The sequence below is a fragment of the Prunus dulcis genome, chromosome 6, assembly GCF_902201215.1.
Source record: "Prunus dulcis chromosome 6, ALMONDv2, whole genome shotgun sequence".
Lineage (NCBI taxonomy): Eukaryota > Viridiplantae > Streptophyta > Magnoliopsida > Rosales > Rosaceae > Prunus > Prunus dulcis.
In genome coordinates, this window is record NC_047655.1 from 9,698,903 (window position 1) to 9,769,111 (window position 70,209).

General features: G+C 36.9%; 7 protein-coding genes, 1 long non-coding RNA gene and 1 pseudogene across 14 annotated transcripts; 5 read left to right on the forward strand and 4 right to left on the reverse strand.

Moving 5' to 3' along the window:
* Positions 1 to 887: 887 nt before the first annotated feature.
* On the reverse strand, positions 888 to 4,700 carry LOC117632874. 2 transcript variants are annotated; one of them, XM_034366477.1, is made up of 3 exons: positions 4,568 to 4,700; positions 2,184 to 3,340; positions 888 to 1,974 (listed from the first exon to the last, which is right to left on the reverse strand). In XM_034366477.1, exons 2-3 carry the CDS (start codon positions 3,334 to 3,336, stop codon positions 938 to 940), a joined length of 2,190 nt encoding a protein of 729 aa, XP_034222368.1. In that variant the 5' UTR covers positions 3,337 to 3,340; positions 4,568 to 4,700; the 3' UTR covers positions 888 to 937. The 2 variants fall into 2 exon arrangements, with proteins under 2 accessions (XP_034222368.1, XP_034222369.1); XM_034366478.1 differs by lacking the exon at positions 4,568 to 4,700 and having other exon boundaries at positions 2,184 to 4,366.
* A 1,811-nt stretch (positions 4,701 to 6,511) lies between these two features.
* On the reverse strand, positions 6,512 to 8,058 carry LOC117631396 (54S ribosomal protein L37, mitochondrial-like). 4 transcript variants are annotated; one of them, XM_034364526.1, is made up of 4 exons: positions 7,839 to 7,996; positions 7,615 to 7,661; positions 7,197 to 7,259; positions 6,512 to 7,114 (listed from the first exon to the last, which is right to left on the reverse strand). In XM_034364526.1, exon 4 carries the CDS (start codon positions 7,102 to 7,104, stop codon positions 6,703 to 6,705), a length of 402 nt encoding a protein of 133 aa, XP_034220417.1. In that variant the 5' UTR covers positions 7,105 to 7,114; positions 7,197 to 7,259; positions 7,615 to 7,661; positions 7,839 to 7,996; the 3' UTR covers positions 6,512 to 6,702. The 4 variants fall into 4 exon arrangements, with proteins under 4 accessions (XP_034220417.1, XP_034220418.1, XP_034220415.1 ...); XM_034364527.1 differs by lacking the exon at positions 7,615 to 7,661; XM_034364524.1 differs by lacking the exon at positions 7,197 to 7,259.
* Positions 8,059 to 23,249: 15,191 nt separating this feature from the next.
* LOC117633004 lies at positions 23,250 to 24,553 on the forward strand. Its single transcript, XR_004586562.1, has 5 exons — positions 23,250 to 23,408; positions 23,541 to 23,612; positions 23,804 to 23,875; positions 24,032 to 24,100; positions 24,360 to 24,553. It is a non-coding gene; the product is annotated as an uncharacterized LOC117633004 (long non-coding RNA).
* Positions 24,554 to 24,882: 329 nt separating this feature from the next.
* On the forward strand, positions 24,883 to 30,230 carry LOC117630246 (probable LRR receptor-like serine/threonine-protein kinase RFK1). The gene is made up of 9 exons (XM_034362989.1): positions 24,883 to 25,307; positions 25,513 to 25,584; positions 25,776 to 25,847; positions 25,940 to 26,005; positions 28,176 to 28,235; positions 28,325 to 28,381; positions 28,462 to 28,511; positions 29,052 to 29,384; positions 29,800 to 30,230. Exons 1-9 carry the CDS (start codon positions 25,210 to 25,212, stop codon positions 30,228 to 30,230), a joined length of 1,239 nt encoding a protein of 412 aa, XP_034218880.1. The 5' UTR covers positions 24,883 to 25,209.
* Positions 30,231 to 31,496: 1,266 nt separating this feature from the next.
* On the forward strand, positions 31,497 to 35,258 carry LOC117631274 (bifunctional protein FolD 1, mitochondrial-like). Of its 2 annotated transcripts, none has more exons than XM_034364325.1 (5): positions 31,497 to 31,711; positions 31,854 to 32,194; positions 32,336 to 32,572; positions 32,656 to 32,823; positions 34,782 to 35,258. In XM_034364325.1, exons 1-5 carry the CDS (start codon positions 31,564 to 31,566, stop codon positions 34,950 to 34,952), a joined length of 1,065 nt encoding a protein of 354 aa, XP_034220216.1. In that variant the 5' UTR covers positions 31,497 to 31,563; the 3' UTR covers positions 34,953 to 35,258. The 2 variants fall into 2 exon arrangements, with proteins under 2 accessions (XP_034220216.1, XP_034220217.1); XM_034364326.1 differs by having other exon boundaries at positions 31,866 to 32,194.
* Positions 35,259 to 37,636: 2,378 nt separating this feature from the next.
* LOC117632971 (aminoacyl tRNA synthase complex-interacting multifunctional protein 1) lies at positions 37,637 to 41,940 on the forward strand. Its single transcript, XM_034366622.1, has 3 exons — positions 37,637 to 38,193; positions 38,359 to 38,565; positions 41,545 to 41,940. Exons 1-3 carry the CDS (start codon positions 37,711 to 37,713, stop codon positions 41,686 to 41,688), a joined length of 834 nt encoding a protein of 277 aa, XP_034222513.1. The 5' UTR covers positions 37,637 to 37,710; the 3' UTR covers positions 41,689 to 41,940.
* On the forward strand, positions 38,585 to 41,469 carry LOC117632969 (pentatricopeptide repeat-containing protein At5g08305). Its single transcript, XM_034366621.1, has one exon. The coding sequence runs from the start codon at positions 38,590 to 38,592 to the stop codon at positions 40,219 to 40,221; it is 1,632 nt and encodes a 543-aa protein (XP_034222512.1). The 5' UTR covers positions 38,585 to 38,589; the 3' UTR covers positions 40,222 to 41,469.
* Positions 41,941 to 46,129: 4,189 nt separating the features above from the next.
* LOC117632780 (cytochrome P450 94C1) lies at positions 46,130 to 57,721 on the reverse strand. Its single transcript, XM_034366350.1, has 2 exons — positions 57,709 to 57,721; positions 46,130 to 47,889 (listed from the first exon to the last, which is right to left on the reverse strand). Exon 2 carries the CDS (start codon positions 47,860 to 47,862, stop codon positions 46,357 to 46,359), a length of 1,506 nt encoding a protein of 501 aa, XP_034222241.1. The 5' UTR covers positions 47,863 to 47,889; positions 57,709 to 57,721; the 3' UTR covers positions 46,130 to 46,356.
* Positions 57,722 to 64,749: 7,028 nt separating this feature from the next.
* Positions 64,750 to 66,720, reverse strand: LOC117631845 (annotated as a pseudogene). The gene is made up of 2 exons (XR_004586363.1): positions 66,249 to 66,720; positions 64,750 to 66,134 (listed from the first exon to the last, which is right to left on the reverse strand). The product of XR_004586363.1 is annotated as a heat shock cognate 70 kDa protein-like (transcript).
* Positions 66,721 to 70,209: the final 3,489 nt, after the last annotated feature.

Here is a 70,209-nt window from a genome sequence, read left to right on the forward strand (position 1 = left end):
CAATTTAGGTCATTTCTATCACAAAGAGAAACCAATCTACACTTGCACTAACAATTGTGTTTCTTAAAAAATAAAAAAATGGCTGGCATCAAGCAAGATATGCCTTAATTTGCACCAACACTAAACCATTTATAAACAACAATTTAGACTGACTTGCACAATTAATTTGCACCTTGATCTATTACAATAGGAAAAAGAACATCAAAAATTTCAAACCTCAAAATAATATTCACTATTCCTCATATTAAAGGAAACAATTTAAAAATAAAAAAAACACACAAACAAAATGCTATACCTGCAACTGAACCTGACAATCTATACCGTTTAGATGAGCTAAAAATGTTCATTACTGAAAACAATATTTTCCTCCATCTTCTCAGCAACAAGACAAGGGTACCAAGATCTACTAAACCAGAACATGCATGAACTTTATAAAACAAATCAGACACCTACAGATTGAAAACTAGAACCTTGAACACAAAAACAATCATACAGAGTTAAACTTATGTAGTCACCAAAGAGGGATAACTAATTTGCTATCTAATGAGATTTAATCTAAAATCAATTTAATTCTCAAATTTAGCCTAAAAGAAAATTGATTTTTAAAATACCGTCAGAATTAGCCAACAAAGCTAACAAAATTCCATAAAACATTCCAAAATTATAATAAAAAAACACAATAGGAGATAACAAGAGGGCTGATTTAAAAGCTACTTTCTTCAAAAGGAAACCTGACATATCCATGCACGGTTCTGTATTCTATCATGTGAAGTACTGTTATGATTTTGGCTCTGTGGCTTGTGAAGTTGTGCTCTACCTTTTGCTTAAGTGATTGTGTTATATCTTAAGAATCGAATAACAACTCAAGAATCATGCAAATATGAACCTAAAAAAAAGTCGAAAAGGTTAATAAATAAATAAACACCGCGAAACAGAATCACATATTTGCAGTACATGTCTTCTTATTATGCCGTCCAACTGCACCACATCGACTGCATGTAACAGCCCTTGAAAACTCACCAGCAGATTTCATCTTTTTAGTCCCTGGCTGCCTAATAAGTGGAGGTAGGATAACATTATCAGCTGAACACCCACGCACCGCGTCCTTAATGTCAGGTATGGGAGAAATAAGATTTGCATATGAACTTCTAAAATAGTTCAACTTGAAATAATCATCAATGTAGTCATATATGCAACCCGAATTTTTTTGAACAGCAACAACTGCATGAGCACAGGGAAAGCCTCTTATTTGCCACTCATGACAGGAGCAAAAATGCTTATCTAAATCAACCATAAAAGAACCTTCAGCATGAACCTCAAAAACAGAAGCACTAGAACGGATAGTATTCCAATGCCGACCAACAATCGACATTTCGTTCAAGGTTTTCCCCATCACAGGACAGAGAATAGAACAACATTCCTTTGCTTCACAACTCCTTTGAGACATCAGTCCCATGAGTTTAATCCTGATGCCATCAACCATTTGACAAATAGGCAACGCATAAAGCTCCGAAATCCAAGATTGAAATGATTCAGAAACAGTGCTGCACATGTCACCATATCGATTACCCTTAAAATAGGCATATGACCAATTCTCCTTGGGGAAATTTTCTAGAAAGGTCTTCATAGGAGCACCGCCTTCATCTTTTAAATTTTTCATATTAAACTCAAAAGCAGCTTCAGTTGGAGCATATACGCATTTCGTAAAAAGCTCAACAATTCGATCCCGAAAAAATTTACCAAAATTAGCTGGATATTTAGATGAGAGGTTCTGTTTCATATCATTCAAACAAAATGCATGATGGGATGTTGGAAATATGTTTGAAACATCTTCGGTCGCACCTCTGTTATGATTAGATACAAAAGTTATCGTCCTACATTGTGGAGTCAAAACTTTAGCTAAATTTTCAAAAAACCACCTCCAGTTTTCCTCGTTTTCTGAGTCCACGATAGCAAAAGAAAATGGGAAAAATCCTAAAAACCAATAACATAAAAAGGCAATGGATAAGTAATACGATATTTAAGCAAAATATAGATTTATCTTATCAAGAATCACAATATATACAACATATAGAGGTAACTATCAGGCAGATAACTACCTATGAGAGTTTCATTTTCTATTCTAAAAATCCATGTATAGTGACTCATCACTCATCATAGTAAAAAAACGTAACTAATTGTACCTTGATTTCCATCCCTCCCGGTAGCACCAATTAGCTGCCCCTTATACTTACTTTTAAAATCGGTCGCATCTATGAACAGCAAAGGTCTGCACCATCTAAATCCCTCAATGCAAGCACCATAGCAAATAAACAATCTTTGAAAGCGAGAAGTTGTTGGATCACACTCCAAGACACAATGTGACCCTGGATTAGTTGACATTAAAGCATCTCTATACTGAACTAACTGATTATAGGACAAGGATTCATTACCGTGAACCTCACTCTTAGCCAATTCTTTCCCGTGCCAAGCACTATGGTAAGAGATATCAAGACCATATTTTTGCTTAAAATCCTTGACAATATCTGCTGGTTTAATTGTTGGTTTCTCGCGGATTTGATCCACGAGAACAGAAGATACAACCTTTGAACTCATCATCTTACTTTTCTGTTGATCGACAACAGGCGTGCATGTGTGAACATTATTCAGACTCCTTATGTAGAAAAAACCATTCCCTCGACATAGAGAAGCATATATACGCCAATTACAACCATCTGAAATCTTCTTAAAACATTCAGCAAGGACACGTTCTTTCTCATTCTTTACATAAGCAATACGAAATCTCATATGAGCAGCATACTTACACAACTTGTTACGAAATTCAGTTACACCCCCCTCAAATCTCTGACCGTCATGACTAATATATTCCTTCCAGTACTGAGACAAATAGGCATTGCCTCCATCCAACCTGGAGTCCCCAAAACGGTCATTCTCATCAATGGCACTACGACTTTCTAACGTGCATGATAAAGGTGCTGTACGATTCGAGACTTCACGATTAGACATTGCATGATTAGACGCTGTATGATCAGACTCTTCACACTTTTGATCACCATTATCATTATTTGAACTCACAAGATCCTTCACCAATATATCAACAAAACTACTCTTCAACATTGTTAAACACATCAACATCATATGCAAATCCATATCAGATTGCAGCAAACAATTAGGGTGGTCAGGAAGAGAATACGTCAGGTCAAAGCTCCCCACTTTCAGTTCCTTAAACCTTAAGCATATCTCATTACAAATATCCAAATATTTACTATTTTCAGACAATGCAATGACAACAGTTAATGAACGATAACTACACCTTGCTATTCTAGCACTCTCCATCCGTCTACATGTAAAAAAGAACAAAATAAAGAAACAGTAAATAAGTCAGCAACTACCATCTGGATAACAATTAGAATAAATGTCTCAACATATTCTTACTGACACATAGTAGCATATCAAATATTTCAACAAGATACAACCTTTAATAACTACATTAATAGTTACTATTACGAACATACATAACAAAACACAAAGTAAAGAGTGCAGCTGTCTCACATTTACGTTGTTTTTCCAAAAAGTATAGTTTTTCTTACAACCACACTTTTCCCTTCTCTCCTCTCCTCCTCATTCAAGTTTCTTTGAAAACCACAATCCCAATCCATCAACATTAGAATTCCGCAAACCGGACAATCTAAATAAACTATGAAACTAGAGCAAAATGGTTCTTCACCACCCCAACAATACTTCCACAATCTCACATTTACCCTTTCCCCACTCACAGCAGCCAAAAAAAGCTTTCCATTACTTCAGAAACACTCCAATTCCACCTACTAGAACCCCTAACCACCTGCTTAGCATCCTAACTAATATTATGTAAGTCATAGTTACTCTTAATAACAGCAACCTTTTTTATTTGGACCAAATCGCCAATCTCCCAATCCCTTTCTCCCTTGTTCGAGATACCACCTCCCAGTTCATCAAGCAGTCTTTCTTCCTTCCCACACGAAATCCCTCATCAAACATTCTAACCTCTCTGCCCCTTTCGGCTTCAAGGTGGGCATCAAGTTCTATTGAGTTTAGAGATATACATTACATTTCCTGTTTATTCATGTCGATTAGGGAGCTGTTGTTTCTGAAGATTTTAATTTGTGCTTGTGTCTTATGTATTTCCTGCATTAGTTTTGAGATTGTACATTGGGTGGACTGTCACTGTTGCACTTTTCACTTTAATTTATTTTCTAGCTAAAAAGAAAAACAAAAGCTGGAGCTAGAAATTATTTCATTCAATCACAAAGGCAAAACCAGCTTGAATTTTACAATGCATTTAGAAAATAATCAATAGAACTATTCAACAATGAATCCAAAATCATTTACATCATAAACTGCAGAAACTTCAACCCATAAAAAGCTGCAGAACTAATATATGAATAAATTAAAAATGAAAATAAACAAGATTTATATCAACCAAGAAATCTTGAATGTTTATATTTCAACGAAACCAGTTAACAGCTTAAGAAGAATGAAAAATAAAAAAATTCAAAAAATAGTGGAGGGAAAATAAACTAATTACCCTAATTCGAGGGTCGGTTCGATAATGGAAAACCTGCAGAGGAGAGAGTGAGAGGAGACTCAGGCGTAGGCTATTTTTTGTGGGAGCTTTTGCGAGGCCGGTCTGGTAACTGGACCGGGTTTGAAGGACCTGCCCAATTACTCAACCACTGCGAAACGCAGAAATATGGTGTTTGCATGTGTATACGATTTAATATTTTTCGCATCCCTAAAATACCCCCAATTAAATCATTATTGTATTTTGTATATTAATATTAAAATTAATATGGAAAGTTTTTAAATTTTGGTTGTAACTAATGATGTACGTTGAATTTTGGAAAAATTATGTACATTTCTCTCCATGAAATCTGGTTGTAATAGGTGGGTGGATTTAATTTGGAAAGTTTTTTTTTTTAATTTCGACGTTAAATTTCAGATTTAAACTACATAATAGGTGGATTTAATTAAAACAATATCTCTGTTATTTTATATTTATGAATTCTATGTGATTTAAGAAAATAATCTACTTACCTTTTATAAATAATAGTGTGCGTACTAATGATTTCAAAAATATAATGTATCTATTATTTAATTTTTATGAACAAACAATTACTTATTATCTTATAAATAAAAAAGAAAAAAATATTTATATATTATTTTTATGGACAATAATATACCTTTTTTTTTTTTTTTTTTTTTGGTACCCAGGACTTTTTTGTGAATACCATATCTACTACAAACTAATGTACCTCTTATAACGGAGAAATTATAGAATGATACGATAGAATTAGTGTGTGCGCAAAATATAGATAACATAATGTCAATATTCGATATAGCTAAATTAGTTTACATACATAATATACATGGAAAAGAATTAGTAAACAAGTCTCAAAATTGACAAAAACATATTGATACTTTAATGTCTTGTTAAGTTCTCACCCCTCATCAAATTGAATTCCCAGGAAATTAGGAATTAAAGAATGGCTAAGGCTAAAAATATGGGATTTCAAAAGGAAAAAGAAAAGAGAGATTCACTATTATGCATGGTGGGTCTTATGGCATGGATTGTAAATAACTTATAATACATGGACAACTTGTATTCTTGATGGCATTTAATTCAAAATTTGGGCTTATATTGGAAGTAGAAAAGTAGGTGGATTCTTGTCTAGATTATTTAAGTTGAAAGGGTCTAAATTCAAATGGTAAAATACCTAAAGGAAAAATTAATGAAGAGGGTAACGAAATTCAGTTGGGCAATAGGGACAAAAAGGACAAGCAAGAATGGTGCAACCGAGTTGGACCCAAACCGATGTAACCCAACCAGCCCATCAAGAATATAATTTGATTTTAAATTTCAACGATGCAGTATTTCATTTGTATATTTAGGCTCACTGTGAACAATAACGTGCCACATTAGTCGGTAACTTTGTCTTTAAAAAATCTGCAAAAAAAAAATCGGCTTTTCTTCATGCTATGTGCCACTTCAATAGTTCAGGTTAATTCAAGTTTCTGGTTTTGTTCCAACTCCAAATCTGGACCGAAGAACCCAGCATGTCGTGAGCAGTGAACCCGGAGCAATTTCTTCTGCCGGAGAAAAGAAACATATGCTGACAAAATTTCTAGCAAACAATGGTAATACTTCAGATGCAAGTTTTTAGGAAACATAAGTTGCAGCAAAAAAATACTAGCCTAAGCCAGTTTTGGAATCATTTTCCATAACTAAACTCCAATCTCCAAACACTGGCAGAATAACATTTTACGTCGGCAGCAGCTGCTTCAGAAAAATCACCTCTAATCTTGTAGTAAGTAAAATCTACCATCTCTAAGTTAGCTCTAATAGCATGCAACATGACTTTCCAGCTCGTATAGGAGACTTCTAAGCAAACTCTTTATAGTTGAAGGGATTTTTTTACTAATGAAATTTCGCGAGACCAGTCCTTAACGTTTCTAGAATAAGAACAGAGCCTCAAAAACTTTTTCCCAATTTGTTCAGTGAAGAGGCAATCAATAAAAGTTAATTCCAAGACTGAGATTACTCAAAACATACAAAAGAGCATTTCCACATAAAAGTACATCTAACCTGCCCTGGAATCATACACAGAAGCAGCCTTTTTGACGATTTTCAGTTCATTTCTTTGCAAAGCAAAAAATATCTAACTAGTTCTTGGCCTTAAGAGAGTTGTTGTCCTTGATCCTTGCTCGGTTATCCAGCTTAACAAAACGTTTGAGATCTTTGTACGGGAGAGTTTCAATGTTCTTCCTACTTAATTCACTCAATGCTGGGCGTTTATCAAGTAGACGCCACAACCAATCAGGGTACTCAGCATCTGGCAAGATCTTAGGATCTGTTCCGTCTTTGAGAATATTGGCTCCCACAACTGTAGTAGACTTAACTTCTTTGTCCAGATTTGATGCTTTTGGTGCATCACCTTGAGCAGCACCTTTTGAACCCTTCTTTGCTTTACCGCCCCCGATAGCAAATGTTCGTCGTGACACTATCCCAACTGCTTCGCTGGTGTTGATAATGCTTCTAAATGTTTTGATATGACTCATAGCCATGATTTTATCCCTACAACATTAGTGTTAATAATTAAATGAGGAAGTTTCAACAACAGACTGATCAAAAAATGAGTTTCAGAAAGGCTAAATACCAATTTCAACTAACTACAGTCCAAGTTCCTCATAAAACACAACCCAAAATTCCAATTGCAACTCTGTGAAAGAGATTTTTGAAAAGCAAATACCGATTGCTGTTACTTCATGGGAACGAGTCATATAAAACTTTTTGACAAAATTATTTCATCTTTATTGTAAGAACCACCCGAGTTAGATTTTCTCAATACCACATAATACACGAATCACGATTGTATTCCATTAACCAATAAGCAACTACACCAAACACCAAAATATCTACTTGCATGTAATAATATGAGAACAAATTTGACGCTTGAAGCTGAAAATAATCCAAAATCCAAAAACAAATCCAAGTAAACAAATTTCAGAAACATTTTCGGAGCTGAAACGCCTAAAACCCCCCACGCAATTTAATAATGTATACAAAACCTCTACCTAATCAGAATGCCTCTCTGAAAAGAAAAACCCAGTTCATGAATTCCCTGAAATCACAGAAATAACCAACAAAAAGTTTAAGCTTTCAAAACGAGACACAGACATCGCAGACAAGATAGTGAGCTGAATCAAATAAAAACAACAAAGCATAATTTGCTAGATAAGTTAACGAAAGCTATAACAGAGAGAGAGAGAGAGAGAGAGAGAGAGAGAGAGATTTGAACCTTAAAAATGAAGAGGGATGATGGGATGCGATGGAGATCTCGTCGAATTCAGTCTGTTGTAAAGAGCGAGACGGAGGAGAGACTGAGAGATGTTAGGGTTTACCGGGTAGTCTGGTAAGTTAAAGGGTCGGGTTTGACAGAACTTGATGACATATTGAAAACAAAAGCCCAAACCCAACTGCTGCTTTTGCTACGGTCAATCCGTTCCTAAATTGAGACCAAAACAAATGGTGAAGGGTGCACCCAATTTATATCTTATTTTCTTCAAATAAATTGACATTTATATTCATATGCAAACTAGTGTTACTATTTTCACTCTCTATCTTATTTCTCCACTCATCTTATTTTTCCACCCAACATGTAAAGAGTAATGCTACACTTACCACATTATTATCCCACATTTATGTACCACATGATGTGGCATATCCATATCATATGCCACATCAATTAAATGAATGAAGTGTATTTTAATAAATAAAATTAGAAAAATAGAAACTAGTATTTTACATGATGTGGTATGTACACATCAGCTGCCACATCATGTGGTATAAAAAATGTGGTAAGACTAGTATTATTCACATGTAAATTTGAAAATGAGTAATGCTACACTTACCACATTTTTATCCCTCATTTCTATACCACATAATGTGACATGTCCATATTATATGCCACATCAATTAAATCAATGAAGTGTATTTTAATTAAGACAATTAGAAAAACAAATATTGGAATAAATCATAAAAGAAAAGAAAATATTAAATAATTTTAATTGATGTGGTTGTCCACCTCAGCTGCCACATAAGATGATATAAAGATGTTGTATACAAATGTGGTAAGAGTAGCATTATTCTTTGAAAAAATACAATCATATCTTTCTACCCACCATTATTCATAAAGAGTGCTGCTAAACGAACTCTAAAATTAACTGAGTACACCCTATGATCTAAGTACACCATAATATTTAAATTAAAATGTAAAATTAACTATGTACACCCTATTTAATTACCAAAAATACCCCGGATACACTTGTTTCCCTCTTTTCGGCTGAGGCGGCCGACAAAATGAACCTTTGGTCCTTCTTCTTTTTTGAGTGCGGGGCGTGCCACCACTAAGCCCCAAATTTGGGCTTGAATGGAATGTGAGTAGATAGATGTGTTGCGTCTGAGATTTGACTTTAATCAAACGATTGTTCGGCCGAGCAAGGAACCTCCTCACAGCCTAGATTCTTTCACTACCTCGGGGTCAAGGCTTTATGTGAGCGACCAAATGATGTGGAGTGGGTGGAGATGAAGATTGAAGGTGAAACGTAATGAAACGAAGAATAAGTGCGTAAATTAAAAGTGGCTTAAACTTAAATATAATTTAAAGACAAATGCGTAAAGTAAAGTGCAAAGATAAATAACGTAAAGACGAGAGTTAAAGTGCAATAAAATGAATCAAAGCGATAAATAAAGCAAGAATGAAATGAAAGCGATAAGAACGATAAAGTAAAATGATAACTTGAAATTAAACTTAATTGAAATGCGATAACAATGAAAAGTAAATCAATTGAAATAAACTTGAATTTAAATGACAAGAAAATGTAAATTGAACGAGAAAAGAAAATCCTAAGTCTAGGAAAAGAAAAGTGCAAGACGAAAATTAGGTTTGTCTGTCTGATATTGTGTGTCTTCTCCCTTCATCTGATGAGGTTTATATAGAAGCATCTGTCAGCCCATGGGTTGGCCATTAAATGGCCAAAGGTCAACTTCATTCAAAATCTTTCCTTGTGAAACTTCAAATTTGTGGGATCACAATGATGGAGACCTTCTGAATGCTTGATTCTCTCTTCTTTCGGAATACTCCGGATTGTCTTCAATCTCCTTGATTTCCTTCCTTATGAAGCCTTCATCACGTGCATGCAATCCTCCGAAAATCTTAGGTTCTCATATGTGGCTTGGGCTTGGACCTCCGAGACTTTAGCTTGACATCTGGTGAGACATTGTAACTTATGGAATTCTGATCTTGGTTAAAACACCCACTGATGTTCATGACCTGGAATTGCTTGGCTGGACTTGGAGTTGGGTTCAATTCGACTGATCGAAGGCCTTGATCTCGGCTGATCAAAGACCTTGATCTTGGCTGATCGGAAAACTTGACCTTGATTGATCAAAGGACTTGACCTTGGCTGATCAGAGGATTTGATCTTGGCTGATCAGAGGACTTGACCTTGGCTGATCAGAATACTTGATCGTGGCTGATAAGATGACTTTGACCTTGGCTGATCAGACACCTTGATCTTGGCGGATTAGAAGACTTGATCTTGGCGGATCAGAGGACTTGACCTTGGCTGATCAGAAGACTTGATCTTGGCTGATAAAACGACTTTGACCTTGGCTAATCAGAGGCCTTGATCTTGGCTGATCGGAGACCTTGACCTTGGCTGATCATACACCTTGATCTTGGCTGATCGAAGACCTTGATTCACTTCAGAAGTTCCAGATGTTCTGACTTTGGAAGTCATATGTTTTCAACCCGTTGTTGGAAGTTGGGTTTCGACTTCTAAGTTCTTAGTCTGAATTTTGGTGGAACATCGTGCATCTTAAGCTATAGACTTTATTGAAGATTAAACGACATAGGATGCATGATGACCCCTAAGTCCGGCCTTCTTGTTTCGATTTTGCCATTAGGCACCTTGAGCCGCCAATTTGGAGTTTGGCCTATTGATTTTTCGTGACGCATAGTCAGACTTTGACCAGGCTCAAACATTGCCCCCACGATTCTTTTAGCCTAAAGTTTGGCTGAATGGTAAGGGAATCGAAATTCTTTTAATCTTTTAACTTTTTAGTCAATAAAAGTGATCAGTCACTTCCCCACCATCTCCCAAGCTATTAGGTAATATTTTTCAAAACATTGGCTTTTCTTCAACGAGTCATGAACTAGACCATCTCAGTCAATGAATCTCTAAGCCTACTTTCCAAAGACTTTGCTAGTAATAATCCATGACTGCTCTTCATGTGGGATCAAATGATCATAGATCTGGTAAATGGGACTCCAACGCTTTCATCTCATTGGCGCGATTCAGGGTCTTGATGCAAAAATTCCACCAAGTTGGTGGTTGAACTATGCTTTTAACACTTTTATAGCCCAATAACCATATAGCCTTCTCAAGACACTCTTTGTCCATATGGATGTCGTATCCCCCCAAGTCGATCAACTCGTCGGCCGACACTTTCGTAAGGCGATCGTTCTTATATGACCTAATGAAATGAAGGTCAAAGATCATCCTCGTAAAATTTGGCCTCCTCTGCTTTGGTTGAAGCTATGAAAGGCCACAAGTCAGCCTGAACCAATTCCACACTCCCAACCTTCGTGGATCCAATCTCAACCCAATAAAGAACTATAATGAACCGTTGTTTCCACCATGAAGGAGGATAACAACTTGACCTTTTCACTTACTCTTACTTGGAGTAGGATGACTTGGAGTGGTATCTCCCACGAAGCCATTAACCGTTGTCTCGGTTGGGATTAGATCATTTGAAATTTTCTTCAATTTCTTCATTATTGAGGCTGGGAGGATGTTCACCGTGACTCTTGTATCAACTAGAACTTTTCTCATCGAAAACCCATCAAAATGAGCATTTACGTATAGAGGTTTAATATGGTATGTCATCCTCTTGGTGGGCATTTCATAACACACATTCTCTGGTGTTTTCTCCTTTGACCTTAGAATCACAATTTGAGGTGTCATGGACTCGACTTCGTTGAAGACATTCTTGTCTATGGAGTTTTGTCGACTTGGATGAGCTTCGAAAAATAGACAAAGTGTGGCCACCATGGCATCGACCTCGTCAAAGTCCCTGAACTTCACCTTAGTATTACCCACCCTACGTTCATTAGCAATTTGCTCCATAGTGTCTTATGAAAAATGTTTAAGGTACTTGTCATCACCATACTCTTCATCATCCACATAAAACTTTTCATCTTCAGCAAAGGTACCTTTAGGATTTTCTGAAGCCTCTTTGGCCTTTACTTCGTCCACAGATTCGGCCTTTTCATCCTCCTTGAGTGTCTGAACATTGAACATAACTTGGTTTTCTTCCATCTTCGGCTTGTCTTCTCTCATATGTGGTTTACCCCTGACATCCCCAACCATTTCATGGTCATTCTCTTCAAGTCACGACTTGACTCTTGAGAGCCGGGGCTTTGGCCTTCAACTGAACCTTCCTAGATTTCTCAACTCTTGGTGGTCCATCATCCAACCCCTTCGTTGGCCCACTGGATTTGGCCTTGGAATTGTTTGCTTCAAGGGTTTCGATCAAATGAGCCTCAATTTCTAAGATTTACTCATCCACAACCATCACTATGACTCAGCCATTCACCCATTGTCGGTGTACATTTATTTCTTTCGCCGCTGCTCCAACAAAGCCACAACATCGATTTTGGCAAATCCAACTCGTCTAGTCGGAGTTTTTTTACGAAGCTCGACTAATCAATTAAGTTAGGCTTGCCTTTTGTCCCTCCCCCCTCCCCCCCCTTCCCCCCCAAAAAAAAAATTCAACCTTTGCATTACATGTGGCATCATATTGCCTCTGAGCTCTTCTCTTTTGTGTCTTGCTTAAATGAAGAAATTTGCATTTCTGCCTAGATTATTCCACCCGCTGAGCCCGGCAAATTGGTTGATATGCTGGCCAATGAAATCGGCTCCTACCCCCTGGTGAGCTTGTGGGCAGAATTGATTATATGGCGGGAATTCTTGGAATTGGTTAGCCAAAGTACATGGGTTGTCACCTATCGGCGGAACGTTAACTGCTGGGGTTGGGTTGCCCCCAGCTGGTGGATTAGGTTAGGGGGAATTAATCCCAAAAATATTTGGTTGAACCTCCGCTTGAAGCCCTATCGCTGGCACTCCATTTGGCATCACCCGATTTCCATTTTGGCCATTTTGTTGGCCTAGCAATTGATCCAACCTTTCATTCATTTGAACATTTTGAATGGCCATGGTATGGGCCACAACTTGAGCAATGGTTTGAGCCATCTCTTGTATTTATTCATGGTTGAGTTGGCTTGAAGTTTCCATCGCCTCGATAAGTTGTTGGATCTCTAATGAAGTCGCCTTATTCGGCCTTAAGACTGATCCTCTAGCGACTTCCGTAACATCTTTGACCAACACGAGGTCAAGATCGACGGCTGTGGCTGGAACATTTTGTTGCTGATTGTTCATGGGGAATGAACCAACCATTTGATTATGATTGAAGTCATGTGAATCCTTCTGACAGATTACTTGGGTGGTGGATATGCCCCCAAGTCATCTTTCGCCCACAAATCACAAACTTCGACTTCCAGGGCCGGAATAAGGCATCATTCATCTTCCATTGATGGAACTCAATCTTGAGCCTTCCATGGGCAATGTCAACCTTCACCCATAGACAAAGTATAATATGTCATATGAGGAAGCCAACTTCATTGATTTTTTTTAAAATTAATTTTTTTATAAAACTTAGTGGCCAATTTGTTAAAGAATAAATCATGACCTTTATTAGAATCTTAACGGCCTACCTAGTAGGTGGCCCCGTAGAACAAAATTTTCATGGAGACCATGGTGGTGGCCAACCATGTTTTACTCCAAGATTAGAGCCCTTCATATTCTCTAATCGGATCTTGCCATTTCGTTGGCGATAGGCTAAAGTACTAGGATGACTAGTACAACTTGGATGACTTATGGCAATCACTTTGGCTTACTCTTTATGCCCCCCAAGTCCACTTGGTTTGCCAATCTTGGTCTTTGGCTGAGGCTCGATAAACTTGACCATTTGCAATTGTGGTCTCATAATATTGAGCTTTTCTCCTACAATCATGTCTATCAATATTGCATCTTGGGTCATGTTCCGACCTTCTTTTTCACTGGATTGTAGGCCATTACATCCTAGGATGGTTGCCTTGGGTTGGACCATATTGCAACTTTCATTGGTGACCACCTTTTGGGACTCATCCCCTTGGGTTGACAACTTTTCCTTAACCAATGTCAGGTTCTCAATAGGAATGTCGACTTGAACATTCGATTCTAAGGTCATCTCACCTATCTCTTTCTCACTCTCATATTCCATATCTACCTCATTTTCCTCTAAAGGAGTAGGTGGAATGGGTGGCAAAATTGAAACCACATGAGAATTTTCAATCAAGGTTGGGGCTGAGAGTTTGCCCCTTGGCTTGTTGGCTAAGAACTTGCTCTTCGATCGCAAGTCGCGTGGAGATTTCAAGCAAAAGTTGGATCAAAAGTTCGTTGGAAACATAAAACCTATCCGCCATCTCCATAAATACATCATTGACTTTAGATGTTTCCTTTATCAAACTTTGATGTTCTTCATCCGTACGGTCAACACATGGCCTTTCACTTATGTTAAGAACATTTTGGCCATTATAGCCATTAGGATGATTCGTTTGGTGGAAGTCATAACTAGGCTGATCATAGATATTGGCTGGATTATTTTGGGCATCTGGGTAAGTGTATTGTCCTCCGGCTACTTGATTGTACTGGCCATTATAGCCATGTTGGCCATTTGCATAATTTTGATATATCATATTATTTTGGCCATAATTGTTGTTTCCGTCATGTTGGCCATTGAACTGGCTACTAGAGCCATATTGATATGCAGAATCGTACTGGCCGCTATAGCCACCTTGATTGGTTTGGCCACCAAAGCCATTTTGATCAATCGAACCATTTTGATTCATAGGATCATATCCACCAATATAGTTGTGCCTACCGTATTGGTCACCAAATTCTCCAACATAGTTGTGCCCACCATATTGGCCACCAAATTGACTACTTGAGCCATATTGGTTGTTAGGCCCACCTTTATGGGTAAAATTATATTGACCATAGTATTGGCCGATGGATTGCTATCACACGGCAGCAAACTCATTCGAATCTGGTAACAGCATTCATCAAGGTCAAGTGGCATACTAAATTATTCGAATATCATGGCTGAGAAGCTTTGATTCAAAGGCAACAGAAAGATCCTTGTTTTCTCTTTGATTTATTATTTTCCATTGCCATGTGGTTCTTTAATTGATTACGTTTACCGGATCTTAAATTAGAACGGACAAAAACAAAGATAAAAAGTTCAATTTAGGGATGCATGTATTGTGATGACCTTGTTGGGATACCCCTAGGAAATCCTATCTTTGTATTATCAGTGTGTCTGCCTTTTTCTCCTTCAACCACTAAATGGGCCTTCCTCAATTTTATCTTTTAATTTTCCTTATATTTGAATTCTCTATGCATCACTTTCCCTTATTTGAGTTTGAATGAATTAACCCATGTACCTGGCTCAACCACATAATGAAATAGGGTTTCTATCTATTTTTCCCAGGTAAGCAGATTCTTCAACTCAAATCCCAAAAGTTTCAATATGTATTTTCTTAGTTTTCACCCAAATTGAATTGGATTTCTTCAATTTATTAGAATTTCCATACACAATTACCGAATTCCAATATCAATTCCAAGTAAGCACGCATGAACTCGCCTAGTATTTTAATATTTTTTATTGTCAAATAAAAGGAAATAACAGATTTTTTGAGGTAGGGTTTTTCATTTATGTTTGATTAGAATTGAATGTGGTGAGTAGGGTGTACTTATTAAAATTACATATATTTCACAATTCAAAATATTCTTTTTGGTCATTTTATATTATGATAAATTAGTAATTCAATAAATAGTTTGATAATAGGGTGTACTCAGTGAATTTTAGGGTTCGTTTAGCAGCACTCTTCATAAAATACCATTTCTAAACCACCTTATGTGGAATGCCAACTCATCTAATACAGTTAAGTCTTTTTTAATTTTTAATTTATTATTATGTCCTAATTAAAGCAATAATTACCAAAAAGTCTTTCCATCTCCCTCTTTCTTCTTCCTCCTCCCCCACCTTCTTCCCACAAAATTTCCATTATTGCCAAATTTCTCACCGGCGCCGCTAAATCCATCTCGCTCACTCATTCTCCCATGACAGTTCTCTCTCTTCACCGTGGCAGTTGTATGGGATTTCTCACTGCCGCTGCATCATGATTCATGCTCCTCTTGTCTTCTATATTTTCTAGATCTATATATGAAGATAATTGGTTTAGATAATTACATTGTTCTAGGTGTTTGAGATACAATAACTAATAATTATAAAACCTATCATGAACCGATTTGTTTTAAGACTTCAACTAGGAAAGTTATTGAGATATTTGTTGTGGTGATGAAAGAAAAGATTTTTTCTGATTTGCAGGAAGAGTTTAGATTTTTTAGATGGTCTCAAGAGGATATAAGGTTTCTATTGGATTAGCCTTTCGAATTTTCCAACAGTACTTGAATTGATGTAGAGAAAGAATGATGAATGTATTGATGTGATTTGCGGCGCCAGTGAAAATTGCAGATATAATGGAATTTCCAAGGAGAATCGGCGGGTAGAGGGGAGGAGGAAGACGGAGGGTCAGACATAGAAAAAAAAATTATGGGTAATTGTTTAGTGATTAATATATAATAAAAAATTAAAATACCCTACCTTTTAATTATTTATAAATATCCTTTTTTCCTTCAGTCCTTAAAAGTCATTTTACAAAGTGATAAATTTGTCTTTGAAATTTTAAAAATAAAGTAGGTGGGGAAATATGACATGTGGATGGAAATAACAGCACTCTTTGCAAAATTACTATAATTTGATTAATGATTTTTATATAAAATATCCATTTATCTTTCTCTATTTTTCTAATCCCTAACTTACACATTTGGTTGTTAATGGGGTATAGCTCAGATGGTTGAGTTTGAGCTCTTCCATCTCCACCCATGTGGGCAGAAGTTTTGAAACCCCCAGCCGACCAATGAATATTTGTGTAAATCCCCTTTTTCCCAATCACTTGTATTAAAATATATTAAAAAAACTTACTCATTTGTCTAACTACTTTATTCCTACATTATAGGGAAAAAGTGGAGTAATAAAATCAGGGTCTATGATAACTTCTATTGGGCTCATCCGGGCTTTGTTGATTCTTGGATCTCCATAGAGTGATGAATGAAGACTTCGTTGCCCCTTTGTCTGAGTTAGCGAGAATTAGGCCCAAAGTATCCTGAGGGAGAAGCAAATCCTAAGGGAGTACTTTGTTCTTCTTCCAGTGGCTGCGTGTTTTGTGTTGTTTCCGGCAGCTCGACAAAGAGTTGAAGATGACTTGCTGATTTTGCAATGAGATTATATGAGCTTGGCATGAGAGCTTGGAGTGTGGGAGCTAAAGACCCACAAGTTTAGCAAATGAGAATGCACGTGCTTGGCTTGGTGTTGGATATGTTTGAGTTTGGTGTTGATAATTTGTTGTGTGTGGCTATGGCTATGGGAATTCAAGAGTTTCAAGAGAAGGAGGATGGAAGGAAAAGCTTGAGGTTTGAAGGCTATAGTATTTAAAGCTTGGAAGGAAGGAAAAGCTTGGAGCTAGGTGATGCTTTATGGGAGTTGGTGGCTGCTAGGATGCTTGCAGCAGTTGAAGAAAGGTGAGTTCTTATGGTTGTTGAGAAGCTTGCAACAACCAAGAAGCTGGTTTTGGCTGAGAAATGCCTCCCAATTTATAGAAGGTGAGGGTTTTTCTTTATTTCCAATAGGTAAATAGAGGTGTTAGAACCAACTTATTTCCAATGGTAAAAAAGGAGCACTAGGGCATGCTATTTTCCAGCAGGTGCAGTTAGGTACCATAAACTGATTATTTCTTATGGGTAAAAGGAAGTGCTGGAAACGGCTTGTTTCCAGCGGGTAATAGGGAGTGCTGGAAAAGGCTTGTTTCCAACCTGTAAAGCTAGGCATTTGGAAAATGACTATTTCCTATGGGTAAAAGGAAGTGCTTGAAAAATATCTTATTTGCTCACCCACATTGGAGAACTCTAAGTAATGAGCTTGGACTTTGGTGCTCCCAAGTAGCTAGTCAAAAGTCTCCATTATCCAAGAGCTTTCGTGGGCCTTGTGGACCTCCGTAACCTTCCATACCACAATCCCTCGTGCAAGCCCTGTAAACCACATTACTTGGGTTCATGTGAGCTTGGTAGGTGATTGACATAGGAAAAATGTATTATTGATTTGGCATGGCATGACTATTTATATATTTATTTAATAAATTAATTCCTAAAATACAGCTTGAATTAACGCATGACCAACATTATATATTATATTGGGCTTTGAATGTCTTTGGGCTTTCAGTGACTTTTTTGGGCCTCAACAACTTCCAAGTTCTTCCTCAAGAAGCACCTAACATGTGATTTGTCATAAAACGCTTTTATGACCAGAAGCACTTTTACGAGTCTATTTGGCACCACTTGTGTAGAAAGCATTCCTGCTAAGTGTTTAGAAGCGCTTTTATTATGATGATGACAATTTTTTGTTAAAAATTCAAGTGCTTCATACCTTTATGATTTCAAAGCACTTCTAAATTTTTCAACCACACATTAGTCAGAAACTTTTTAGTTGTTTAAAAAAAAAAAAATCATCATTCTAGAAGAACTTCTAAACATTCTCTTAAGTTTTTCGACGCGCTTCTAATGTAAGCGTTTCAACAAATCTTTGACTCAAAGCTTCAACTCCCACGCTAATGCATTCATCTTAATTGAAATCGGAAGCAAGTCTTAACGGGAAATAAATTTTGATTTATAGAAGCAAAATTTCTTTCTCTTACAACAACCATAGAGCATAAGTAGTAGTACACTTCAATTCGTATGTCAGGCACATGTAGTGGAGATAGACATCAAATTGATATTTTATTTTATTTAGGGAGTTGATTTTCCCATTCTCATTTTCTCCACTTACATTTTTATTTGCTTTTTAATACTTTTTAATCCCCCCAAAAAAAAAAAAATTTGTTCTTTCTCTTTCCAATTTTACCATTACCTTACATTAAGGTTTTGATAACTGAAATTAAGAAAAGTTAACATAAAATAAAACAAAAAGCATTTATAAAAAAAATTGGAAATTGATAGAAATGTAAGTATTTGTATGCGAAATTTTTATTTTTTTTAATTATTTTTTTTATCAAGTATGTGAGTACTATTTGTCTTTGTTGTAGTTAATAGATAATAAATTTTTTGGGCTAACATGTTTCCAGGTAGAAGAACTAAAGAATTCTACTAACCAAATTGTCATTAGGAGCTTAGATATGCAGAAAGCAAGGTATGCATAATAGTCATAAATTTTTATTCTTTCATAATATTTGTAAGTGATTGTACATGTCTTCTTATTAAAGAAAATTATATGGTAAGGGTAAAATAGGAAAGAAAAAGAACAAAAAGGAATAAAATTAATTAAATAGTATTAAAATGCAAAAGGTAGTGTAAGTGGAGAGAAGGGAAATGGGACGGTCGACTGTGCTACGAACTTCTTCTATGGTACAATCGACTAAAATCTAGAATGCTGCAGTCTAGTTGAACCCAATTTGTTGTGACTGGGTAGCTTGATTTATATAGTTCGATAGAACACGGAAATATCGGTGGAAATATTGGTGGTCCAAAAACACGGAAATATCGATGAAAATATCAATATCAATAAAAACTGAATAAAAATTAAGAAAATTGTGAGAAAAACTTGGAAATTTTTATTCAAACTTTAGAGGATGTTTACTTAGTCAATTGTCTATTATTTTATCATAAAAAATGGGAATGAAATGCATGGCATTGTGGGTTTGAGTGATTTAAGTTGATTATGTAGCGACCTGACAAACACTGTGACTTTAGAAAATATATAGTAATTAATGAAAGAAAATTAAACACACCATAATTTTTTAGCTATAATAATTTACTACAATATAAAAAACCGTAGCCCCCTTTCTCCCAAAAAACACTCTTAGAGCCTTTTTCACTTTGAGGGGGGAGGAAGCCATTGTTCTTCCCCCCTCTCCCCTCTTCTCTTCCTCTCTTCCTCCTTTCACCTCTTCCCCCATTTTCAGAGACAAAGAGTTGTCCCTATTTGTCTTAGTTTTGTTATGATTTTCATCCAATCATTAAAAGCGGCTGCGGCTCAACGTCGGATCTTCACCTGCATTTCGGCGTCGGATCTCCACCACCATCTTTTTTGCAATTTCTTTATGTTTGGAATAAGTTGCAGAGACTCTTTGGGTTCTCTGTGTAGTTTTCACCTCTCCTTTTGTGAGAGTTTTTCATCTCTCCTTTGTGAGAGCTTTTCATCTCTCCTTGAGTTTTATTTGTATTGTTATGGCTTGGCTTTTTCAAGCTTTATCTCTTTTTTATTATTCTAAGTTTGCAATCTTAGTTGGGATGTCTATGTCAGAGTTTCTTCGATCTTGCCTGATCGTTAGTGGAGACATGCCTGATTTTCTTAATTTTGATATTAGACCGCTCCGTTATTGTAATGGCCCTTTTGTGGCTAGTGGCTTTTTTGGCTGAATTATGAATGCAATCATAGAATTTCTCAACAAAAAAAAAAAAAAAAAAATTTACTACAATATATTACACTTGATACATATGATACCATATAAGAAAAATTAGGTTTTAGACATAATTAACTTTATTAATTAGTTTGTAAGATATTGGATATTTTGGTTTTAGTTTTAATACCTAGGAAAAAACTACTATTTTGGATTAGCCCAAAGAGAGGCCCAGATTCGTTGGACCAGGTAAAAAATAACAACTGATAAGACAATTCTACCCTTCTGGACAATTCTACCCTTCTGGTACATTCTACAATGGCACATGTAGTAATTTTAGGGTTGTTGGATGTCCTTTTGGTAAAATTAGGTGGCTTTGGTTTTATATTAATTAAGCAAAATTAATTATCTTTCTTCCAAATTAGTTAAGTTTTTTATGGGTTAAAACTAAAGAGCCCTAAGATATATGAGCTTGACCAAAAAAACAAAGATAAAATGTATGAGTAACTTAGTACCACATAGAAAGAATTCCTATTAAAATTCGAACTTAGTATCACATATATAATGAACAATGTTGAAACTCAAAGTGAATAATAATACAACTCCATAATATAACAACAAAAAATACAACTCTATAATAAAATAATAAATAACTTTAAATATATGCCTAAATTTATCCTTAGAGAATTTTTTTAATATGAAAATTTATCCTAAATAATATTAGCTTGCAGACATTTTAAATATTACACGCTGAATATGTAGTCATGAACTCATCAACAGCGGGTTGAATAACACTCAGTGGGTGGTTGAGAAAGGGAGGGTTCGAATCCCTCTGCAAGGTGCCCATTTTCCATACCCCACCTCTGGTTGGATTTTTCTATATGAAAGGCAAAACCAGCTGGTTGGATTTTTCTCATCATAGAGTTTTCCCTCTCTCTGCTATGCCAGCGAAGTCGCGCAACTGATTGGGAACTTCGGTTCCCACACGAAGAGGAGAACAGAGCTGGAGGGCATAATGGCCAATTCCCTGCCCATAAGTCAACTCAAGGAAGTAGACCATCACTTAATCCGGGGCAAAAACGTAATTTTACTATTCCTAATGAACAGCTTGGGAACCGTGAGTTTGGATTCAGTTTTAGTACATATAATATATATATATAATTTGAAGATCGGCGGTACGGCGGTGGAATTTTACTCATACTTTTCGTGATTGAAATTGCATGTTCCCAGTTAATTAATGATATAATTTATTAAATCAGTATTTTGCTGTTAAATTATTTATAAGAAAAAATAAAAATGGTACAGACTGTTGCATTATAAAAAAGGGAAGAGGGCTTAGTGTGCATATTATCAATGTAAACTAGAATCTGAAAGCAAAGCACAATGGTTGAAACCCGTCCAGGACTTCTTGCTGAGTTTATGCTCCTGAGTTTCCTCCTTTGGCAGTTCGGTTTTAGGCATGGATCTTCGGATACAACTACTGAGTTGGACCCTAAACCCTCAAATGATTTGTGTTGCAGTTCTTTGACTGGCGCCGCTTTAACTGGTTTTATACCTAAAGAAGTGGGGAAGCTTAAGCATTTGGAGACGCTGTAACTATTTCCTATCACTAAATATATACAATTTAATTTTCTTATTTATTAAGTATATTAACTTGGTATACAATTTAATTTTCTTCCATTCTCCTTTAACGATGAATCCATTGCATGTATTATATGAAAAGATTAATGTTGATTTTGTATGCTTATATGCTAAACAGTGATTTATCCGGCAATCAGCTTACTGGTTCCATACCTGATACCTTGTGGAATTTGTCATCCCTCAAAGAATTGTAAGTGTATATACATAAATATAGATAAGGACTTAAGGATTCACTTGAGGGCCAGACTTTACCTCAAAACATATACATATTTATTGAATTTATATGAATATACAGTAATTGAGTTTTCATATATTCAGAGACCTTTCAATGAATCAACTGAACGGAAGCATATCGGAGCTCATAAAATCCTTGCGCAATCTTACTGATCTCTAAGTATATATTCAATATTGGTTTCTTTCTTTTTTCTATTTTGCTTTGGTTACAAGGGAGACCAACAACTACTATAACTCACATCAATTGAGTGTGGGGATAAATTCTTTCCCAACTACTTCACAGCTCCTTTTCAGGTATTTAACCCTTAAATTTGAGATTTTCTCCAAATCTTTTTTTAATTAAACTAAAGCAGGTACCGTACACCAACAACTACTATAACTCACTTCACTACAATAAAGCATAATTTCAAATAAAGCCTATAAACTCAAAATAACCAAAACCCTATAACACCTAAGCCTAAATGAACCCCACCAACGCATCTAGCCTTTAAGTCAATGCAAAAGCTCTAACAGATCTGGGAAAACCACATTTCCAACGATCCAACTACGAATGACAGCGAACAACTATGCCAATTGAACAAATATGACAAAAACCAAACTCCTTCAAATTCGAGGTAGAATTAAATTTAGAGAAGATTAGAATTCATACAAAGACAATTTTTAAAGATAATTTGATTAAGGAATTAACTCAAAAGAAGTTGTGGAGAACTTCGAACAGAATATGGCTTAGAAGAAATCATTACAAAAGGTTTCTTATTCAAAATGCCCGAATAAACTTATTTACTAACTCCTATAAAAAAAAAAAATTAAAAAAAAATAAAAGAAGAGAGGAGAAGAGAAGAGGGGCAGTGATGCTTCCTCTCCCCCTCTATTGAGTTTTTTCTTTGGGATTTAGAGAAAGCGAATCAAGGAATATACAACATCAACTGTTATAAGTCAGACTTATTCTTGTTTTGGTCACTTTTACCAAATAAAATTGAAAGAATTTAAGGTTTAAATACATCGGTTCAATTAACTTCAATGAATTTAAACATGGTTTTTTTCCTTTTCTTTTTTCTTACATGGGCTGACTTTCTATCTAATCTGGAATTCTATATTGTAATTTGTATATATCTATATCTAATTTCAGTATTTCTTACAACTCGTCTTAACTCGACTTTAAGTTTACTCTGTTTCTACCACTCTCTCCGAGCTTTAACAAGGTAACATCTAATAAATTAGCTCCATTGTTTTCTGGCCAAAAAGCTCTCTGGATCACAACTTCCTCAGCGGACGGATACCATCATCTCTGGGTGCACCGAGTTCTCTGCAACGATTGTAAATAAACTCTCTGTAACTTTTTGTTTTCACCATTGCACTTAATTCTTCGACTTTCTTTGACGTGATATGATCAGTTGGTTCCTTTGTATAACATTTCTAATTCTTCTTTATAATCTGTGAGTTTTGCAGATCTCTGTATTATAATAACTTGTCAGATCTAATTCCCTGCCAATTAGGAAACATCACAGCCCTTCAAACACTGTAAGTTCTTTGCTCACCCTTGTTGCACTTTATGAACACGCTCTGTCTCTGTCTCTCTCTTCATCACACACACACACACATACATAGAGACAAATTATCTACATATATTCTAAAGGCTAAAGCTTTCTACTGAAAACAAATATCTGAATTCGTCTTCCTTTTTTTTTTTTTTTTTTTCTTCCTGCTTTTAGATATTTGGATCAGAATCGACTCTCTGGTCGTCTTCCACCTTCATTTAGAAATTTGCGAAATCTCCAATACTTGTAAGCTTCTTTCAAACAAAGTTACATATATATACACGCACAAACATATATATATATATATATATATATATATATATATCATCAGAAAAGATGGAGAAAATTTTGGTACTTAAATATCTACTGGGATTACATTGTTTTGCTCTCCTGTTGTGAAAGCTCGGCGGCATCCAATGATCTCACTGGGGAATTTTCGGATTTTTCTAATCTTACTCAGATGCGCATATTGTAAGTGTTTCTCATTTAATAATGTCTAGTCACCAAATTTGTTTACCAAATGATGTATCAATGCGCATCTTGTTGGATATAAATGGGGTCAATAGTGGACCCAAAATGAGACATGACCACGTCATTTGAGGAACAAAATTTGGTAAAGGAATTTGATGAGCGTAGCAGATGAATTTTATTAATTTAATGATCTTGATGCCTGCAATCTACCGTAAGGTGAACTTATTAATTTTTAAGAGAACCTAATTGGCATGTGCAGTTCAATATCCGGCAACTATATGTCTGGTCGCTTTCCAGCTAACTTCATCAAAAAATGCACTGAAATTTTTATCTCTAAGTTTTTCTTTAGTTAGGATACGCAATTCGTATCATGTAAATCCTTGGGAGAATAGATGTAAATGGTACCAAGAGCTTCTTTTCGTTTGGAACCAAGAGCTATTGAACATGTATAAAAAGTCCTTACAAATTAAGAGATGAGACGGAGTTCTACATATTAAGGGCCCGTTTGATAACCATTTCAATTTTAGTTTTTAGTTTTCATTTTTTATTTTTTCATGCTAGAGTACAGAGGAAAATGAGAGTGAGGATGAGATTGAGAGAGAAGATGAGAAGGGAGGATGAGAGGGAGGAGTAACAAAAGTGAAAACAAAAACTTAGCGAAAACAATTTCTAATAGATTTCAGTTTAGTTTTTACGCATTCCTCTCATCCACCTTGATCATCTTCCCTCTCAATCTCATCTCCACTCTCATTCTCACTTTTACACTCTAAAGCAAAAAAAAAAAACTAAAATTGAAATGATTATCCAATGGGTTCTAAGCTTCTACTCGATGAAAGTTATGTCATAGAGACATTGACAGTTGTTAAAGAGTTTTGTGATAAGAGTTGAAACAAAATGAGTTGTCAAAGTTGATAAGATGCCATACATCTGAATTTAATATTACTCTGCACTGCTCACAGGTCAATTTTTGGAAACAATTTTGCAGGGAGTATCCCTGCAGAAGTTTTTAATTTCTCCAGTCTTCAGTATTTGTAAGTACACCGTCCCAATCTATTTCATTATCCCACTTTTACGGAGAAAAAAAAAAAATCAGCAGCTCTGTTTTCGTGATGAATTTTTTCTGTCCCTTTTGCAGAAAGATTAGTGACGTAGCAAACTCTGGTTTCCAATTGCCACGATCTGCGAACCTGAGCAATATAGAAACTCTGTAAATAGTTTTTATTGCATGTTGCACACATCTATTCATTTTATGAGCCAAAGAAACTCTTGTAAACTTTTACCAGCATGTCAGCATCAAGCAAACTTTATTTTGTTCTGCAAGAGTCTTTGTGCCGCATGTCAGCATCACTGGATGTAAACCTCATGCTCATATGATTTATCCAATCACTCACCTCTTGCCATGGTTTCTATAGGATATTAAGGAACTGTTCAATCACCGGTGAAATCCCTGAATACATTGGTAAAATGTCAAATTTAAAATACTTGTGAGTCTCTCTCTCTCTCTCTCTCTCTCACACACACACACACACACACACACAACACCTTCACGGTTTATGTTTCTGGTTTTTATTGATTTGTTTCAATTCCTTCTTTTGAATGTACTTTGATACAATTCATCTCACAGACTAGTTAACTAAGTTCCCAAGTTGTTAATGCCTCTGTGTATTCTTAACAGGGATTTGAGCTTTAACAATTTAACCGGACGAATCCCAAAGTCCATGAGTGGTTTAAATTTAATACAGTACTTGTAAGTGAATGATATCCGTGTGTTTTTGCTACACAAAAGACAACAGAACTCTTGTTGATGTTAGTACTCTATTATCAACTTTCTCTCCTCAGGTCCCTTGCAAAAAATGAACTTAATGACACAATCCCTGCTTGGGTTGGTGCAGTCAAGTCTACATTGTAAGCTTCTATATTCAGAATCTTAAACTACGTACATCTATTTTTATCTTCATGTATTGGCTGTCAAGTAAGTCCGAAAGCTTAAGGCCAGTTTGATAACCATTTCAATTTTAGTTTTGAGTTTTCATTTTTTGTGCTAGAGTATAGAGGAAAAAGAGTGAGAATGGAAGAAAGGATGAGATTGAGAGGGAAGATGAGAGGGGAGGATATGAAGTAGGAGTAGAAAAAGTGAAAACAAAAACAAAAACAAAAACAAAAAACTGAAATCTATTTGAAATAGTTTTCACTTTCAAAATTTTGTTTTCACTTTTGTTACTCCTCCCTCCCATCCTCCCCTCTCATCATCTCTCTCAATCTCATCCTCACTCTCATTTTCCTCTATACTCTAGCACAAAAAATGAAAACTAATAACTAAAATTGAAATGATTATCAAACGGGCCCTTAGTATCTCAATAATTGATATTTATTTCTTAAACAATCATGATTGTCCAGTTTAAAGATGTTTATGACTCAAGTTCAGTAAGTGGAATTTTAACTTTTGAGATTTCTTAGAATTAGGATCGTAGCTTTTTTAACCCGCACTTGATGACAAATTCAAATATGAAGGAACCATGCAACAGCCTAGCAAATAAAAGGAAACTATTTCGGAAGTACTCTCCACAATGAGGAATTGTTTGGTAGCATCGTAGTTATCTTTTTCAGTGACAGTAGTAATGCTGGTTTCTTCAAGCCATTTGTGCATTTGATTAAGACCAAAAAGGCGCTGTTTGAATTATGTGTTAATTTCGAGCTGATATTTCAGTGTCTTCTTAACTTCAATCATATCAATGCAATGAAATATGTATATGAATAGTTGTTGTGAAATGATCATTCTACAAAAAGTTTCATACAGTAATTTAGATACTAAAGGGCCGTTCGTTTAAGTTTTCAGCACCCGTTTTCATTTTCTGAGAACAAAAACAAACCTAGAATCCGTTCGGTGGACTAAAACTGAAAACACTGAAAATGTTTTCATAAAATGAGAACAACATCACGTGTACTTCAGAAAAACAGAAAAAATATGTTTTCATTCTCACAGGAAACAAATGCCTAAAACATAAACAGAAAAGCACAACCCCATCACTCTACCCAACAAAACAGAAACGAAACAAAAATCAAACCAAAACATAAACGAAAATCAAACTCACCACGGCCACGACTGTCAGACCATCATCACCGCAACCGCCACTGACTCTGCCACTGCCACCAAACCTCACAGACCAAGTCCCCACATCACCACCACCTATCAAACCCAACCGACACCACCACCACCACCACCACCATGCCAATGGAATCACCACCGAACACCCAAACGAACCCAATACACATCTCGCCACCTAGTACAAAAGCAATAGACTCTAGCACTTCCACCACCCATACCCAATCAAAGCATCACCATCGCCATTACCACCCAATTAAGGGGAGAGAGAGAGAGAGAGAGAGAGAGAGAGAGAGAGAGAGATAGGTGGGTTGATGGGATTCATGCCATGGAAGGAAGGAGTGGGTGCGGCGGCATGAAGAGATAGTAAAAAAGAGGGAAGGGAGAATAAAAGAGAAAGTACAGGAAAAAAGAAGAAAGGAACGGCCCGGGAAGGGAGGAGAAAAGAGAAAGGAGAGGAAGAAGAAAGAAAAGGAAAAAAGAAGAAAAGAGAAAGAAAAAAAAAAGAGATAAAAATAAATTTAACTTTTAAAAAACAACATAATTTTTTATTTGTCAAATTATACATTTTTAAAAATATTTTTTAGAACTTAAATTAGCAAAAATACACTTGAAAAATAACTCACACATTATTATTATTATTATCAAATTGTACTACCAGACACGTTTTCATTGTTTTTGTTTTCTAAAGATATTTTCTAATTAATTTACCAGACGCATTTTCATTTCCTAAAAATGCAAATTTGTTTTCTTGTTTTCATTCTCTAAAAATATTCTCAAAAAACATTCTCCAAAAAAGTTACCAGACGGGCCATAAAAAACTTCTTTCATCAGACAGCTACTTAGATTTGACACCGGAATGCTTAATTGTAAGGAAAAGAAAAATCCTCGTCTAAGTCACCATCATTTTCTAGGAGCGTATTATGTTCCCACATTCCATTAGCTATGAAATTTGACCATATGTCTTTTCAGGGATCTATCTTACAATAACTTTTCTGAAGTTAGCTTGCCAGACGATAAGCGAGATAATCTGTAAGAATTGGCATTAATTTTTATTTTTCTATTGTTACCAATCTAGTTGCATGTGGAATTCTGATGAGATCCTTTCCCTTACATTTCAGGAACTTGTTTGCCTGCTGCAGCAGTTCAAGTTCAACCGATCCAGATCAACTATTTTTGTATGTTAATATTTTTATCTGTTCTAGTATATATAAGAAAAGCCAGGAGCCATTTCTTACAAATTCCGTCGTTTATTCAGGGATCCAAAGAAACGCATGCATACGCATTGTCCTGGACGAAAATCTAAATGTGAGTTTGGTTGGTTCTTCAAACATGTATACAACATTGTCCTGGCTTCTTCTGAGCCTTTCATTAATGAAAAATTCTTTGCTGAGTAATGGTCTCTGACCAAGAAGTCTGCCGTGTATCATTACACACATAACTTTACCTAAAGGATTCCTGATTGAAAATTGGCAGAATATTTAAAACTGTAAATAAATAAATAAAACACACCATTAAATACTTCAGCAATAATCTTGACACGTATATCATTTCGTCTGGTATATTATCTCTAGGAAGAAGTTTGTAATAGTTTTATTATTCTTCCAAGGGATGAATTTTTTAAATGGTTGGTCACATAAGCATGATAAGAGAGTATGAGTATAATCTGAACTTTAACAATCTATACAGGAAAACTGGTAGTCACAGTGTAAGGATTCATAAAAAGACCATTGTAAAACTTGGTTGATGAGTAACGTCTCATTTTAGATCAATTTTATTGTTCCTTCATTTTATTAACGTCTTATTTTGCACGTTATTTTATCTAATCTATCCCTTTCTGACTAACAGTTGCAGATCATTCCTTGTTTATAAATTGTGGTGGTGAGGGATTAACTGTTGGTGACAAGTATTATGAAGCGCATAACTCAACTTCACTCTATTATATTAGTCCATCCAAAACCTGGGGTTATAGCCTTTCTGGACAGTTCTTATCACCGGAGTCCAATTCTAGTAATTTCATACAGACCCAGTCATGTGGAATTCGTGTTCCTGAGTCAGACTTATATTTAAATGCTCGGATTGCCCCTGTCTTCCTAAGTTATTATGCTTGCTTACACAAAGGCAGATATAATGTGACCCTTCACTCTGCTGAAATAGTATTCAGGGAGAAGGAATCATATAGTATACTAAAAAGAGGGGCATTTGATGTTAATGATAGTGTATTGGAGATTTCCTTCTACGGGGCTGGAAAGGGACGTGTATTGCTTTTATATTAAGAAATAAGATCCGGTACTCACTTGTCATTGAAATACCATCAAAATACTATTAGGTGACGCATACCAGATGTCGTCTTTTGAGAAAACTTTCCATGACACCCCCCCCAGACGACGCATATTACGACACTTACCTCGAGTCATTAAATGCCTTCCATGATGCAAATCAGGTGTCATGAAAGGGTTTTTCTGTTGTAGTGTGACCTGTGTTTTCTATGCTGATACAGTGTTTATGACAAAAACAAAGTCGTTTACGGTTTACACTAAACTGGAGGAATATATGCATAGAATGCTAAAGTGGTCATCATTCATGTGACTTGCAGGATCGAAGTCCAGATTGAAGTTTAATTGGGAAAATAGATTTAACATTTGCCTGGGAATAGCGAGGGGTTTAGATCATCTTCATGAGCACCCTAGACTCAAGATGGTTCATAGGGATATCAAAGCTGAAAATATCCTCCTTGATGGAGCTCTAAATGCTAAGATCTCAGACTTTGGAATGGCAAGCCTGTATACCGAGGAAGAACAACTTATGATCATCAAAGTGTGGAAGCACCAAAGTAATTGGCACCAAAGTAATGTTGCCATGGCTCATGGCGAATGTACCAAAGCTGATTCTTCTACTTCCACCGACGTGAGCGCAAGGGCATCAACTTCAACTAAATTAATCAAGGGGATAGAAGAAACAGAAATTCATTATGCAGAACCCGATCTTGAAATATTGGAAGAGACTCAGACCTCTTTCAGCGGATGACAATTATGGCGTAGTAGTTATGCGAAATAAAGGCAGTGGCAGTTTGTTTTGTGTTAGATTGTTGAATATATTGCTCTGCATTATGTATATGTAGTCGGACTTCTTTATGCAGCCAGTAAGGATATTTTTAACAACTACAACTACAATGAAAAAGAAAAAAGCTAGAAAAACCATTTATTGGACTTGAGAATTTAGTAATTAGCATGAGCATGTATGATCCTTGTCTCTTTTTAGGACAAATGGGGGATTCAAAGGTGGAAAAAGATTTTCCTTTAAATACACATGACAAGTCTCCCCTTTACTCTTTTCTTAACCGAGAGTGTCTAAACATAGAGGCTCTGCCTTTTCTATAGTCTTATCTCCCTCATTTCCTTCTTTCGAGTGACTGGAGGTTTTCCCAGCCGCCCTTTGAGGCGGCTCCTCCACCTTTTCTTTTTCTTTTTGGTTGGTTCTTCTTCTTCTCCTCTCTTCTGTCTTTTTTTGACCATGCCCTTTAAAATCAGCCCAAAATGAACTATGGGATGGCTCTCAGCCTGTCGCCTAAAACAAAACTAGCACATTGGCACGCGCATCACACATGTCAATTAGCCTTTCTTTTTATTAAAAAAAATTAAAAAAAATCTCTTTTGTATATGGGACCTTTCTTTATTACAGAGATTGTCAGCAATGTAGTCGATAAATATAGTACACATATTATTATTATCCTCCTTTACTAAAATAAAAAATTTAAATTTACTAATATTATCCTCATTTAATATATTATTTTCTTCCTTAACATTTTAATTAGCTAAGAGTATTTTGGGATTTTAAATATTTCACCAGAGTTTTTCCCTTTATATATACTAGAGCGCTTGTGTCAATTTTTTTGTTTTTTGTTTTTTTTCATTTTAGTATTATGAAAGGGAGAACTTGATATGCTTGCATCCCATGAAAATAAAAGCCAATTTTTAATTTATTTTATACATTGTAATATAAAAAACTGTTAATTTATTTATTCTTATTTAACAATCTACACGAGACGAGAGACCGAACTCAAGTGCAAAAGTGGACTCCCTGCCTTAACCCTCCCTTTTTTTTTTTCTTTTTTTGTTTTTTCAAGGAGTCACTGCCTTAACATATGTGGTTTCGTTTCTTAATATTTTATTAGCTAACTATATCTTTTTGAGTTTGAAAGTTTTTTTAATAAAAAATAAATAAAAGAATTATGAAAGTTTCATTTTAAGGCATTAACAGAAGAAACTCACATTTTCATAATATCCGAACAACTACAACAAGAACAACTAGTGGTTTTATTTTGTCTGTATGAAGATCGAGGATAGGAGGTAGCGGCGTTATGGTGGGTTTCTGGCACAGATTGGGGACCAAAGGCAAAGCCTTATACTCAGCGACGCTCTCACCGCCATGTTCAAGCCCTCTCACTCTCCCTCACATTTGGGTTCCCACCCAAACCCCCCATCGTCCCCTCTCATCTGGGTTTCACCGTAAGTGCATTTCTACACCACATTTATGTTCTTCAGTTCATAGAAAATCATGGGTCTCTCTGTTTTAGCTTCATTGATTGATTGATTGAATGATTGAATGAATGATTGAATGAGTGGTTGTTGATTGTTGTTGTACGCAAAGCTGTGAAAACAGGAGCTACAGGGAAGACTCAGAGTGCTGCTGAAATAATGAGCGGAAAGCCAATTGCAAAAGACATAAATTTGAGAGTAGCTGCTGAAATAAGCAGAATGAAAGCTGCCATCGGAAGACTTCCTGGGTTGGCTGTGGTTTTGGTGGGCTACAGAGAGGACTCACACGCTTATGTCCATATCAACTTAAAAGCTTGTAATGAAGTTGGGATTAAAACTTCCATTGTACAACTACCCCAAGATTGTACTCAAGATCGACTTATTGATGTTGTTTCAAGTTTTAACAGCAACCCATCTGTGCACGGTATAATTGTTCAACTTCCTCTGCCACAGGTACCAACTCCTTGGAGTTAATTTAGAATTATTGCTTCAAATTGGGTTTTGTATTCTTAATTTTTTCTAGTTCTAGTCATGTGATTTGGTTTTGGCCTTTTGGATTTCTAAAAATATTGTTCATTAACTTGTTTGATTCAGCATTTGGATGAGGAAACGATTATAAATTTTGTGAGTCCGGAAAAAGATGTGGATGGCTTTCACCCCCTCAATATGGGGAATCTTGCATTGCGGGGAAGGGAGCCGTTATTCATCCCTTGTGCCCCTAAGGCTTGCATTGAGTTGTTGCTCAGGTATCGTGTGGAGATCATTGGGAAGAATGCAGTGGTAATAGGGAGAAGCAAGATTGCTGGGTTATCCACTTCTTTGCTCTTGCAGGTGACACATATTTTTGTTCTCTACTGTATAGACATCAGAATGTTTGAATAATTTTTCAATGATGCTCCATTAGTCCTGGACAGAGGCACCACGCGACGGTTAGCACTCTCCATTCGTTCACCAGCAACCCAGAACAAATTACTCGTCGAGCTGACATTGTTGTATCAGATGTTGGCATTCCAAATATAGTTGGATGCGATTGGCTGATGCCAGGGACAGTTGTAGTCGACATGGGGACAAATTCAGTTAAGGTAAATTATCTTGTTTCTATCTGACTTTCAGATCAAATGACGATTATATCTGTGCAGAGTCATAAACATTTCTTTCTTAGGTTGTTGTGAAGTTTGGTCAGTTTTCCTGTCCATTTAAGCGCAATAACAAAGGAGCAAACTACTGTTCATCTGCCAAGGAAGCAGTCATTTCTGGTTGCGATTACCATAAAATACTCAATGCACCCGCGTTGGAGGGTGCATTGGAAAAAAGTATCCCAAATCTTTTTATTCTTTATCTTTTGTCCAAAACGGAACATTGAAAATATATATTACTTCAAAATCCCCTCTCGCAAAATGCATTTGAAAAATAGAATTTTGCTAGAGAAACTAGATTTATATGATCATAAGAATTTGTGTCTATCAGATTTTACCTTCTTTACTCATGTGTGGTCATAAAGGAAGACTCAACTGCTTCAGCCTCACATGAGTCGTGACTGTATTAGACCATAATGATATTTATTGTTTCATTAAAAGTAGAAAAGTACTTTTGAAGGCCTGATGGTGGACTGAATCAATATCCACCTATTTAGATGAAGTTCCAAAGAGTGTAAGAGTTTACTCATCCACCTATTTAGATGAAGTTTCATATAAGTTCTTTAGTCGTATCATTGCATTAGGGGTTGGAACTAAGACAATATCCTTAATTATGCCTTACCTTCTAACCATTAGTTGTCACTATTACTATATTACCTAACTGTCACTAGTTACTGTATTGTTGAACATCTATTAATATGTAAATCAACCAGAACCGCACGAGTAGTATAGAAAACTGCGGCCATAACTTGGGTTGAGAAAATTTATCCTTTACATAGGCCCTAGACCTCTAACTTACAAGAGTTTTGTTCCTTCAGTGGTTGTCTTTGATAAATTGTAAAAGTGCTTGTTATTTTTATTTTAATATGGGGAAATGACAGTGTCATTAAAGCAAAGTGACTTTGCGTGGCCATAGGAGTATATTACTATTAGTAAGTGTATTCTGGGTCTTTGTGTTTTTGATAGGGTTTTAATGGATGGTCATGATTAGTTTGATTTTTAAGGACTAGGATTTATTATTATCCAGCCAAAGTCTACAAATAAGCTTGTGATCTCTTGTTCTTTGTAGTAAATGAATTTTGATGTAAAATTAGGCTAGTTGTGTTTCAAGGCACAGCTACCTACTATTAAAGACTAGGATATTATTATCTAGAGGTGTTAGTCTAAATGTGATAAAGACTACAACATGCTTATGCACAAGTGTATGCATTGTTGTGTCTTTCCCGTCTTGCTTATTTTTCTCAGTTGCCTTCATTTCTTTGTCCTACTTGCCCTCTGAATTGCCTGATATCCAATTGAATTTCTCATTGGATCTGGTTCACCTGTCATAGATCCCTAATTTACCCCCAAATTCTTTCATCAAGCTAAACCCTAATTGGACTCCTCAGTTTCACATCAACCCCTAATCCTAAACCTTACACTTTAGAGCTAGAAGTGCCGATGGTTCGTGCTGTTTTGAATCAACTATACAACATCAAGTATGTTATGTCAAGGATTTTAAATAGCAGAGGGTAAGTGGTAATCCATGTTCGCTTCCCATTATTAATAGACAAACTGGACTGCAATGTGCTCAATGAGAAAGCCATTTCTCAATGAGGGCATTGATCTTGTTCTCTCGATGTGCAGCACCAATTTGTTTTGGCATATGGACAGATATTGTATTGCATGGTAAGTACCAAGAAAAACAATGCATTACATAGAGTCTTCAATGTTATATCACAAGTACAGAAGCCATCAAGGAAAATCAATTTTCACCGCCGCATCTCATGTCAAATTTGTAAACGTGTGTTTTTCCGTGCCAATAAAGAAATACAGTGATATTTCACTAGGATATAAACTTGTCTGCGTATTTGGTTTGAATTCTTGGGCTTGCTTTGTCATGATGGATGTGTCATAATATGCAGGATCCCAATAGTCCCCGAGGGTTCCGTACCACCGGAGATGTTTGCTACGAAGAGGCAATTAAGGTGGTGTCAGCCATAACTCCTGTGCCAGGAGGAGTTGGACCTGTTGTAATCTCAATGCTCCTCTCCAACACCCTTGACTCTGCAAAGCGAGCTTACGGATTCACTTGATCTTTTCTCCTAAGAAGGGAATGTATATGTGACTGGGCGGGACATGACTTGTGGGGTTTAAAAATTGGAAATACATAGATCGAGAGCAATTTAACTTTAATTCGAATTGCTTTTGTTTACCTTTTTACTAGTAGTTTGGCATATGTTATGGTATGCATGTGAGAGTTATTGCTTGGAAAGTCGAGAAGAAAGGAAAGATGGATTAGTGGGAGAAAAATATGAGAGTATTTTATTTATTTATATAGTGGTTAATTACTATGTTGCTCTTACTATATTACCTTCTTTTTATTGAGTGTAATTTAAATATTTGTTTGACTACTTAAAATTGAGGAGGAGCTCCTCCGCACAACAATGGAACTTCAACATTTGTCAGCTCCTTTAACTGTTTTATTTGGAATTTGATTTGGTGTGAGGAGGGGGTCCTCCTCACTTGTAAGGAGTTAAGCAATAGGGCATTTTTCTCTCTTAATTAATACTATAGATTACCACTTTATGTTCAGTTAGGTTTTAACAAAAATCATGAAGAAAATCAAACGGAACTAAACCACTATTGGGTTCAGGCAGTTTTAAGCATGATTCGTGTAAAATAAAATATAAACAAAAATATATAAATGGCAAGTCTGCTTCAATTTAGGGTAGTTTACGAAAGCTTAAACCCGCAACCAAACTAAACAATTACAATTGGATTTGATTTTAGACTGTTTGATTTTTTTTTTTATTGTCAAAACAAACAAAAAAAAAAAACAAATGCAAGGCAAAACATAGAAACCTTGTGAACATGACAAATGCAAGGCAAAGAACACATAAACCATGTGAACACGACAATGGCAAGGCAAAACAAATTATAAAATGTTATATTTCAAAGAGACGGGTCTTTGATGTATGATTTACATATGTCCATGAAAGGTACTGATGATCATTATCAATTTGCACGTCTTGCTCGGTTTGCACAAATGAGAAAATAGAAAGATATAGTTGAAATAAAAAGTCAAGTTGATAGGTATTTGCTAGATCGTGCTGAAAATATTGAAAGTAAAGAAAAGTTTGTCACACTTAATTGGTAGAGGGTAAATTCCACTAGATATCCTGTTTTATATCTTCTTGCTATAGATGTGTTTGTTGTTCCAGTTTCAACAGGCCTCTGAGTCTGCGTTTAGCACTGGAGGTAGAATCATAGATCATTTTATGAGTTCCTTGACTCCTAAGATGGTTAAGGCATTTATTTGTGGGCAGAATTGGCTGCGAATTAGGTGATATTGAGGACCTATTATTACCTTGTTTATTTGTTTTAATGTACTTATTTAGTGATTATTTATTTTTACTTTGCTTTTTAGACAATATGCAGTGAAATTAGAGGATCAGGTGCAGTTATTGACTTAATTATTTTGAGGAGATGAAGAATGACTTATGTTTTTGGATAATGTTTCAAGGTCTGTCATACTCTTTATATTTTGATTTATTTTGCTAGCAGCTTGGCCTTTTATCTTAATTTTTTTTGCTGGAATTTTATACATTGAAATTGCAATCTGTATGAACACCTTTGAGAAGGCAGAAGCGAATTAACTCAAAAGGTTGAAATCAAGCCTAAATAGATCAGCCACTACCTTACTGAGTTCTCAATCTCTTACAAGCCTGTCAAGTATAGTAGGCATGGTATCAGTGCTACTACTTGCTGCTGAGTTCATAATTGAATTCATGGCCACAATCACTGATGAATACAAGAACTCACTGAGTGAGCCAAGAACTCAGCGGGCCCAAGCGAGAGTCACAAGTAAGGTCCCATGTTGTAGACTTAGGCTTGGACGCATCATGAGTAAGAGAAAAAAGCTCCAAAACTTTTACTGTGAATCATTGAAGCTCTGCAGGAAAAATAGGTAATTCAATTGAGGGTGTTGTTTATGCGGCGCCTTAGCAGAGTAATAGTGGGGTTTCTAAAATTTCATTGATGCTTTTTTACTTCGACTTTGATTTAGATATAATTTTCTTTGAGTTTTGAACTAGCATTGAGGGGAAGCTGGAATTGGGAGATACGGAGGAGAGGAGGGGAGAAAACGGCAAAGCAAATGTTAGTTTAGAAAAAAAAAAAAAACTAAATTTTATTCTATAGCTGATATATTAAAACGTTGGATTGTTATAACAGCCTAGATGAAACCAAATGCGAGAAATGTGTGAACTCTAAACGTAGAAGTTCAGAATCTTTAAATAACGTATGAGAACTTGAATTTTAAAGTTTTTTTTTTCTTATCCACAATTTTTTTTATAATCTTTTTGAGGGTTGAGTTGAGTTGGATTGGTCTAATAATAAGCGGTCTTGGGTTAAAAAAAAGGGAGATTCACTATTATACCCAATATGGGGGCCCAAATTATAAAAATACCCTATATAAAATGGAATTTAGAAACACACCCAAAGCCCATTTACAACATAACAAAAAAGCTTTTAACTTCTTATAAATTACAAAACTGCCATCAATTTCTTAAAGCAAGCCCAACCCCAAAATCTCATAAAAATACCCAAAGCACTCAATAGGGCATCAAAGTAATTTAATAATCAATATTAAATTTAATAAGGCTAGCTATCATTTTTTGGATTTTTTTTGGGTTTGTTTATAGGAATTCAATTGTGTAGGGTTTATTTATAATATTAGTGCTAGAAATGGGTATACCACTAAATATCTCTAAAAAAAAATAGTAAACCGCATACAGCAGCGAGGCAATAGAAAGCAAAGTTAGTGTGGATAGAGAGAGGGGGAAAAAAGGAATGGCAACGAACCTTTTCAAATGCAGTACTGGCATCGGCGTCCGCCTGCTATTCCCCTTTGCCCATTCTGAGCTTCCTCTTAATTTCCATCAAATTAATTCTGCCACTAATGGTAATTATCATCATCTTCGTCTTCGCAACAAAAAACCCAAACTACCTTCTGCAAGAAGTCTGCTCTGGCACTCATCTTCTTCCTTTTGCACCGCCGCCTCGGCCACCGATGCTTCTGCCACCGGTGCTTCTGGGGCAGTGAGCGATGCTTCTATTGATGAGGCAGTGCCGCCGGTGAGCGACGTCGAGGACCAAAAACAGAGGATAAAGGATGCAGCCGACGTGCTCGACATAAGGGTTGGCCGAGTTCTTAAGGCATGGAGGCATGAGGAGGCTGATTCTCTTTATGTCGAAGAGGTCGACATCGGCGAGCCTGAACCCAGAACCATCTGCAGTGGCCTTGTGAAATATGTTCCTCTTGATCACCTTCAGGTACCCAAAATACTTAAATTTAAGTCCTTTAGCTTAAATGTAGCCAATTGGGATTGCAAAGGGTAATGTAGAATTGGAGTAGGTGGACATTATTCTTGTGTTAGAGAATGGAGAATGATCACTTTGAAAATTGTATTCAATGTGATTTTGTTTGGTTTAATGCAGGATAGAAATGTAGTTGTGCTTGCTAATCTGAAGCCCAGGAACATGCGTGGTGTTAAGTCTAGTGGAATGCTTTTGGCAGCTTCTGATGCTTCCCATGAGAATGTTGAGCTTCTTGTGCCTCCTGAGGGTTCACTCCCTGGCCAAAGAGTATGGTTTGGATCTGAAGATGATCATCAAAATCAACCTCCTCCTGCCACAGCTAACCAGGTACTCCCCGTGTCCAATTCTCAAATGCTGAATTTATCATTTCCAAGCTGCAAAAATGCTAATATCATTCAAAAGCTAGTCACCCTTCATGAAAAACTCAAATCAATGTTTGAGCTCAAGCAAATACATGCTTTGCTCCTCACTTGTGGCCTCTCCCAAGAACAGTCTTTGACGTCCAAAATCCTTTCTTTCTTGGCACTGTCTGATTTGGGTAACATCGACTACTCATATCGGGTTTTGTCACAACTCCCCAACCCAACAATTTTTGACTGGAACACCGTTATTAGAGGTTACTCCAAGAGCAAAAACCCAAACCGTTCCATATCTGTCTTTGTCAAAATGTTGCGTGATGGGGTCTCACCAGACTACTTAACGTACCCTTTTCTTGCAAAGGCATCAGCCCGCTTATTGAAGCGAGAACTTGGTGTGGCTGTGCATGCCCACATTGCCAAAAATGGTTTTGAGTTCGATAGGTTCATAAGTAATTCTTTGATTCATATGTATGCTGCCTGTGGGGATATCACATATGCACGTAAGGTGTTCGATGGAATTCTTGTGAAAAACTCGGTTTCTTGGAATTCCATGTTGGATGGGTATGCAAAGTGTGGAGATGTGATTTCAGCACGAGAAGTGTTTGATTTGATGCCAAAGCGTGATGTTGTGTCATGGAGTTCTTTGATTGATGGGTATGTTAAGGTTGGGGACTATACGGAGGCCTTGGTAGTATTTGAGAGAATGCGGGTTGCGGGGCCTAAAGCAAATGAGGTGACTATGGTGAGTGTTTTATGTGCATGTACACACTTAGGCGCTCTTGAGCAAGGGAAGGTTATGCATCGCTATATGTTTGATAATAAGTTGCCGTTAACTTTGGTGTTGCAAACATCACTTGTGGACATGTATGCAAAATGTGGGGCGATAGAGGATGCTTTAGGTGTGTTTCGTGGGGGTTCGCTGCACCGATCTGATGTGTTGATGTGGAATGCAATGATTGGAGGACTTGCAATACATGGATTAGTTCAACAGGCACTTGAAATTTTTGCGGAAATGCAAATAATTGGGATTGTCCCAGATGAGATAACGTACTTGTGCTTGTTGAGTGCTTGTGCCCATGGGGGATTAGTAAAGGAAGCATGGCATCTCTTTGAATGTCTTGGTAAACATGGTATGAAACCCAAGTGCGAGCACTATGCTTGCATGGTGGATGTTTTAGCACGTGGAGGCCAGGTAACAGAGGCATACCAATTTATATGTCAAATGCCCAGGGAGCCAACAGCTTCAATGCTAGGTGCTTTACTTAGTGGGTGTGTGAACCATGGAAAATTAGATCTTGCAGAAATTGTTGGAAGGAAGCTTATAGAGATAGAGCCAGGTCATGATGGTAGATATGTTGGTTTGTCAAATGTTTATGCTCTTTCCAAACGCTGGGATGATGCGAGAAGCCTGAGAGAAGCCATGGAAAGGAGAGGGGTGAAGAAGTCCCCTGGGTTTAGTATTGTGGAGATATTTGGAACCCTTCACAAATTTATAGCTCACGATAAATCATATCCTGAATCAGAAGAAATTTATATGACACTAAGTTATATTGTGAATGAAATTAAGTTTGATATGGATTATAGAAATCAAGATTATTTTTTGTGTACAATGGAAAATTTCTAGTTTCATTGAGTTTTTTGGAACTCAAACCTGGGTGTTGAGGCCTTTCAAGGAGTATATTTCTCGGGAAAAGTCTGAGGATAATCAATCTATTCCTTCAGATTGGTCTAGTCATCACAAAGCTCATGCTGGACCGATAGGAAAACCCCTGCAATTCTCACATCAAGTGGACACAAGGCTTGAAAGTTGATACCTTTTCTAGATTCGTCAATTTCTATGGAGAAGCTGCACTAATTCCATCCATCTGCACTACTCCTATATGTCCTATCTCCAATGAGTATCCATAGATAATTGAACATATCTTATTACTCTGTCCTTGGACTGTGGGGTTTTGGTTTGGGGTACATTTTGGCTACTAGATGGATTGATCAACTATTCCTACCATGGATGACTGGCTGCTCAGACTCACCCATATGTGAATGGAATTGCAAGAAAAGAATTACAGAGTTGGATTCCTTTTACCTTGTGGCATATATGGAAACCCAGGTGTGACTGCCTCTTACAAAGTGTGTGCTGTTGTCAAGGAACAGCTGAGCATGTAAGGTCAAAAAGTGAGCAATATAGTACGCAAGTTTCAACAGAAACCCATCCTTCTACTTGGTGGGAACCCCCTAATGAATAAGAGGTTAAAATCTACTTTGATGGTGCTTGTGAACCAGGAGGGATGGCAGGATCAGCTGCTGTTTCCAGGGAGTCTTTGGGACGGTTACATGGTGGAAAGTCAATAGCCTTCTTTACATCATCAGTGTTATGAGCTGAGACTGTAGCTGCGCGGAAGGGATTGATTTGGGCAAAGTCAGAGATCAAATATGGAAACAATAATGAGCAACTGTTCAAGTCTGTCACAAAGGAAATAAGACAGCCAAGGGAAATTTACCCTTTGATGAAAGAGATCTTGCATGTTCATGCGGTGAGCAGCTTGGTCGGACGAGAAGAAAATTCTGCAGTTGATTGGGCTGCTAGGCAAGCAGAACAGGGGATATGCACAGAAATTGGGTTTAGCAGGCCCCCATCCTCTGTTGTTCTGATTTTGATATGACATGGTTTACTATGATCTTTACTGTCAACTGGGGGTTCTTAGTTTCTTTCTAGGGCCTTGTGTTTGCTTCTGTTATTTTTTCTGGTTGGCGTTAGTTTTCTCCTTTTTCTGGTTTGGATTTGTCTCTTGCCATCTGTTTAATGGAATATCAATTGGACCAAAAAAATAAAAAGAATATGCCTTCAGGCCAGAGGCACTGGATTGTTATGGAATAGTTGGGTGCATTTTTCTCCATCTATGATATACTTTGTTTTTCATTTATGGTTCTTGCATATCACTATCTGCAGATTCAAAAGAAAAAGATATGGGAATTGGTGCAACCTCATCTGAAGACTGATGATTCTTGTATTGCTATACTTGGGGAGCATGTAATGCAGACATCTGCGGGCGTGGTAATCTCAAGTTCTCTGAAAAACGCAAATATCTCCTAATTGGACTTGGAACTTCATGCTATTAGTCGGTCTCTCCCGCATTCTTGATACCAATTTGTCATTACTGCCATATGATGATTTCTTAACTGATTTGTAGAAATTTGGTGCCACATGTTTTCTTTAGTTTGTGAGGGTTTCCGAATTTGTCAATTGTCTTATGCATGCCTGTTACCATAACATCTGATTTCGAGGTTTTGTTGTGCGTAGTTTTTGTTCTTTTAATGAGAATGAGGCTGTGTTTTCCCATTCCAATTCTGTTATCTTGATTGGATTTCTGAACCTACAGCCTTGGCACGAACATTGCAACGATTCAAGGCTAATCTAGTGAACTTGTGGATTGTTCTCTATTGAAATTGAATGGATAGGTCTTGAGATTTGTGATCCATAATTCAAGTATTCATCTGGAACTTCATTTTCACCTAAGTTTTTTCGCTTGAATCCGTTTGTGAAAAATGTACCAAAAGACTAATTTGGCCTTACAATCAACCAAACAATTCCAATTACTAGATTTGATTAGATTGCTCCACTGTTATTCAATCTATTATCAAAACTATTAGCAGCGGCTCGAATTTAGAATGGCATATGCTATGCCTTCCTCAGGAAATTATTGAAAGATTCACCCCACAAGAGAGAATAAACTTATCTATATGGGGCTTTCTCTATAAAGTCTGCTTATCCAACCTTTTTTTTCTTTAAATGAGGGGTTGGCGTGGGGATTTTATTTGGAACTTTCCCTTGCCTCCCAAGTTACATATTTACTTATCAAAGAAGGGTTTAAACCTCAACTTTGGGCTCGTTTGAACTATAAGGGAGAGTGGGGTTTCTCACACAATCACACTACCAAGTTATCATGGAGGTTCGACCCTAAGACCACTGGCTTGCAAGTCAAAATCTTTTGCCACTGAACTAGACCCTGTTGGTGAATCCCTATAATTTTATATGAAAAAGAATGGTTGCCTGGGATTGTGGTCTAATTTTCCATAAATTTTACTGAAGCATGTTAAACACGTTGTGGCCTTGAGTTGAAATTTGCTTTATGTCTCGCTCTATCTAATCCAAAATAATTCATTGACTTTTGTTACTATTGTTTGTGTTGAAAGCCCTCCACTGAAGAGTCTTTAAACCAGCATGGTAACGGCCCTAGTAGGCCACATTACTTAAAATAACTCTCTTGGTGTTTTGACTAGGCTGTCCTTTTCTTGATTTCCACTTTGAGATTTAAAAGGTCAATACCAAATATGAATTCAGTACAATATTGGGCGGCCAAAATTCTCTTATGACATGTTTATAATCTATGTTACAACGTAGAAGAGAAAATACATGACCGGAAATGACACTTGTCTTATTTCAAACATATGAACAGAATAGGCAAAACCTAGACTGAATTAAAATTGAGTTCAAACCACGTCACTGCTTAATAATCGTATAAATTCTCTCCACATTCTCTTATACTAGTAGGTTAGGTCAAATATTTCAATCTAATTGACTTAATTAGCAGACATTGAAATCAATTTAATAGTCCAAATTCAAGCAGCCAAGTCAGAAGAGCAAAGGATGATGTTAAAGTGGTTGAGTTAATTACAATGTTATAGCACACGCCCCAAGTAGCAACACAAGATCACATGAGAAATGAGGCAGAGAGAGAAAGATGACAACGAACAAGCCTGTGCGTGACTTCTCATGGTTTGTGGTTTATGGCTTTCACAGTAAATAACGCACATCTCTCCCACCTAGAGATGCTTGAAGACATTGTTGGTGGTTTGATCAATTTAATAATTAAATTAACAATAATGATATGCTTTTCCATGCTTTGTGCTTGATTGATGGTGTTGAACTGAAAACAACATCTAAGTTCTGTTTCACGCCTTCTACCTAATATTTCTATATAAAAAATTCATAATAATTGCAAATTCAAAACATGGGAAATGTTTAATTAATATTGTTTCATATTTTGTTTTACAAATTATTATTATATCGAGAAAACGTTCTTTTGTCAAATTATTTAATTCATTGCGATGTTGTTTTTTCTGATTTTCTTTTGTGTAGCTAGTGCAGCCAGCTTAAACGTGTGAAAAGTGTCTTGATCCGTACCAGAGAAATGAGTTTTTTTTTTTTTGGGACATTTTGAGTACCAAAAAAAAGTGGAATAATTGAGATACAGAATCCATATAAAATCTATAATCAGCATTATTATCAATTTGCTATAATTGCTTCACTTCAACTTTCTATGAGTGCAAATGATATCATGTGTGCCATAGCAATTAACAATGAGAATAATTTTCATAATTTAATCTTTGATATCCAAATTAACTTTTTTATCCTTTTGTTTTTGTCAAGGATAATGCTACACTGGCTGGATATCTCTCCAGAAAGGCTTTTTTTTTTTCTTTTTTATACAAAGCTATATTCTATTTTAATCTAATCTAAACTATAAGGACGGGGATTCAAATTCGGATGTAAAGTGGGGAGCACATCCACTCTAACTAACTTGACTAAGCCCAAATCTGCTTAAGAAGGTCATTTTTAAACACTTAAATTGAGGGTCATGAATATGTAATTATTTGATCCTATAAGTTCAAATAAAAAACAAATGAACAGTTTATTATTTCCTTAACCAGCCAATGATCCATATGTATAACAAGACAATTAAGGGCGGCAATGTTGTGGGCAGGGCAGATGTATTAATCCGCTGTCGTTTCAGTCAAGAAAGAAACAAAATCCCACTGCAGAGGCAAAAGATTAATTTGGCGTCTGGTTCAGAACTAGACAGTTATGAGAAGATTAACATATTTCCTGTCACGGGGAATCCATGAATTCATTACTTACATGCTCTCAATGTAGCTTTTGGTTAGCACGAGGGAAAAACCTCTTAAACATCTAGTAGGTGAGCTCCTCCAACTGCTGCATTGGGGCTCACATGGCATGCATATATTTTCGCAAAGCAAAGCTCTTGACAAATGGGCGTGGTCCTGGCTACAGAAGTAGCTTAGTGCCACATGTAAAGTGCAAGAAAAGATAATATTAAGAAAGGAAAATACTCACTCCAATTCTCTTCTCATATATCATGCAACATGAAACAAAAATGTGTTTAATTATTATTGTGCGTAATAAAGCACACACTAAAAACGTAAAGCAAACACACACAGAGAACACAAGAATTTATAAAAATTCAACATTATACCTACGTGTTCTTGGTCTCATAAATCATCGCATGTAAGTAGTGTATTTCCCTCATTTGCTCAAAACTTGCAACCCTATATATCCGAATTCACCCTAACCCCGTGCTGATCGTTTTCCGACCCATGACCGGATCCGAAGATGGTCATATATGCAAAAAAAACAGCAACCTAATTGCCAATAGCCATCATACATACCGGCAATTATGTCAACATATTTATCAATATTTCCTATTGATATTAAAGTACAAGACGGATGACACTAAGCAATGAATTCAAACAGACAATTAGGAGAGACTGCATATGTAAATAACCGTGTTAATGTTCTAAGAAAATCTCATGTACATAGAAACAAATAAGTCTCTTTTACTTTTCTTCTCACCGTAATTAATTAACCACTTGACTCTACTAAAAAGACAAAAACAAAAGCCACTAGGGCATAAAATAGGTGGGACATAGCTTGCTCTCAGGCCAACATCCAGGTGCTGCACAGATACTTATCAGCTAGCAGTTGGCCTAGAGCCATTTATTATTAGGTAAAAGTGAACTGCTAGTTTCTAATCTGGTTTGGCCCAATAGAATAAACTAGGTTTGCATCGTGACCAGTAGTTGAATGTCAAAATCAAACGCTAATTTGCTTGAAACAGCTCAGTAAAATGGATCTGGAACCTCAATTGGAAGGAGCAATTTGAAGTGGGATTTTATTTATGTATAGATTCATAGAATCCGATATTCTGATGGGGAAATAAAAGTTAGAATATTTATGTATACAAATTCATAGAATCCACCTTATATGTGTGGATAGATCATGCTTGAAGCGTAGAGAAAATAATATGTTACTTCAACACTTATAACGCATGCATGAGACTTGTCCAAGGAATATTGATTTAATAATGCAAATCATGGGGCGGTAGCCCACCTTATCCATGGCCTATTGAAAAACGAAACCTCTGATCTTGCTTCGATGCACGGTCTGAGAGCTGAACATGTTGTCGGTCTGATCCTGCAATCTAAATGCAACCGTTAATCTTTTATAATTAAAAAAAAGCAATATACTTTACAAATTTTTAATAGTTAGTGGTTATTTTTGGTATGAACGGATACAATTATGTGTCTATCTCTCTCTCGTATTACGGCACATTTAATAGGCTGCTGCAGCCTTATGCATAGTTCTTGCTTAAAACAACCTTAAAAGGAGGGGGTGGAAATCCGTTTCAGAAGCAAGTCATCTACCTTATTATTTACAGTCGGATAAAGTGACCGACTCATGAGAAAACTATGACATTAATTACTTGATCACAAACCCTTTTGAGGCTTTAATCACGATTTAACCACATGGGTTAGGGTAATAAGTTTGCATTCTTCTACTGCCAACTAATGCTAATTCACATGCCCTTGAAAGGCAAACTAAACTAGCTAGCTAGGGACTTTTACAAGACTATACATCAAAAACATATATAATATTTCTGCATGATCCATAATGTTGGGCTGCTCAGCCTTTTCTTTCCTGAATTCGAACCGGCAGGCCGCCCCTCACGGTGGCGGTGAGGCCAGGGGCGAACCGCGGTGTGCGATCAGGTTCGGAAACCTGAATATCAAACCTCCGAACAAGCGCCACCGCGACACTTTTCATTTCCAAGAGCGCCAATTCCTTGCCCAAGCAAACCCTCTCCCCGCCTTGGAAAACTGGGTACTTAAAGGGGCACTCGGGCGTGAAAAGTCCGTTCTTCAGCCACCTCTCGGGCTTGAATTCGAGACAATCAGAACCCCAAACCCGCTCCATCCTGCCCATGCCGTACTGATGGTACGTAACTCTGGTCCCACTCTGTACAAAAGTACCATCTGGCAGCACATCATCCTCTTGGCAATACTTGGAGTCGAATTGTATTGGCGGGTACAGCCTCATGGTCTCATAAATCACCGCATGCAAGTAGTGCATTTCCCTCATTTGTTCAAAACTCGCAACCCAAGATCTAGAACCGGATCCACTCAGACCCATGACCCGATCCGATTCCTCTAGAATGGCCCGTTTGACTTCCGGGTGCTGAGAGAGCAAATAAAACAAACTGGTCAACCCGGAAGCGATGGTGTCCCGACCCGCCAACAGAAAGCTCACGACAATGTCCCGGAGATACTTATCGTCGTCAATGTTGGCCATAAACCGAGAGAGAAGATCCTTTTGTGTTGAAAAATTACCCATTTCCCGGCGCTGCTCGATCATGCTCTTGGCTAAGCTGTCCACCATCTTGACGGCGTCCCTCAGCTGCCTCTCCGAGCCAATGTTGAAGAATCTCTTGATCTTCCACACGATCGGTGATGACGTCATCGCCCGCTCCGCGGAGAGCTTCGACGCGGTGTCGAATGCCACGGCGAAGTCCGAAATGGGCAGCGACAGCTGGAGACAGCCCGGGTCCAGCCCGAATGAGAATTTACAAATATTGTCGAACGAAAACCGCCGAAAGAGGTCCTGCAAGTCAACGGCGCTGTTTCGGTCTTCGGCTAATGAGGCCAGCAGCGGAATTAGCCTTGATTGGATTTCGGAGCTCACGATCTCGAGCGCGTAGGAGCGGACGGAGACGCTGCCGAGCTCCAGGCTTGCCATTTTGCGCTGGAACAACCACGCGTTGCCGTCGACGTTGAAGATGCCGCGGCCCAGAAGATCGCCTAGGATTGTGGTGAATGGCTTGCCTTTGGGGTAGTTGTGAAACTTGGTTTTGAGGATGTGCTCCACGTTCTCGGGGTCGGCGGTGATGATGTTGCCGAGGACGTGGAGGTGGATGGTTCCGGTGGGCGATTTTCTGAGGAGATGCGTGTACCAATCGCAGAGGTTGTCGAAGTCCTTGGACCAGCTGGAGGTGAGGAAGCTCCTGCACACGTGGCAGTTGCACCATGGCCGGAGCCGGATGATGAAGACAAGTACGGAGAAGAGAGAAAACAGAGCGGTGAAGGAGAAGAAGAAGAGGCAGAAGGCACTGCCAATGGAGTCCAAAGCAGCCATTTTTTTAAGAGAGAGAGAGAGAGAGAGGAAATTGGTTGGGGATGGATGGTGAAGAGGAAGGAGAGCAAGAAGAAGGTGTTTTTATATTGAAGGAGTGTGGTGGGTGAGCTGATTAAATATCGGGGTGTCTGGTGTTGTTTTGGGGATTTGACAAAGTGACAGGCAGAAGCGCAGAAGAAGAAGAGAGGAAAAAACGGCATGAGAAACGCGTGCGCAAAATAACAATTGCATGATGTCATGCTCGTAGTCACTCGTTTTATTTTTATAGCCCACGTGCTTGTATATTCTTTCTAGATGTAGACTCTCTACTGCAAGCGTTACAGTCTCTCTCTATCTTTCTCTCTCCATACAGCTCTCTCTGTTTGTGCCTTTGATGTTGGCTTGCGTGGCATTTTTTGAATTTTTATAATTTTGGTTGTCCTTTTTGGTCCAACGTAACATCTGATGTTGACTTGATGAGAAGGGCCTTGGCTGGCACGAGCTTTGCTACTTGCAGCTTAGTGGCTGTTACTACTAAAGCCTCTGCATTTTTTATTTTCTTATTTTTGGGTAATTTGTTTAAATTAAACAAAACTCATTCTTTCTTTTGGCAAAAAAAACTAAAACAAAAAGGAAACAGTAAAATACTTCTGCTCATACGCACTTTTATTAAAAAAAAAAAATCTTGAATTTTCATTAAGCAAATTCAATTGCTTACTGAAAAGCACATGGGATTGCTTCCTAAAAATTCACATGTTATGTGCTTCTCCAAAAAACGCGTCTATAACGTAAAAACACTTCTAAACTTTTTTATCAAACATTACCAAAATCGCTTTTAACTATTTTAAAAGTACTCTTAAACCGACCGTAAATAAATTATTAATTACTATTAAGGGTTTGACAATTCTGAAAGTTATTTAATAGTAGTCAATATCTTTTTGGACAAGTAAGGACAAAGCCCATGTGACCTCATGTCTTATCAACGTAACACTTTTCTTTTTCTTCATATTTATCTCCCTCTCTTCTATCCCCTTAATCTTCAGATTTCCCCATTGTTTGCAGTGGGTGTTGCAACAACAGAAAAGTGCTTTGCGGACTTGTGGGTGCGGAATAGTAAGGTGTTTTTGTACTTTTTTTGGGTCAAAATGTGCTTTTGTACTTGGTGGTCTTTATTGCGCAGTGACAGTAAATAAAACGTAGCAGTGAAGTATTTCTGGACACAATATTCCCCTAGGTTTTATAGCTCAATGACACTAAATTGTTGTCCTTGTTTGTTTAAAAAATTATGTTGGATATCATTGGTTGTTAAAAAAAATATATGTGAGAGTTTGTGTGGCATTTAAAAAGTTGTCATGAACCTCTATATCACCAACCCTTGACTTAAAAGGAAAAAAATAAATTGCGAAGATGAGACATACAATATAAAGAAATTGAATTAATTAAACCAAACTAATTAGTTCTTAATATAATAGAATTTCATTTTAAAAATGAAAAAGATTGGAATTTTTTTTTTATAGCCAGATTTGAAGTTTAAATACTCGCACCAAAGATAATTTAAAAAAAAACAAATTTATTGTATTTGTGGATAAAACATGAGTATAAGACTAGAGGTTAAAATGTTGTAAGAGATTAAATTAGAGATGTTTAGTCCTTAAAAGGAAGTAATCTACATATATATATAGTTAAATTTTCATATAACCCAAAATTGTCCTTACAAAAATTTCAAAACACAACTACTTCATTTTGAGGGGAAAAATAGGTATAAAAAAATTGTCTATTAAAATGAAAATAATAAAAAAGAAATAAGAAATAAGAGTATATGTAAAAAAAGAAAATATTCTTTAAGTATTAAAAAACATCCAATAGTCTAGCCTAATAAAAAATGACATTGATCTGCAGTTGCAGACCAGTAGTCCAAGGGCAAAACTTTAGCTAGCCCACCCATTAAAAAATTTCTAGTTCCACCCTTATAGTAGTCTCAAGTTTGAACCGTAATGACACTTAGCAGTGTGTGTATGAGAAAACCTTGAAAACAGTTATTAATTTGAGAGAAAATCTTATAAGAATATGATTGATTTTCTGATTTTTTTTATTATTGATTTACTCATATTACATTCCTTCTTTCTCTCTTGTGCATTAACAGCTTAACAGCCCTCCAACCGTCTGAATAAATTATCTAACTAACCTTCTAACAGTGTTACAGACTCAGTCTGAATAAAATTCTCTATAAATACATATAAAATAAAGAATGAAAAAAAAAAAAAAAAAACACGAATCGACAATTGACACACGCTTCGAGAGCTAATTTTAATAAATATACTTTTGTCGAACAAAAAATAAAGAGGCTGTTATTTTCTGTACCTCGATTTAAATGATGTCGAAAGACAAAAGTTTCCACTTACCCAAAATGGATCTTGTCTTGATAACGTAAAGCGTAAGCGTGGAGATAGACTTTTAAAAAAGAAGAAGAAGAAGATTTCAGTTCAAAGTAGAACAAATGTATACTAATTGTCTTTTATTTCTATTTAACAGATTAAAAAATTGAAAATGACCTCATGAAAAAGGATGGTTTGCAGCAGACTTTGACAACCCAACCTTAGAACCCCCACAATAATTTTTCCACAAAAAGGACGTTGAATTTATTGCATGGAAAATCACCAAAAGATACTAATTTTCCATAGAAAAATCCAATAAATCTCTAATGCCCTAATAACAAGGAAATTACTGTCAACTTTATCAGTGTGAACATATGACTTAGATAATTTTTTTTCAAACGGTCTTTCTCTCGCACGAAAGGAGAGTCAGGCGAAACAATTAGGGTGTTTTGTCCTTCTCTTATGTCGGTGTCGTTACATGGGTTGTGGTCTTCTGCGTGGATGCCTTCAGGGGCGGAGATACTCTAGGACCTGAGGTGGCCCTGACCCCTCCACAATTTGTTTTCAACGCAGTAAAGTTTGGGTTTTAGTTCATATATTTAACAATGCAAACCATATAACCATTCTAATGGCCCCCCTCCAATTGCAATTCATAAATAACTTCATTTATAATTATATGTAAATTGTTTGTAGGCCCATTACACAACTGACATTAAAAAAAGGAAGTATTAATCCTCTAATAATCAAACCGATGAGCCAAGGGAATAGAAAATAGTTTGACAAAAAAAAAAAGGGGAATAGAAAATAAATAGTTTAAAGGGAAATGAGATTTTATCAGTAGACTTTTCCGTTTTGATACATGAAATTAAGTACAGCGTTCTAAAAAATGTCCATTTTTTCTTATATATATATTATTGATGTAAGATTGAATTTTTTTTTTCTATACTTGTATTACGGTTCGGCCCCTCCACACATACAATCCTGGCTCCGCCACTAGATGCCTTCTCCTTTCTTCGCGGTGCGTCTTTTTCTGTGGAGATCTGGTTTCGTTAGGGTTCTTGTGTTGATCTTTGGCATCTTCTTGGTCGGGTTGCGATAGGGAAATTTTTGTGAGAGGGAAGGTTTCCTAGCATGTTGATTTTTTCAGTGGTTTAGTGATGAGGGTTGCCACATGGAAGGTTTCGCGAGGTGTTGGTGGTGCAAGCCGGGGGTTTACAGGTGGTTGGCATCTAGGTTTTTTCTTGGGCTGAATGGATCTGGTGCGTTCTATGATCCTCGCTGTTGGTCATGATTTTCGACGAATATGGCAGTTGATTGCCATTTCTGTTCTCATCTCTCAGGGTTCTTTTGTGATGGGGGCATGGTGATAGAGCCTTTATTGTTTTTGAGCAATTTTTTGGGTGACACCCTTTGCTCACAGATTCTTCTGGTAAGTGTAGAATTTGCATCGGCGAGTTTGCTGATTAGGTGACGGAGACCAGCCTCGAGGTGGTCTCCCAATGCTCCCTGATGTGTTCGCTAAAACATTTATGAGCTTGTCATCCGATAAACGTTCCTATTACGATGATTTTCTATTGGAAGTTTGTCAAGGTAAAAGGGCAATCTTGTTACCCCTACCCTGTTGGTTTGGGGTCTAGATTAAGAATCAACTTCTACTGGGTATGTTCTAACGCTCACGACACAATACAATGAACTATGAGTGCATAAGAGGTTTTTCTTTGATAGTATTACGTTGTGGTGGGTTGTTCTTTGTGGGACTTGGAGTTGTGCTTTGTTTTGTCTGTTTTGGTGGAGATGAAGTTGCACTATTGTGTGCTCTCTTGTGGGGTCTACTGTGTTGGTTTCTTTTAGTTTTCTTACTTTCAGGTTATTTGTAGTGATTCAAAGTGGCTTGAGTCGGACTCTTTTGTTAGTCCAGGGCATGTATGGTACTCTTTCCTACCTTAATGTTTGTCCCATGTGGTTTTCCTAGGAAGGTTTTAACGAGACCACTGTATTCGTGCCAGTCTTTGTATGTCTTTTTGGTTAAAAATTGGATTATGAGATTACAAAACATAATTTTTTTTATTGTATCAATACAAACCCGTGTTGACGAATAACCAACCCGCAATAAATAAGGAAGGTATAGTAATGCTATGAATGACCCAATATCGAATACTGGTAATAATATCAGCCAAAGAACGTTCTCCTGTACTTCCAGACATGTTGAGCTCCGCATATTCTTGTACAGTAAGGGGGGTCGATTTCGTAAAAGATTTATTCTTTAAAAAAAAACAAGGAAATTACTTTAATGACTTAGGGACCAAGATATATGAGAAATGAAGAAGATTTTCCATGTCAACACGCATAGTAACTAGAACAACTTTTAGTGGATGCGACTATGAATAAAGGAAATCATAGTAATAGATTAGAATTTTTGGTATTCCCTTTAGTTTAATGGAAATTATATTGGGACTTAACTATTTTCTTTTAAAACTCAACAATTCTTGTTGTTGCTATTTTTAAATTCCAACTACTCTAAAGAAAATTTAAAAAGGAACCTTTATTGTTTGCTAGCAATGTTGCCGGCTTCGGCAGGACACTGATTCTCTAGCTCACATACTGTTCATATTGGAGTTTTTTGTGTTTGAGTTAAAATTGTTGAAGTTTGGCTCACTTAAAGATGCGAAATTTTGACAACCACTATTGCTCTTCTATCACGACTACCATCCATACTTAGTCTATTTGGTATGTAGGGAATGCCAATCACAAAATCAATACTAACAGTCATACCGGAGGTTGTTGAGTGCCAGTATCGTTCTTCGTTGATGCTCAAATGAAATTTGATGCTTTTATTGAAAAAAGAAATGAAATTAAGGAATAAAAGATTTGTTAAATTCATAAGATATTCTTATTTAAATAGCCTTGATCCGAAAGGGTTGGTTGAATTGAATTCATGGAACCCAAATCCTACACGCCTTATCCCTTGCAACCCAAAACTAGGCCAGGCATGAGTTGGATTGGATTCGATACATATGGCTGCCTATAGATAAGTAGGTCCTTTCTATTGCTGGCTACAGCAAATGGGTGCGTGTTTTCTTTTGTTTCTTTCCATGCTGGAAACTTTATGCTTCTGGACTTCATCATATTTTTCAGCACTAATGTGGATAAGAAAATATAGCAAACCATTCAAGTTCTCTCGCTCCTCCTTGTGAGTTGTCAGCACGACATCCTTAATTCTGCTCTGTTCCCACTAGCGAGAGAGAGAGAGATTTATGGGATTGACCAACTGCACAGACATATGCATACGTTAGTTAGTGTCTTGTTACTTTCTTGATATGTACAGGAGTGAAAGGTACAGCCGCAGTCATTTTTGCCGACTTCTTTTGATCGGTTTTTCTTTTTATTTTTTTATGTACAACTTCTTTTGATAGCTTTGTTTTAGAACATGTGCTCCACGTTTTAAATGTTGAATTGCAAATATCACGCCAAAATATACAGGCTAGGAGCCCATGTACATTTACTTTATGTCTCAAACACTATGCAGCTGTGCAATATGACTCATCAAGAATTTTATGGTGAGGGCCTTATATATGGCCAGTGGTGCCCTCCAGCTCGGGTAACAAGGGGCCCAAGCCCTAGTTCGATGTGCCAATAGGCTTCTACAGCCTGGGTAGTTGGTGGGCTCCACAAGCTTGGGCTGTTGCTTGGGTTCGCTGATGTTTGTGATGACGTCAGCAACGGAAAATTTTTTTAAAAAAATCTTACAAAAATACTAAAAATTTCAGATTTAAAAAAAAAAAATACTTAATCATATTCTTCACTTTCCACACTAAAAGTCTATACAAATTCATCTCCTCATATTTCATGTAAATAGTGGTTACCCTTGGATTGCCATGGCAATGAGTGGAAGTGCTCTTAGGTGAGGCTTTATGTCTTAACTATTTGATCAAATTGGTCAGTCGTTAGATCAAATTGGTTAGTCTAATTCAATGGTCATTATAACTAATAGAGCTCATGAGCATCTCCAAGGGATATGTCAAATACCAAACATCAAATTTAAATTTGATGGCTGATGTGGCAATTTGACATTTACACAGTTTTACACTCCACTCGATATGTCAAATAAATAATTATTGTAACAGTCAAATTATTTAAGATAAAGAAGAAAAAAAATATAAAAAGAAAATAATAAATGAAAGTAACAACCAGCTGTCTTACAAAGTAATAAAATATTCATTTGACATTTTGCTTTTGGGATGTCAAAAATAACATCTCAACCTCCAGCCTTCATTCCACATCAGCTTTGACACATCGGTTGCAGTGATGTGAGATATTATTTATAGCTGTTAAATGTCTATATGACACTTTTGACACGTTAGTTGAAGATGCTCTAAGGACGACAAATTCTTTTTGTTTTTTTTCTGTTGAACCATGGGCTTGACATTGATTAAAAGAAAAGTCGCACACAATTCGATCGGTTTTACATTATTTTATTCTACTCTTATTTTCTTTGTGTTTTAATTCGTTTTTTTTTTAATATCAACAAAACCCATATTTTCCATTTATTTCATTGTGGATTACGATTTTACGAAACGATTTGCTTGAAATAAAAGTTGTCGGCACAAACACTTTTTAAGGATAAAATATATATAGCCCAAATGTCAAGGTGCATGCATGCCTTAGCTTAGCCGGTGATGTAACCTAGCTAGGTATCATCTTGTAATCTTAAAATTTGAGATAGAATGATATATTCAAGAGATTACCATTTGAAATATAAGTGAATGAGTGGAAATGCAAAGACCTTATTTTCTTCAATATAAATACATAAATCATGTTTCAGTTAGTTTCTGACAGCATCACGGACCCAGGAATTTTTTCATGAGTGGGCTAATATTTTTCTTCAATTTGGAGACTCCAAGTATAAAAAAAAAAAAAAAGGTTTTAAAACTATAAAATAACATATTCTTTTATTTTTTTAAAAACCAAAAAAATCTAAAAAACCCTTTCTCCATTTCTCCCTTTCCTGCTAACCCTGATAAGTATTATATTGCGCTAGAGTGAGGAAGAGAAAATAAGGAGTCAGGGCAAAAGACGAAAAAGCAGCAAAATTTGATTAGAAATTTGATTAGACAGCATGTCTAATCAAATTTGATGTTCAAGGAACTATTTTCTATTTTGACTGTTTGACATATGGTTACATATGCAGAGTCGCATGAGTTGTTAAGTTGCATTCTTTGACATTGAAAAAATAGAGTTATTCGTTTCTCTTCTTCTTCTTCTTTTGTTTTTCTTTTGCAATAAAAAAATTTGTAACAACAAAGTAGAATAATCCCAAAAGTAACGAGTAATACATTGATAATATCGTTGCTATTTATGCTTAAAACTCGGTAACAATGTTGGCTGCCCGAAGATTTAGAGTTCTTAAAAATTTGAAGTTTAGAATTTACGGCTTACGGCTGCAGGAATTTAGTCTTAAAGATAATGGGCAACAAAGAAAAATTCGTTCTGGTTATATCATTTGGCCGATAGTTCTCTTCAATTTGTTGTAACATTTAGTAATCTTTGATGTGAAATATAAATCCTACGTACGTAATCATCTAAAAACACTAACCTGAAACCATTGAATTATCTTTGGAGAAAGTCTTCTTCACTATACCGTTTCTTTCGCACAACTACAATAGGAGACATTTTTCTTTTAAATATGTGCAGGCCGATTAGGTTTCCTACCCACAGGATAACCTATGAGGTGGTAGGGACCGTACAATTTTCTCTCTCTTCATGTGAAACCAAGATAAAAATCGGTTTATTTAATTTATATATTGTTTATATATATGAAGCTGTTTCAATTGATCATGTATTATTAAATGAGGCATTCCCACTGATCATGAATCAGGTCATTATCAAGACATGGGAACAGCCGACACCCAATCAACTTGTTGTCAACAAAAGAAAAAAGATAGTGGAGAAAACACATAAGAGATGATGGCTTTTAAGGTGTGCCATCGTTTTTTAAAAGGAATTTTTCTATTAAGAGGGACGATAGTATATTATGTCAAATAAAGTGAGTAGAATAGTTTTAGATTATATTTCATTATCTAAAATGAGGTATTTATAATACAAGAGTACAAACCGTAGTAGGGCTATACTACGAAACTAAGATAAAGTCCTAATTACATAATATCTATACAAAAGGAAATAAATAGAATTATAATATATTAGGAAGTAAATCTCCTAATTACACTAGGATCTCACTAACACTCCCCCTCAAGTTGGAGTAAAGATGTCGCACATGCGCAACTTGTCAAGTGAGTTGAGAAAGTTACTGGTAGAAACAGTTTTTGTAAGGACATCGGCTAACTGATATTAAGAACTGATGAATGGGAAGGAAACAATCTTCGCATCCAACTTCTCTTTAATGAAATTTCGATCAACCTCTACATGCTTTGTACGGTCATGTTGCACCAGGTTATGTCCAATTGCAATCGCAGCCTTATTGCCACAATATAAATCCATAGGTTTCTTAGGTCCAAAGCCAAGATCTCTCAATAATCTCTTCAACCATAGTAACTCACATACGCCATGGGCCATCCCACGATACTCAGCATCAACACTAGATCGAGACACCACCTTTTATTTTTTGTTCTTTCAAGTAACAAGATTATCACCAACAAACGTAAAATACTCAGACATAGAACGTCTATTAGTAGCTGAACCTGCCCAATCAGCATCTGTGTATCATTCCACATCTGTATGACCATATTTGGAAAACATTAACCCCTTACCAGGAGTTACTTTGAGATATCTCAAAATACGCGTCACAGTTCCCATATGGTCTTCACTAGGCGAGTGCATAAACTGACTCACTACACTCACTGCATATGTAATGTCAAGACGTGTATGAGCTAAATAAATTAATTTTCCCACAAACCGTTGATAGTGCTCCTTATCAGTAGGAATTTGATCATGATATAACCTCAACTTGTGATTCTGTTCACTAGGAGTATCAATTGGTTTACAATCCAACATTCCAGTTTCTACAAGTAAATCCAAAATATACTTCATTTGAGACAAGAAAATACCATACTTAGATCTAGCAACTTCAATCCCGAGAAATTACTTATAGAATATAATGAAATTTGGACAAAAAAAACGAATTAAAAATTTCAATATTATTGTTTAACATTATATTCAACGAAATAAGTGTCACTGTAATATTCTAGAATGCTCTATCTATATATATATAGTATATATTAATATTGGTTCAGAGTTCATCTCTTGGTCGACTTTCATTTTGATGATGAACATGTTGTTGTCATGTAATTGACCAAGTCATCAATATGTGTGTATTCTCTCTACACAGCAACTAGTTTGTCATCCTCAAGTAAACTAGAGATGCCACCGAGAGGGCATACGTGCCAGAATCTGAAGGCCCAAGTCCTTATAACCCGTTCTGGCCAGGAAAAATCTGCAGCAGCATTAGTCATTAGATTCTCTGTAAAACATAAAATGGAGAGAGAGAGAGAGAGAGATTATGATTCCACCAACAGAGAAATGGTGATGTGACAAATGATGTAACAAATCAAACCGAAGCATGAGGCTTTTCTGAAATTAATCACAATTGGGAAAAGTGCGATTATGTAGCTGAATAAAACAAAGGGACTGTCAACAAACATTGATAGCATATATACACGGGGGTCCTTTGATGGTGTAAGTGGCGTCACTGCACATAGAGTCTCTAATTTTTAAAGACCTAAAAAAAAAAAAAAAACTTCTTTATATATATATGTTATAAAGAAGTGAAGCCCAATATAAAAAGGGCTAGAGGGTATTAATTAAAAAATGGAATTATGATGTTGGGGAGAAATTATTATGTCTCCCTTAAAAGCCATTTGCTTTGCCTATAAATAGGCATGATATTTGCTTGTAAACACACACGAATTAGAGAGGCAATTTTTATGTTGTTTCATCCATGCTTGTTTAATTTACTTCTTTGTAACGTAATTTGGAATGGCGCGGTTTTTATACCCCGTCCTGTTATTTTATGGTGGTGTAATTTTTTTTTTACCCATCGCGTTGTAACACAAATTATTGTAATAAAATGATGGTGTGATCTTAAAACCCATCTATTATATCTTGAATAGTGGCGTAGTTATATTGCCCACAATATATGATATATTATGCACTTCATATATATTAGGTGGAGGTTTTTATCCCCACATTTATTTTATTTATGGTATGGTGTAGGTTTATTACCCATACGGCAATATTTATTTAAAGGTGTGGCGCGGGTTTATCGTCCCCACAGCTGCCTTTACTTTTATTTAAAAAGTATGGAGCAGAATTAGTGCCCATACAAGCACATTTACTCTTACTTAAAGTATGATGTGGAATTAACCCTCATACTTTATGAATTTACTTTACCGCACATTTACTTTTATTAAAAGTATGATGTGGAATTAACCCTCATACTTTATAAATTTACTTTACCGCACATTTACTTTTATTTAAAGTATGATGTGGAATTAACCCTCATACTTTATGAATTTACTTTACCGCACATTTACTTTTATTTAAAGTATGGTGCGGAATTAACGTCCATACAACAAGCAATTTACTTTATGAATTTACTTTACCGCACATTTAATTTTATTTAAGGTATGGTGCGGGTTTATCGTCCATACCAGCAAATTCATAGCACTTTATTTTTATCATCAATTAATATACCTGAATAATGAGGGCCTGAAATTCCTATTAATAAGTGGCTTAATGTCCCAGATCTCGAGCCTAAAGTTTTGGATGGCAAATTTGGCAAAACTAGAGTTTGCTGCCTTGGACCTTTCCGGGGACAACTATTTATCATGGGTCCTGGATGCCAAAATTCATCTACAAGCCAATGGCCTCGGACAAACAATTGTAGATGAGAATGATGCTTCGCCTGAATAGAATGCGAAGGCCATGATCTTTCTTCGCCGCCACATCCATGAAGCGCTGAAGAGCGAATATGTGGTGGTTGATGAACCGTTGGTTCTATGGAAAGCTCTAGGTGAAAGATACGATCACCAGAGGATGGTGACTCTCCCAAGAGCTAGATATGAATGGACTCACTTGAGATTTCAAGATTTCAAGTCAGTGTCCGAGTATAACTCTGCTATGCACAGAATTACCTCATTAATGAGGCTATGTGGGGAAAATATATCTGAGGAGGATATGCTTGAAAAAACTCTGAGCACTTTTCATGCTTCAAATGTCCTCCTTCAGCAGCAATACAGACATAGCGGTTTCAAGAAGTACTCGGAACTTGTATCTTGCCTCTTGTTAGCTGAGCAGAATAATGAGCTCTTATTAAAGAATCACCAATCTCACCCAACGGGCTCAGCACCACTTCCTGAAATAAATGCTGCATCTCAGGAAGTGAATGCCACTTCATCTCGTGGCAGTATCCACAAACATGGGCGAGGGGGCAAGCATGGCCATTGGCAAGGAAGTAGAAAAAATCGTGGTGCTCGTTCAGAGGGTTTAGGTCCAAGGAGCGGTCCATCCACGAATGGCAAAAATGCATCCCGTAATAAGGGAAAGGCACAGATGAGCCATGTGCCTAGAAATGTTGAAAGCACTTGTCATAGATGTGGTGCAAAGGGACATTGGGTGCGCGCATGTCGTACGCCCAAGCATTTGGCGGATCTCTATCAAGCTTCACTTAAGAACAGGAAAGTGGAGATAAATTACATTGATCATGCTCCGCTAGCCACAGACGGCTCATCAGAAATATCACGTCAACTAAACAAGACGCATCTGGATGTTTCTAATTTTGTTATCGAAAGAGGGAATGAAGCTTATGAGTCCGAATTAGATTAAATTCCTTAATGTACTATTTGTATTAGCTGAAGTGTTGTTTAAATTTCAATCCAATAAAAGTGGTAATGTTTTCTTCTTTATTGATTCAGCTTATTTTACTTATTTGAAGGCATGGATGTAAATTATGGATGCCCTCAAAACAAAGGCTATGGCAAAGATATTTTTCTCTCAAACAGCGCGACTACTCATACGATGCTTCAAGATCGGAAGTATTTCTCAAAATTAATGCTTACAAAAGCAAAGGTAACAACCATATCAGGTCATGCAGATCTGATTGAAGGCTCAGGAATAGCCCAAATTATGTTACCAAATGGAACAATATTGTCCATTCCAGATGCTTTGTATTCATCTAACTCTAGAAGGAATCTGTTGAGTTTCAAAGATATACGTTTGAATGGCTACCATGTTGAAACAAAGAAAGAGGAAAACATGGAATATCTTTGCATTACCTCCAGTGATACCCAAAAGCGTATACTGGAGAAGCTTTGTGCGCTCTCATAAGGGTTGTATTATACAACCATACGGACAATTGAGGCACATAGTGTCATGGACCAAGAGTCCATTGACTCAAATGCTTTTAAGCTTTGGCATGACAGGTTGGGTCATCCTGGATCCACCATGATGCGCAAGATCATCACCAACTCTAAAGGACATCCCTTGTTGACTAAACACATTATGTTATCAAGTGACATCTTTTGCCAAGCTTGTTCACAAGGGAAGTTGGTGATCAGACCATCACAACCAAAGGTTGATGTTGAGTCTCCATCATTTTTGCAGAGAATTCAAAGGGACATTTGTGGACCTATTCATCCCCTATGTGGACCATTTCGGTACTTTATGGTCTTGGTGGACGCATCTACCCGATGGTCACATGTTTGTCTTTTATCTACTCGGAATATGGCATTTGCTAGGCTTTTGGCTCAGATAATTAAATTACAAGCCCAATTCCCAGATTATCCCATTAAGTCAATCAGACTCGATAATGCTGGTGAATTTACATCTCAGACTTTTGATGACTACTGCATGTCACTAGGCATTGATATTGAACATCCTGTTCCCCATGTGCATACTCAAAATGGCTTGGCAGAAGCTTTAATTAAGCGTCTTCAGTTGATAGCACGCACTTTGCTAATGAAAACAAAGTTGCCAGTTTCTGCTTGGGGATATGCCATTTTACATGCAGCATCACTTGTGCGATTGAGGCCCGTCGCCAACAATCAATATTCTCCAATACAACTCGTATTGGGGAATCAACCAAACATTTCACATTTAAGAATTTTTGGGTGTGCGGTATATGTGCCCATTGCACCACCGCAACGTACTAAGATGGGCCCTCAACGCAGATTGGGAATTTATGTTGGTTTTGATTCACCATCTATCATCAGATACTTGGAACCCCTGACGGGTGATATTTTTACCGCACGATTTGCGGATTGTGATTTTGATGAGACAATCTTCCCACCATTAGGGGAGAAAAATCTGTGTCTAAAGAACAAGGCAAACTCATTCCTGAAAAACGACATGAATTATCATGGAATGTATCCACATTGTCTCATCTCGATCCTCATACTGCTCAATGCGAAAGCGAAGTGAGAAGGATCGTTCACCTCCAAAGTATTGCAAATCAGATGCCAGATGCATTTAATGATGCAGCAAAGGTGACGAAATCTCATATCCCAGCTGCAAATGCACCCGCACGGATTGATGTCCATAATGGACAAAGCAATGTGCCAACAAATGGTTCATCTGCTGCACGCCTAAAGCGTGGCAGACCACTAGGCTCAAAGGATTCAGTTCCTCGAAAGAGGAAGTTGATGGACAAAATGAATCCAAATGAAATAAATAGAGAGCCCACAATTCATAATTCAAATGCCCCCAAAGAGGGACAGGTACTTCCTGAAAAGGAAAACGTCATTGGTGAGACAAGTGCCCCAAGAGTGGCAACTGTACCTGAAAGTCAAGAAATCTCCATAAATTATATGTCCACTAATGAATTGTGGAGTAGAAATGAGATGATCATCGATGATATATTTGCATTCTCAGTGGCTGCTGAGATCATAAAAGATGATGATATTGAGCCATGCTCTATTAATGAATGTACACAGAGGCAAGATTGGCCTAAGTGGAAAGATGCAATCCAGGCAGAATTAAATTCTTTGGAAAAAAAGAGTGTTTTTGGACATATTATTCCAACTCCACCCAATGTGAACCCTGTAGGTTACAAGTGGGTATTTACAAGAAAGCGCAATGAGAAAAATGAGATCTCAAGGTATGAAGCGCGACTCGTTGCGCAAGGTTTTTCACAAAGGCCTGGAATTGATTATGTGGAAACGTACTCTCCAGTAATGGACACAATTACATTCCGTTACTTAATAAGTTTGGCGGTTTCAGAAAAACTTGAAATGAGACTCATGGATGTCATTACCGCATATCTGTATGGAGAATTGGATACAGATATATACATGAAAGTCCCAGAAGGATTCAAGCAGCCTGAAGCAGCCAGAAATAAACCACGGGGCATGTTCTCAATTAAATTGAGAAGATCATTATATGGGCTAAAACAATCTGGATGAATGTGGTACAATCGTCTCAGTCAGTATTTACTGAAGGAAGGATACACAAATGATCCTATTTGCCCATGTGTGTTTATTAAGAAATCAGAGTCTGGATTTGCGATAGTGGCAGTATATGTCGACGACATGAATCTAATTGGAACTTTTGAAGAGCTTCAAAAGACTGCTGATTATCTCAAACGTGAGTTTGAGATGAAAGACCTTGGAAAGACAAAATATTGTCTTGGCTTGCAGATTGAACACAGTGCTAATGGAATTTTGGTGCATCAATCAACTTATACTGAAAAAGTATTGAAACGGTTTGGCATGGATAAAGCCCATCCACTTAGCACTCCAATGGTCGTTCGATCGCTTGACACTAAGAAAGACCCATATCGTCCAAAAGGGGATGATGAAATGGTCCTTGGTCCAGAAGTACCATATCTTAGTGCAATAGGTGCTTTATTGTACCTAGCACAATGTACCAAACCAGACATATCATTTTCAGTAAATCTGTTAGCAAGGTACAGTTCTGCTCCAACAAGGCGACATTGGACCGGCATCAAACATGTTCTACGATACCTTCGTGGGACAATAGACATGGGCTTATTCTATTCCAGTGAATCGACCAACGCCCAGAGTATTGTTGGTTATGCTGATGCAGGATATTTCTCTGATTCACATCAAGGACGATCACAGACTGGGTATGTATTTACATGTGGAGGAACTGCAATCTCATGGCGCTCAACGAAACAAACACTAGTGGCCACATCTTCCAATCACTCAGAAATACTTGCCCTCCATGAAGCTAGTCGTGAATGCGTTTGGTTAAGGTCGGTGATCCATCACATCCGAAGCACATGTGCCCTATCCTCAGCAACAGATACTCCAACAATCCTGAATGAGGACAATGCAGCTTGTATTGCTCAAATCACAGGAGGGTATATCAAGGGTAACAGGACTAAGCACATATCACCAAAGTTTTTCTACACACATGAGCTCCAGAAGAGTCAAGAAATCAAATTCAGACAAATCCGCTCAAGCGATAACTGGCAGATCTCTTCACCAAATCATTGCCAAAATGTACATTCCAAAAGTTAGTGCATGGCATCAGATTCTGACAACTCTGCAAGCAATCAAGTTGGAGCATGCAAAATCAGGGGGAGCATTCAAGAGTCCTCTAACACAGGACATATGCGCGTTGTACTCTTTTTCCTTCGACTAGGGTTTTTTCCCACCGGGTTTTTCCTAGCAAGGTTTTAACGAGGCAACATGAGTGCATTACCCTTATGTCCCAAATAAAGTTGTATTCTTTTTCCTTCACTTAGGTTTTTTCCCACTGGGTTTTTCCAAGCAATGTTTTAATGAGGCAACCAATCTAGGGACATGTGGTCTTCAAGAGGGAGTGCTATAAAGAAGTGAAGCCCACATAGATAAAACTATAGGGCATTAGTCAAAAGATGGAGATAAAGCTAGAGGGTATTAGTCAAAAGATGAGATAATGATGTTGGGGAGAAATGATTATGTCTCTCTTAAAAGCCATTTGCTTTGCCTATAAATAGGCATTATATTTGCTTGTAAATACACATGAAAGAGAGAAGAGAATAGAGTGAGAGTCAGAGAGAAGAGAAAGAGTGGAGTCTATCTGAGGAGAAATTCTGTCAGTGTAAACACCACAAAGAGAAATATAATTCCACTCCCAATATTACAGTGGTACTTCTCATACTCTGATTATTCTAGTTCTATAACACCATTTACATTATTAAAAAAAACAGCTACAAAAACAATAATTCCTTATAAAAATGGAAAAATCATTCCTTAAAAAAAAAAAAAATGTATATCTTTTAAACAAGAAAGGGGTTGGATTTTAAGTGAAAAGCTTAAGTAGTTTTAAATTAGGTATCTGAAAACATAGTGAAAATGGAAAAGATGGCAAAGCAAAATATAGGGGCTCAAACGAGATCCACAGTGCACTATTTCAGCGTTAGGCGCGTGGCATCGATGATCATTCCTCAAGTATCCGGTGGTGGATGAAGTATATAACAAATACATGATTTCACCCTTAAACAATATAACCTGGTACAAGTAAACCAGTAAAGATATATCAAATTGATTTTACAATATATTTAGCATGGCATCGATTATCATTTTTTAAGTCTCATCTCCCTCAAGGTTCTTCGGCCTGTCTCGGTTGATTATCATCTCATACTTCTGGCCAGTGGACTTATTGACAGCAGAGACACTCAAGATACCGTCGGCATCAATTTCGAAGAAAACATGGAATTATATGAACATGTTTGGGAGCTGGAGGAATGCCATGGAAGCTGCATTCAGCCAAAAAGTTGAGATTTGCTGGTATGCTACTCTCACCTTCATATATGCGGAAGTCAATCAAAACCTGGTTGTCCTTAACGGTACAGAATTCTCTGCACTTCCTCACGGGAATTATAGTGTTTCTTGGAATCAAATTCATTAATTTTTTCATACCTTTAACATCTGTACCCTCCATAACAAGCGGCAGAGGAGTGACATCCTTGAGAGTGAAGTCTTGAATAAACTTCCCCTTTCCATTCCCACTCAAGGCTGCGGCTTGAATAGCGGCACCATAAGCCACTGCCTCATCTGGATTGACGCCCTTGCACAGCTCCTTCCCCTTGAAAAACTTCTGTAATAGCTGCTGCACCATTGGAATTCTAGAAGAGCCGCCAGCAAGAAGAACATCATCGACACCGTTTATGTTCATTTTTGCATACGCCAAACACTTTTTCACAGGATCCATACACTTGATGAATAAATCCATGTTTACTTGTTCAAATATGGCACGAGTAAAAGTTACGGTGAAATCAGTATTCTCACACAAACAGTCAATTTCAACGTCAATGTCAGACTCAAATGAGAGTCTCTTCTTTGCCTTCTCACATTCATTTTTTAACCTCCTAAGAGCTCTCTTGTTTCCACTAACGTCCAATTTATGCTCCCTCTTGAATTTCTCAGCACAGTAGTTCACCAATCTGTTATCGAAGTCTTGGCCGCCAAGGTGAGTGTCTCCAGCCGTTGCCTTGACTTGAAAGTCACCAGAAGTGCTCATGGTAAGCAAGGACACATCTAAAGTGCCACCACCCAAATCAAATATCATCACGTACGTTTCGCGGGCTACTCCACCCGGCCTTCTTGTAAAGGCCAAAAGAAATGGCCGCAGCGCTCGGTTCGTTCATAATACGCATCACATTTATGCCTGCAGAAAGACCAGCAGCTTTTGTTGCCCGACGCTGTGAGTCACCGAAGTAAGCAGGGACAGTGATTACTGCACTTTTCACAGTTGAGCCCAGGTAGTTCTCGGCAATCTTCCGCATCTTATCAAGAACCATGGCTGTGATATCTTCAGCATAACATTGTTTCTCTTGGCCATTGTGGGTAACCAAAATCATGGGCTTGTCGCCTGGGCCTTCAATGACCTTGAATGGCCAGAGCTTCACATCACTTTGAACAGAGGTGTCACTGAATCTCCTACCGATTAACCTCTTTGTATCTGTAAATTGACAAGTTATAACCAAAGAAATATAAGTCAAGACAAGAGAAGAGAATAACAAGAAAACACTAGACAACAATTGTAGTAGTAATTGATCATTTTAATCCTACATACCAAAAATTGAGTTGGCGGTGTTTCTGACGACTTGGTTAAATGCTGCATCGCCTACCAAAACAGTCTCATCAGCTTCTACGGAGGCAACATAAGATGCAGTCTTCCTGTTCCCGTGATCATTCAGTATGATTTCCACATGATCCTTCTGCCACACGGCTACTCGGGAGTACGTTGTTCCCAGATCGATCCCGATGGCATGGTCTTCTTCTCGGCCATCCTGATAATGATTTATGGCAGCACTTCTGCTCTGTTCATCCAGATGTACTTCCTCCTTCAACAGTAAGTCTTGAAACTCATCCCAAAAACTTATTAGAGGATTGTTGTTTATCCATGCACGAAAGGGATTATACTCCTCTGGCAATCCCGGCAGGATGTGTAGATGAAGAAGGTCGCGATCTTCCACAGGAGCACCAGCGTCTGCAAGCATCTCCGCCAGCTCTTTGATTTGTTTGAGATAGTCAGCCATTGACATAGTGGCATCTTTCCTCACTTTGTGCAGATGATATTTGATCCTATGGATGTCAGTGTGAACGAGACCGGCAAAGTGTGCCTCCAGATTGACACGTTGTCGGAGACCATCAGATAGAGTGGCTTTCAGCCAGTTTAAAGCCTCTTGATCTCTTCTCCACCATTTAATAAAGTCAGGATGGGATTGCAGATCAGGAGGAGGCTCTGTTCCGTCAATGATTCCAGAAAGATGGTGGTGGTGAAAATATGAAAGAGTGAAAAACTTCCACTCTCGATAGTTATATATATCACTCGTGAGCTTGATTGGAATCAGTATTGTTGGCATGTTCTCTGCGGCCATGGAAGTACTGGGAGGGAGATTGGCAGACAAGTTTGGAGTGGAGAGGTGAAGTATATCAGTTGATCATCTTAATTTCAAATATATACACATATATGTGTGTTTTTTTTTTGTTTTTTTTAAACTTTCTTATATCTAGGTCCAAAACGATTAGCTATCATTGGGTTTAGTCCAAGCGTTTTGGATTTTAGATATAGGTCATTTGACTTTTATTAATTTTTTGTTGTGTCGATTTTACCCATTAGGACAAAAAAGGAAAACATATTGAAAATCTAAATTTAATACATTATTTCCTCGTAATTGAATTTCAGTTTTTAAATTTTGAATTCTTTCCTTGATGATATTGACCTAATTTATGGATAAAATACAATTTAATTAATGAAAGTAAAAACCCACATATTATACCAATTATTCAGGCTATACCCATGAAAAAACTTAGTGATAAATCGTGTTATCTATAAGTCATGAACATAAATTAAAAGACTACCTATAAATTAGGAACATAAATTAACAGATAAGTTAGACACAAAAATAGACAAATAAAACCTATATGTTACCTAAAAAAAAAAGGTAAATAAAATATTATTATACATTGTCGAAAATATGAAAAACACATATGCACCTACGCAATAGGTAGTAGAACAATATACCTACACCATAGAATAATGTATCTACAAGAGTATGTAATATACGTTTACCATGGGGTGAACAAAATAAAAATTGTTACCTATAACTTATGTGCTGAACGATGTGCTACAGTATTTGCTTCTCTAAAAACATGTAAAATAGAGGCTCGAGGAAATTTTGCCAAAATAGACCTGCAGTCATCCACCAAGCACCCCAAAACGAAGCTCTGGTCACCAAAAAAAGGGTATGGGCATGACCTTCACAATAAAATGCTCTGGTCGCCAAGCAGCCAAATAAAAATTAGCCTATAAGTATTTTAATAAAAACTAAAAGATCCACAATCAAATGCTCTGGTTCACAATATATAATAGTTTGTAACAATGTGATTTTTAGGATATGTTTGCAATATTTTCCTTTTCTATTCAATGACAAGCGTCATAAATGGCTAATTATTATCACATAAATTACTATTACCCAATTCAAGGCATAAGGGGCAACACTGGAACAATAAATGATTTTAAAAAAATAAAAATAAAAATATTACATCATAAAATATTTAAAAAAGAATATAATTCTATGTGGCACAAAAGTCAAAGAACTTCTATCAAAGTCACCAAATCCGTGGATTAAACCCAACTTCTCAATGAAAATTTAAATTTATATCAACTTTTCTATAAATTATTTCCCAATTCTTTCTTCACCTCCCAACCCTGCGTCAAACATAAACCAATTAATAGTTTCAAAACCAAAGTTAACATATAAGTCAAAATTTCCATTAAATTCTTATTCATGCCAACTCCCCTTACCCTTTGGCTGAAGAAGGAAATAAAATAATGGAGAAGAAGATAAGAAGAAAGGAATAAAAGACTTTATAGCAACAAATGTATGATAAGGATCCGAAGAAAGGAATTATATCATTTCGAAATCTAAAAAAGTAACTTAATGTGCTTTTTTAGTGAACTGGGGCAAAGCATCAGCTATTGCGTAAGAGAATTTTTGACACTTTTACACTAAGACCTCTTGACTCGAGAATCCTGGATTTGCCGTTGTATCAGGAAGTCAATTATATTAATAATAGTTGGAGTTGGAACAAAAAATGATTTTAAAAATAAAATAATAAAAAGATTACTTCAATAAATATTAAAAAATGAATGTAATTCTATATGGCACAAAAGTCAAAGGACCTGAATCAAAGCCACCAAATCCGAGGATTAAACCCAACTCCTCAATAAAAATTTGAATCTATATCAACTTTGTGGTGATATTTGACTGATTTTGTTTATTTGTTTTCTTGGGAAACAGAGGAAGAGGAAGGAAAAGTAAAAATGGGCATCTAACACCTCCATTATCTGAATTGTAATTCCGAATTTTAATTCTTCTCTTTTTATTCTAAGTTTGAACACTACCTCTATTATGTGGAATTGATTAAGATTCTTGTTTGCGTCTATATTTTGGCTTTTTTTTTTTTTTTTTTTGGGAGTATTATGTTATCCACACCTTCTTCTACACCCTATTTGACAGGACCCGACCCAATTTCCACTTTGGAGTTCGAGCCAAGTCCTGTATGTGTCCGACACCTGGCGAATGTCGGGCGCAAATGACCTTTTTACCCTTCTTACTTCAATTTCTCTTTAAATTTTCCTTAGACTTCTGCCGAAAATTCGGCAGAGTTTCCTCTGTATTTTGACCAATCCCAAAATTTTTCACCTGTCAAACAATCTCAAATATTTCACTCAACAGCCAGAATGTTTCCAGTAATCAATTCAATTCCAATCTCCAATTTTTTTTTTCAATTGGATATCAGAGCATATTCTCAAGTTCTCAAGGTTTAAAGGATTTTCTACAACTCTACCTTACTTGGTAGTGCGGAAGCTATGACTGGCCCAATGGTGGATCCCGCGTACCTCTATGGCCTGGGGGTGAAAAACAGTTTGAAAATGTGAGTGGAAAAAAATAATGTTCTTCAAAACAATTATCTTAAACTTAATATCCCCCATTGTAAAAAGAAATTTAGCTAAATAAAACTGAATACGTACTTTCTACGCCAAGCATATTCAACTCAAGGCATTCTATATCAGCCATACTCAAGCTCGAAAGTTTCATACAAAACCACTGAAATCAAAGCTTCCATAAAAGTGCTGAAATCAAACGTGTTTAAAAACTCTATACTCAAGCTTTGCATAACTGAGCAAAGATAAAGGCATCTATACTTGAAAAATCAGAAAAGCTGATTTAAAAATAACTGAAAATCATAATTAAGTAAAAGAAACTCAAAACCTTTTGAAAATACTACCAGTTCGTACCCCTGTCCTTTCCGTCAATTCCCTGGCAAGTCTCGGGCGTCACACAGGCTACCCGAGCCGCAAACTGGCGAAATCAGGGGACTATGATCAGCCTGTCCCGCCGGCAGATTCCTCGGTGACACCAAGTCAGCTCGAGTCGCTCTGGCAGGATGCAGGGGACCGTAGTCAGCCTGATCCGCAATCCTGGCAGGTCTCGGGGACACAGAGTCAGCCGAGCCGCAATCCT

What these genes read in the sequence shown, in the direction of transcription:
- LOC117632874 (XM_034366477.1), bottom strand. Translation starts at nt 3,336, where the DNA reads ATGGAGAGTGCTAGAATAGCAAGGTGTAGTTATCGTTCATTAACTGTT. An exon ending in CGGGAGGGATGGAAATCAAG is followed by an intron (nt 1,975 to 2,183) that starts GTACAATTAGTT and finishes ATTGGTTTTTAG; the next exon opens with GATTTTTCCCATTTTCTTTT.
- LOC117631396 (XM_034364523.1), bottom strand. Translation starts at nt 7,104, where the DNA reads ATGGCTATGAGTCATATCAAAACATTTAGAAGCATTATCAACACCAGC.
- LOC117630246 (XM_034362989.1), top strand. Translation starts at nt 25,210, where the DNA reads ATGAATTTTTTCTGTCCCTTTTGCAGAAAGATTAGTGACGTAGCAAAC. An exon ending in CTGAGCAATATAGAAACTCT is followed by an intron (nt 25,308 to 25,512) that starts GTAAATAGTTTT and finishes TGGTTTCTATAG; the next exon opens with GATATTAAGGAACTGTTCAA. An exon ending in TTAAATTTAATACAGTACTT is followed by an intron (nt 25,848 to 25,939) that starts GTAAGTGAATGA and finishes TTCTCTCCTCAG; the next exon opens with GTCCCTTGCAAAAAATGAAC.
- LOC117631274 (XM_034364325.1), top strand. Translation starts at nt 31,564, where the DNA reads ATGGTGGGTTTCTGGCACAGATTGGGGACCAAAGGCAAAGCCTTATAC. An exon ending in CCACTTCTTTGCTCTTGCAG is followed by an intron (nt 32,573 to 32,655) that starts GTGACACATATT and finishes AGTCCTGGACAG; the next exon opens with AGGCACCACGCGACGGTTAG. An exon ending in TGGGGACAAATTCAGTTAAG is followed by an intron (nt 32,824 to 34,781) that starts GTAAATTATCTT and finishes CATAATATGCAG; the next exon opens with GATCCCAATAGTCCCCGAGG.
- LOC117632971 (XM_034366622.1), top strand. Translation starts at nt 37,711, where the DNA reads ATGGCAACGAACCTTTTCAAATGCAGTACTGGCATCGGCGTCCGCCTG. An exon ending in TTCCTCTTGATCACCTTCAG is followed by an intron (nt 38,194 to 38,358) that starts GTACCCAAAATA and finishes GGTTTAATGCAG; the next exon opens with GATAGAAATGTAGTTGTGCT. An exon ending in CTCCTGCCACAGCTAACCAG is followed by an intron (nt 38,566 to 41,544) that starts GTACTCCCCGTG and finishes CACTATCTGCAG; the next exon opens with ATTCAAAAGAAAAAGATATG.
- LOC117632969 (XM_034366621.1), top strand. Translation starts at nt 38,590, where the DNA reads ATGCTGAATTTATCATTTCCAAGCTGCAAAAATGCTAATATCATTCAA.
- LOC117632780 (XM_034366350.1), bottom strand. Translation starts at nt 47,862, where the DNA reads ATGGCTGCTTTGGACTCCATTGGCAGTGCCTTCTGCCTCTTCTTCTTC.